General features: G+C 42.0%; 1 long non-coding RNA gene across 1 annotated transcript; it reads right to left on the bottom strand.

The window, feature by feature from the left end:
- Window positions 1-34,977: 34,977 nt before the first annotated feature.
- LOC133511937 (uncharacterized) lies at window positions 34,978-57,442 on the bottom strand. Its single transcript, XR_009798080.1, has 3 exons — window positions 57,379-57,442; window positions 36,589-36,683; window positions 34,978-35,080 (listed from the first exon to the last, which is right to left on the bottom strand). It is a non-coding gene; the product is annotated as an uncharacterized LOC133511937 (long non-coding RNA).
- Between the last annotated feature and the right edge of the window lie 14,647 nt (window positions 57,443-72,089).

Below are 72,089 nucleotides of genomic sequence, written 5' to 3'. Positions count from 1 at the left end.
CAGATTTATAGTAACTTAAAATACCTGAAGGCTGGTGAAGATTTAAAAGACACTTGACTCATTTAGGGGTGACTTGGTCGACATGACTTCAAAATGGCAAAATAATATGATAGCATGTTGGGCTGCAACATTGACAGCTGTAATGATATTTTTGTTCATATGCTACTTTTGGACACCTGTAAAGCTGACAAAAATACATAACAACAGAACCAATAATTATACTCAGTCAACTATGCCTACCACATATAAGATAAAGAGGTGCAACCTAATTTAAAATAACATTGGTAAACAACTATGCGGGAGTCACCGAGGCATTAGAGAAAGACTCTATGTGTGCCTCCCAGTGAATCAGTTCAGCACTTTTTCAATTCCTTGGCAGAGTCTAATTGCTGGGGATTCCATCTATGGGCTTATGCTAAAGGAAACCCCCACTTTCTTCTCACCATTTGGCAATTTAATGCTACCTTAAACCCAAATGCCATACAAAAGAGTACATATACTTCTTCTTCTTCTTCTTCTTTTCCTTTCGGCTTGTCCCGTTAGGGGTCGCCACAGCGTGTCATCTTTTGCCATCTTAGCCTATCTCCTGCATCTTCCTCTCAAACCCCAACTGCCCCCATATCTTCCCTCACCACATCCATCAACCTTCTCTTTGGTCTTCCTCTCGCTCTTTTGCCTGGCAGCTCCATCCTCAGCACCCTTCTACCAATATACTCACTCTCTCGCCTCTGAACATGTCCAAACCATCGAAGTCTGCTCTCTCGAATCTTGTCTCCAAAACATCCAGCTTTGGCTGTCCCTCTAATGAGCTCATTTCTAATCCTATCCAACCTGGTCACTCCGAGCGAGAACCTCAACATCTTCATTTCTGCCACCTCCAGTTCAGATTCCTGTTGTTTCTTCAGTGCCACTGTCTCTAATCCGTACATCATGGCCGGCCTCACCACTGTTTTGTAAACTTTGCCCTTCATCCTAGCAGACACTCTTCTGTCACATAACACACCAAACACCTTTCGCCAGCTGTTCCAACCTGCTTGGACCCATTTCTTCACTTCCTGACCACACTCTCCATTGCTCTGTATTGTTGACCCCAAGTATTTGAAGTCATCCACCCTCGCTATCTCTTCTCCCTGTAGCCTCACTCTTCCCCCTCCACTTTTCTCATTCACGCACATATATTCTGTTTTACTTCGGCTAATCTTCATTCCTCTCCTTTCCAGTGCATGTCTCCATCTTTCCAATTGTTCCTCTGCGTGCTCCCTGCTTTCACTGCATATGACAATATCATCTGCGAACATCATGGTCCAAGGGGATTCCAGTCTAACCTCATCTGTCAGCCTATCCATTACCACTGCAAATAGGAAGGGGCTCAGAGCTGATCCCTGATGCAGTCCCACCTCCACCTTAAATTCCTCTGTCACACCTAAGGCACACCTCACCATTGTTCTGCTGCCATCATACATGTCCTGTACTATTTTAACATACTTCTCTGCCACACCAGACTTACGCATGCAGTACCACAGTTCCTCTCTTGGTACTCTGTCATAGGCTTTCTCTAGGTCCACAAAGACGCAATGTAGCTCCTTCTGACCTTCTCTGTACTTTTCCACGAGCATCCTCAAGGCAAATAATGCATCTGTTGTACTCTTTCTAGGCATGAAACCATACTGTTGCTCGCAGATACTTACTTCCGTCCTGAGTCTAGCCTCCACTACTCTTTCCCATAACTTCATTGTGTGGCTCATCAACTTTATTCCTCTATAGTTCCCACAGCTCTGAACATCCCCTTTGTTCTTAAAAATGGGAACTAGAACACTTTTCCTCCATTCTTCAGGCATCTTTTCGCCCGCTAGTATTCTGTTGAATAAGTTGGTCAAAAACTCCACAGCCATCTCTCCAAATTGCTTCCATACCTCTACCGGTATGTCATCAGGACCAATTGCCTTTCCAGTTTTCATCCTTTGTAGTGCCTTTCTGACTTCCCCCTTAGTAATCATTTCCACTTCCTGGTCCTTCACTCTTGCCTCTTCAACTCTTCCTTCTCTCTCATTTTCTTCATTCATCAACTTCTCAAAGTATTCTTTCCATCTATTTAGTACACTACCGGCACCAGTCAACACATTTCCATCTCTATCCTTAATCACCCTGACCTGCTGCACATCCTTCCCATCTCTATCCCTCTGTCTGGCCAACCTGTAGAGATCCTTTTCTCCTTCTTTCGTGTCCAACCTGGTGTACATGTCTTCATATGCCTCTTGTTTAGCCTTTGCCACCTCTACCTTTGCCCTACGTCGCATCTCGATGTACTCCTTTCGCCTCTCCTCAGTCCTCTCAGTATCCCACTTCTTCTTCGCTAATCTCTTTCCTTGTATGACTCCCTGTATTTTGGGGTTCCACCACCAAGTCTCCTTCTCCCCTTTCCTACCAGATGACACACCAAGTACTCTCCTGCCTGTCTCTCTGATCACCTTGGCTGTCGTCGTCCAGTCTTCCGGGAGCTTCGGTTGTCCATCGAGAGCCTGTCTCACCTCTTTCCGGAAGGCCGCACAACATTCTTCCTTTCTCAGCTTCCACCACATGGTTCTCTGCTCTACCTTTGTCTTCTTAATCTTCCTACCCACCACCAGAGTCATCCTACACACTACCATCCTATGCTGTCGAGCTACACTCTCCCCTACCACTACTTTACAGTCAGTAACCTCCTTCAGATTACATCGTCTGCACAAAATATAATCTACCTGCGTGGTTCTACCTCCGCTCTTGTAGGTCACTATGTGTTCCTCCCTCTTCTGGAAATAAGTGTTCACTACAGCCATCTCCATCCTTTTTGCAAAGTCCACCACCATCTGCCCTTCAAAGTTCCTTTCCTGGATGCCGTACTTACCCATCACTTCTTCATCACCCCTGTTTCCTTTACCAATATGTCCATTACAATCTGCACCAATCACAACTCTCTCGCTGTCTGGGATGCTCAGAACTACTTCATCTAGTTCCTTCCAGAATTTCTCTTTCAACTCTAGGTCACATCCTACCTGTGGTGCATAGCCGCTAACCACATTATACATAACACCCTCAATTTCAAATTTTAGTCTCATCACTCGATCTGATACTCTTTTCACCTCCAAGACATTCTTAGCCAGCTCTTCCTTTAAAATAACCCCTACTCCATTTCTCTTCCCATCTACTCCGTGGTAGAATAATTTAAACCCTGCTCCCAAACTTCTAGCCTTACTACCTTTCCACCTGCTCTCTTGGATGCACAGAATATCAACCTTTCTCCTAATCATCATGTCAACCAACTCCTGTGCTTTTCCTGTCATAGTCCCAACATTCAAAGTCCCTACACTCAGTTGTAGGCTCTGTGCATTCCTCTTTTTCTTCTGACGCTGGATCCGGTTTCCTCCTCTTCTTTGTCTTCGACCCACAGTAGCTGAATTTCCACCGACGCCCTGCAGGTTAGCAGTGCCGGGGGCGGGCGTTGTTAACCCGGGCCACGACCGATCCGGTATGGGATTCTTTAGATGAACGCTCATATTTGTTTGGCACAGTTTTTACGCCGGATGCCCTTCCTGACGCAACCCTCTGCATTTATCCGGGCTTGGGACCGGCCTACAGATTGCACTGGTTTGTGCCCCCATAGGGCTGCATTAAAAGAGTACATATACTATGGAGGGAGTATTTTAACCGACAAAGCCTGAGGAACATTTTTTCATTATTATGATTATCTTTTTTTTACAAATAGGAAACAAAACTGGTTGTTATTAATGTAGAATGCAGCGAACAAGGTAAACTATAGTTACATCACATGCATGGGCTCTAGGCCACTAATGCATGTAATTCCAACAGAAATCCCAACACAATGTACCCTAGAGGTAATGACTAAAACAACTCCTAACACCACTTGTCAGAAATGGAAAAGTGTTTATCCAACAACTAAGGCAGTAAATGATAAACTGATATTTTCTACTAATGTTCCATTGGCTAATTTCTCCTGTGTTAGCTTTACAGGGACATATTTTAAGGTGGGAAGTCTCAACAAAACATGGTGTCATGATATCCATCTGCAAACTGTCCCACTGCTCCCATGCAGCGATGTGTTGTGGTGGTGTGTTGGTCAAAGGTTGTATGACACACTGATAGATGCAGCAGGAACGTGTGCACTGGTATCACTGCTCTTATCTGTGACTGTGTTTCCATCCAAAGCATATACAATTGGCCGCATCCATCTTTAGACCTCCCCTTGGGTTCTCCTGAAGGAGAAGGTCCTCTTGGAAAGATGGAGATCTGACATACATTGATGCAAATGGCATACCAACGGCATACCAGATGAGTATAAGTTGGTTAACGAGATTGTTGCAGGATGGGAATCCATCTTGTTATGGATAACTCTGAATAAAAACGTTGACAGAATCAACTACATACATTACAATGTACAGAAACTAGGTAATTATACGGAAGCAGGCTTTATTGCCATAAAAGAGCAACTAGCTGCAACCTCACTCATGGCGTTCCAGAACCGCATAGCGGTCGACATGCTCGTGGCCGAGAAGGGTGGCGTCTGCACAATGTTCGGTGACCAGTGTTGTACGTTTTTTCCAAATAACACAGCACCTGATGGGTCACTCACAAGGGCCATTCAAGACCTCCGCACCCTGAACCACAAGATGAAGGAGCACTCTGGTGTAAACACATCAGCCAGGTCTGAGTGATGGGAAAAAAAAAAAAAGTTTGGCAAATCTAAACATTTGATGTTCTCTGTCCTAGTTTCTATCGCTGTTTGCAGCTATTCTTACATTGTGTGGATGTTGTTGTGTTCCCTGCATAAGGGCATTACTTAACCGACTTATAACCACTGCTATTGCCCTGACAAATTCAAAATTGGCAGAAATATATCCACTATTGGCACAACAGGTTAATGACAGTGATGTTGTTGACCATGATGATGATGTTATGACTTCTCTTACAGACCTGTTATCTGATTCAGAAGATTACAAGTAATTAGTACTATATTTTCCTCCGAGTGTAACTATGTTTGTTTTCATAACTATGACTCTGTAGAATAAAGCCGAAAGGATGATCTATTAGATGATGTGAGGATTTGAGCACATGTAGGATAAACAGGAGGATAATGTAAAAATAATTGTAAATATAATTAAATGACTGTGTCTGCCTACAATGAAGAAATGCCTTGCTCTGCAACAATTCAGTTACTGTTTCTGCCTACAATGAAGAAATGCTTTGCTCTGCTCCAATTCAGTTAGTGTTTCTGCCTGCAATGAAGAATGCTTTGTTCTGCTCTAGAAAATGTGTAGGATAAACATTGGCGAAATGTAGGAATAATTGTGATAATAATTATCATAGATCTGCTTCCAATAATGAAATGTTTTGCTCTGCTCTAGATAACGTGGCAGCCTCATAGCAGGAGATAGCAAGAACAAAAACATCTAATCATCAAAACTGTTAGAACTGTTTCCTGTTAAAGAAATGATGACCACACATGTATTCAGCAATCACACACACACGCACACGGACATGAACAAACATTTACACCTTGTTTTCAACTGTTTTGCTTGTCGTCACAAACGAACACACACACAAACAAGTACACTTTGCAAATCTGTTTTGTTTGCCCATGTCCTTTTTGTAACATCCATGTAAATACGGGGGGTCTCAAAACTAATAAATAGAGGTGCTGAGGAGAGGATAATCAGAGAGTGCAGTGGTGAATTGTACGAGACAGTTCTTCTCCTCTCTCCTCGCGAGACTTGAACTGGTGTCTTTGCTTCCTTTTTTGTCCTGCTTAATGAATGTGTGATTGGTGAACCTGACAAGTCAGTAGAATCATCAAACAACGTTATTTAACAAACTATTAACTATTAGTCACAAATAGATATTGGCAGAGGTGGGTAGAGTGGCCAAATATTATACTCAGCTAAGAGTACTGTTACTTTAGAATAATATGACTGAAGTAAAACTAAAAAGTAGTCATCCAAATATTTACTTGAGTATGAGTAAGAAAGTACTCACTGAAAAAAACCTAGTCAAGTAAAGAGTAGTTTGTGAGTAACCTCTGATTATTATTAATTTTTTAAATTAGGGCATGAACATCAATTAAAATAAAATAAAAATTATATATGAGAGTCAACACACCCCTGTCACCCATTTGTATTTTTAACTGGCCAAAAATCAACACATACATTGGGCCGTAGAGAAACATTATGCTTAAATGGCTTCACGAAGCTGTTTGCTCAACAGACTACTAATTCTCTATGCTTGGGTGACACCATCGGGATAGTGTTAATTTTGCCATTTCCACTGCCAAAATCAACAATAAATATATCTGCAACTTACCACAAGGTGTTTTCTCAATTTAGAAGTGGGGTGAAATATTGAAGTTTGGGCGGTCACTATTTAAGAGCTGCATGATAAACCTGTTGTTTATGGAGTCTGTAAAATAATCACAATGAGTCATTTTGATTGGCTCGTGAAAGCCATGCGTGCAGACATGTGACTGCCTTATGTTATCCGATAGATGAATTGGAGTCAAATGGCATGAGTGATCTTGTTTGAGATGCAACAAGCACCGTATTTGGAAATCAAGGACAAAGTCGAATAATAGACACACAAGAATGAATAAAGGCAGCAAACGGGATGTCACTCGTTGTAACAAAGTAAAGATATTGATCCTTCTTCACATAAATACTCAAGTAAAAGTAAATAGTATGGTGCATTTAAAGTACTCTGATGAGAAGTTTATGGAAAATGTTACTTGATTAAATATAATGGAATAAAAGTAACATGTTACAACCCACCTCTGGATATTGGTAGAGTTTAGTATTAAGTGATCTTACATACATATCCAGCGATTGAAATAACGTGTCACCATTTTTCTCACTGCATACATTTCTTAAGGTGCTCCGAAAATTTCACCTGAGGTTGGGACCTAACCCTAACCCAGACGATCCATACGCGTAAAGAAATTAGAATAAATAAGGTCAGAAATGAAGTTGTGTATAATAATGTTAAATGAGACAGTAAAAAAGTATTGAACAGGCGAACTGATATTAATTTAATACTTTGTACGAAGCAAAGCAAATTCACATTTCAAACACGAGGTAACTCAATGCGGATTACATTATTAAAAGCATTTGAAAACAAAGCGATAAAACATTTAAAACGGGATAAAAACAAAAATGACAACAATATATATATATATATATATATATATATATATATATATATATATATAGGGTTAGGCTAATTTATCGCCCAACCATCACTCTCTCAGGAAGCTCTCGAACAGCAGGCTGAGGTCGTGAGACGTGAACGTCCTTGCAGAGATGACAGCTACTGCACATATATTTTCCATCGTTCTTTCTACAACCACATAGCCTCCTGGGAGCCGGCAAGACTTGCTTGCATTCTACTTCGGTAGACAGCATCACTGACACCAGCACCCAGGTTTCCTACTCTCCAATCTTTCTGTTATTGTCATCTGATTGGTGTAAAGTGTCTCTGTCTTGAAAAGCGCTATATCAGATTGTGTTATTATTAATATCAATTTATCCATTTCTGCACTGCTTATCCTCATTAGGATTGCGAACGTGGTGGAGGCTATCCCAGCTGTCTTTGGATAAGAGGTGGGGTACACCCAAACTGGTCACCAGCTAATCACTGGGCACATATGGAGAAACAACCATGAGGTTTCATATGCACACATATGTACAATTAACCCTGCTGCAAGTTTTTTGGGTGTGGGAGGAAACTGAAATACCCGGAAAAAAAACACACAGGCGGCTCAGAAATGTGAGACAGGTGTGCTGACCAGTCATCCACTTTATTATGATTATTATTATGAAACATGAACAAAAAGATTTAATAACAATTCACGCTTTAAAAATACTACAGTCATAAAGGTGATGTTTATATGTGCAGATATGTATTTTTGAAAAGTGTGCTTTTTTTCATGTGCTTGACTGACTCATTATTCATCATTAGCATGGAAAAATGGATGCTAGTGAAAACTATCCTGTGAGGACGAATGGTTAAAATAACCCGTGAGAATGTTCACTGCATAACAGGTCACTGACATACAGTATATTTTGCATCCAAGAGAGCAGGTAGAAAAGTATTCAGGCTAGAAGTAAGAGCAGGGTTATTTTACCATGGATTAGATGGGAAGAGAAATTATTGTTATTTAAAGGAAAAATGGTTAAAAAGTATCAGACTGACTGATCAGGCTGAAATTCGAAACTGAGGGTGTTATGTAAAATATGATTAGTGGCTATGCCCCACAGGTAGGATGTGACCGAGAGTTGAAAGAGAAATTCTGAAAGGTAGATGAAGTAGTTCTGAGCATCCACGACAGAGATAGAGTTCTGATTGGTGCAGATTGTAATGGACATGTTGGTGAAGCTAACAGGGGCGACTAAGAAGTGATGGGTAAGTACGGCATCCAGGAAAGGATCTTTGAGCGACAGATGGTGGTGGACTTTGCAAAAAGGATGGGAATGGCAGTAGCAAACACTTTTTTCCAGGCAGGAACATAGGGTGCCGTACAAGAGCGGAGGTAGAAGCATGCAGGTGGATTATATTTGGTGCAGACGATGTAATTTGAAGGAGATTAGTGATTGTTGGGTAGTGATAGGGGAGAGTGTTGCTTGACAGCATAGGATGGTTGTGTGTAGGATGACCCTGGTGGTGGGTAGGAAGATTAAGAAGACATAGGTAGAGCAGAGAACCATGCGTTGGAAGCTGAGAAAGGAAGAAAGTTGTGCGGCCTTTCGGAAAGATATGAGGCAGGCTCTCGATGGACAGGAAGAGCTCCCAGAAGACTGGACTATGACAGACAATGTGATAGATAGATAGGAAAGTACTTTGCGTGTCTTCTGGTAGGAAAGGGGAGAAGGAGACTTGGTGGAACCCCAAATACAGGAGGTCATACAAGGAAAGAGATTAGCAAAATGGGACACTGAGAGGACTAAGGAGAGGCAAAAGTAATACATTGAGATGCGACATCGGGCAGAGGTATCGGAGGCGAAGGCTAAACAAGAGGCATACGACGACATGTACACAACATGAAAGAAGGAGAAAAGGATCTTACAGGTTGGCCAACCAGAGGGATAGTGATTGGAAGGATGTGTTGCATTTAAGGGTGATTAATGATAGCGATGGAAATGTGTTGACTGGTGCCAGTAGTGTGCTAAATAGATGGAAAGCATACTTTAAGAAGTTTATGTAATGAAGAAAATGAGAGAGAGAGTAGAAGAGCCAAGTGTAAAGGACCAAGAAGTGGCAATGATTAGTAAGGGGGAAGTTAGAAAGGTACGACAGAAGATGAAAAATGGAAAGGCATTTGTTCCCGATGACATACCTTGGGAGATATATGTCAGAATAGTACAGGACATGTATGAGAGCAGCAGAACAGTGATGAGGTGTGCCGTAGGTGTGACAAAAGAATTTAAGGTGGAGGTGGAACTGCATCAGGCATCAACGCTGAGCTTTTTCCCGTTTGTTGTGGTAATGCATATATTTAAAAAACCTCCTTGGAATGAAAGGCATTTTATTTTTAAACTACCTCAGACACAATTACTGCTTCAACAAAACAAATCAACTGTTGTACTAATTTACTTAGACTTGATCATCAGAATCAAAACTTTTTTTCCAACATAAAACATTTAGACTCAAACCTAGATTGTAGTGGCATAAAACATTACACAATTACTGCTTCAACAAAACAAATAAACGGTTGTACTAATTTACTTTGACTTGATCATCTATATAAAAACTTTTTTTTTCCCACATCAAACTTTTGGGCTCAAACCTCGACTGTACTGCCATAAAACATTACAATCTGTTCTGATTATGTCTGACTTCCTGCTGTACAAGTCCTGATTTTGTCAATGTTCCATAGAATTGTCCAGAAGGTAAACTCCTTCTCCTCGTTGCAGGTGCAGCAAGTGTTAAGCACTTTTGTTTTGACATTTCTTCTCTTTCTCTATCTCTTTCTGTTTTTATTTTGCTTGTGTCATTTTGCCTGCTTCTTTCGGTTTTAACCGCTAATCATGAATGGGCAGGTCAGTACGAAGATGACTTCCCATTAGCATTTCAGTTAGTGACATGTCATTTTACAATGGTGTGCTCCTACAGTCAATCAACAATCAATAAACTCTTCTATAACTCATTTTTTTCCCTTCATGGAATGTTTGAGCTTGGCTCAAAAATCCACTCTTTAACTATAAAAACTTGCTCTATGAAAATTGTGGACCATTTTCGGAAAACAGTTCATTTGGGACGATCTTGCGAATACAGTCTTCAGAAAAGCTGACAGCTTTTCTCCATATGGACTGTTGCCACTTCAGGATAACTGGAGTACCAGTCCATAATTACAATGTGATTTTTTACATTCCAGTTGAACAAGTCAACTCCAACTTTGTAATATGTGTATTTTGTATAAAGTGTAGCATACTGTCTCTGATGCTGTTTTGGCCTTTATGAGAGACATATTTCACAAGATGCTGTTGTGTGGCTGATTTCTGAATTGCTTTGTGACCAATCAATTACCGTTACTCCCTTCCATTTGCATTTTTCTTCTTCCAAATGTCCTTCGTGTATATTTTGCAGCATTTCCTTCATCGTTGCTGGTGGAATGACAAATTTGTTCCACTGCCGTTAGGTCAGTTCTACGTATCCAGTCATCTTGTGTTGCAGTCGAACATGCTTGGTATTGATCAGGCTGTCCTCTTAGTATTTTTGCTTTGAGTGTTCTCAGGTTGTGTGTCTTTTCCGATCATTTCTGCTCTCTCCTTGGAGACAGGAAGTAACGACACTATCATGTCCATATTACCCTGCATTTTAGCATCTTTTGTATTGTCTGCACTTTTATTTTTATCTACAGCATGTGAGTGTATCTGTGGCAAAGATATACTGTAATTTCTCAAAAATAATGCGCAATTTTTTCCCAAAATATTTTCAAAAAGTTAATTATATTTAGGTATGAATAAAAAATAACAAATACAATCACATTGTATAGTCGTAAACAAGTACATAGAGTGGTAAAAATTTATACATCTATATTTCGATCTGATATTGGATGTCTTATGTTGCACATTTATATATATTATGGTAATGGGCGCCCCCAACTTGAGCTCTCTGAGCTCCTTGGGGAGCCTGCATTTTACGATCGTTAGCGTAGCATGCTTGTTGCTCCTGCACCAAAGATCAGAAACGAATGCCCGTGAGTTTGTTTTACCTTAAACTAAGACAAAAAATGCCAGCTACAACGGCTAGTTCTGTTGCTTCTTTTAAATGAATTGTGTAATCACTCGGGCCGATGATGCCGCAAACACGGAAGTAGCGCGGCAGTCCAAAATAACAATAGCTTGCTTTAATGGCTTCAGGTGGGTATCAAAACAACATGAGCTCAAACTACATAATACAAGGGTCATGGGCACATAAACATTTTTTAAAAAACGGGAGCGCCCAAACAATTGAAATTGTCGCTTTTTTAAAAATGTGTCAATTACGCTTGTTTCTATGTAGTTTGAGCTCAAGTTGTTTTGAGAGTTACCTGATGCCATAGTGAAAGATGCTAAAGATTGGAGCTGAATGGAGGGGGAGAGACGGCACTGCACAACCCAAAGTCTTGGAATTAAAAAAAAAATGTTTCCTCAAAAATGCCATGGATGCCAAAGAGAGAAGACATGTGGTGGGAGCAAGATGGGATGTTCATGATGCAATGGAAGAGGCACCAGAACTGTACCAAGTCATCTATGATGAGTTCCACAGCAATGCACGAAAGGTAGCTATGATGGATATTTTTCAGACTGGAGATGAGTCAGATGCTTCTTTTGACATTTTGGCAAAGATTTGTAATGTAGAGGATAAACTCCACTACACACAAACATTTTATGCACAAATATTTAATGCAAATAAAATGTTTAAGTTAAACTGTTAAATAGTTTAGTTATTTAAGACTGCAATATGTGGTATCAACAGTACTAATTAAATATTATGCCATCATTGAGCATTTATTTTAGTCGGTTGAGGGATTCTCTTCTGACAATTACAGGGACCAGGACAAGCGTGTCCTGTGGCCTGACCCGAGTTATATATTCCCGCTACATCGGCACATGCACAATGATTATTATTGATGGTTGTTGTACAGACAGTTTTTGAAAAACAATACTAGTACAAACCTAACAAAATATAAATGAAGATAATTCCAAATATTTTTAGCATATGGGTAGCAGCAAGTTGGTGGTGCACATTGTACATTGGTAGAAGGGTTTTCCTAATTTGTTGGTCAACTTTGGACGTGCGCATTATACTTAAAGGTCAAGTGTCGTCAAACGGATGATTTTTGGTATATTATTAATGAAAAACCCACAGTCAATATGGTCCCATGTGTTTTTTCACCACAAAACTTGATTTTGAAGTATACAGCTTTTTGTAACTCCCGCCATGAAAATCCTCTCAGTGATTTTTTTTTCGAGAAGAAGCAGGAAGTGACATAAAGGACAGTGGCACCCCCTCCTGGACTCGTTTGTTTCCATTATTTTTACCTCCGGGAAGGTAGCTCATTGTTCCTTCGTGCTCATTGCATTGCTGGACATTGCTTGAACACTCGGGAGAATGGAATTACCCTTCATAAGTTTGAAAGAGACCCTGTTCGTTGTGAAAAATTGATTGCACGGGTGCAGAGGACGAGAGCTTCATGGGTTCCAAATGACAGGTAGGTGTGTATACAGCTACTAAAAAAAAATAATCGTTTGGGGCGGACCACGTAATCGGTCTCTCTCATAACGTAGCAAAAGATCCATGTATGAAATGTGTTGATGTGCGCATACAGCTACTAAAAATAATAATAGTTTGGGGCGGACCACGTAGTCCGTCTCTCTCATAACGTAACAAAAGATCCGTGTATGAAATGTGTCGATGTGCACGTCACCCAGCAAACAATGTCTCACTCAGCCTCGTCTCGATAGTGTTCATCGCGTACCGTGGCGACTTTGAACATACCCCTAAAAGCCGCATAGCTTGGCTCAACCTCCTCCTTATATGCCACCACAGGCACCGAAACTCAGCCACACCGGCTGAGGCGCCGCATTCGGCGGTCACAGCTTCTGCGAAGGCTGCGCGTTGGGCTGTGCAACGGGGGCGGCTCTGAAGAACCCAGCCGAGAATGCGTTACTCAGTCGCGTGCGCGCATAAAGCACTCCGGCTCGACTGTGAACACCCCCATAAAGCAGGACCACTCGGCTCTGTCGTAAGCCACACTGGCTGGCTGCGATGAGCCGCGATGGCTCATCTTCACCGTGGAAGTGGTTCGGACGGGATACGTTTTGGCCGTGATCAGATATCATCTGAATATGGCTCAAAACAATAGCGTAATATTGCCCTGAGGGCTCGAAACAATAGTGTATTATTGCCCCGGTAACTTCACTCGGTTGTGTGGTGTTGTCCTTTTCGAAAAGAGCTTCGGTGTCAGAAGGGGTGTCGGAAAAATCTGAATATCTCTGTTGTTCGGCTTCCATAGTAGCAGGCACTGCGCGTTTTCAACGGCGGAAGTGACGATGACGTCAAGGACAGAGGACGCGACTAATATGGCGACCACTTAGATGTCGAGGGACACTCAATTGCACAACTTTGTGCATGGATGATGCGTTCTCCGCTCACTTTTTTTTTTTTTTTCGTATAGACATTGAAGTGAATACTGTTATATGTATTTTTCATTACAATATCTATTATGGAATGTTTATAGGGATGACAGTCCCATTTTAAGGATGCATTATACTCGAGAAATTACGGTACTTACCTGGTGTGTAGATCATTCGCATGTCATATTTTTGCAATCATCTCATTGTGCATTGTATTCTCCTTGGACAGTGTTTTGGGTTCGGGTTACCCAGTGAGTGGTTTTGATATAATTTACACTGGAGGCAAATGATCCGTTTGCACCTAAAATGCTTGACCATACACATACTGGTGGAATCTTCCACATTCATAGGTGCTGGCTAATACCTCCTTTTCGATTTGAGCATATCTTGTCTCAGCTAATATTAATCATCTGGACGCAGGGTTGTGAGGTTTCCATGCTTTGTCATAGAGCTGAAACAGTACCGACTCTAATCTCGACTATGATGCGTCCGATGATATTGAAGTGCTCATAGAACTCCAGCATGGGGTCCTTGATGCGTATGTGGTCCAGATTTTCTCCCTGCTCATTTGACCATGTCCAATCTGTTTTTTTTTCTTCTGAGAGACATCTGTGTCACACTGACTTTGACAGCAAAGTATGAGCTTTGCAAGATAGGTAACTATCCCTCAAAACATTCTAACATCATCTTTAATTTTGGGTTGCTCCATATTGGCAAAAGCTGACATTTTCTTTGGGTCCCTGCCTCAGAGATCATGTCTCCCACAAATTTCAATGACTTTCCCTCAAACAAACACTTGTTTTTCTTCAACTTTACATTTTCTTGCTGTATCTGGCTGAGCATCTGTCTCAGCCGTGCATCATCTTCTTCTCTAACGGCTCCCCACAATATGATACCATCCATCATGGATTGTACTCCCGAGATCTTTTCATATATCATGTCTATTTATATATGTTTATGTATAGCCAAGAAACCTGTCAGATCTAGAGAAGATCTGTGTGGAGGAGTGAGCCAAAATACCTCCTGCAGTGTCTGCAAACCTGGTGAAGAATTACAGGAAACGTTTAACGTCTGTAATTGCAAACAAAGACTACTGTACCAAATATCACCATTGGTTTTCCGAGGTGTTCAAATACTTATTTTCAGCTGTATCACACAAATAAATCGTTGAGAAAATCATACATTGTGATTTCTGTATTTTTCTTATTTGATTGTCTCCCTCACAGTAGACATGCACCTACAATGAAAATTTCAGACTCCTCAATGATTTCTAAGTGGGAGAGCTTGCAAAATAGCAGGGTGTTCAAATACTTATTTTCCTCACTGTATTTCAACTGCACAAGACACATGAGAATCTCCTGTCGCTGCTGCCACCTTTCCAAGCCACACAAATATACTCTTTCACTACCATTCCTATGTGACCTCTGGACAAAGCAAACTCATTTATATCGCACATACACAAGGTAACTCAATGTGCTTTAGATGTTTAAAAGGATGTGATTTAAAAGAAATAAAAACAAAAATAAAATGGGGGGGAAAAAAACAAAAATTACAACTAAAGTTATATTAAAAAATTTAATAAATAAAAATAATTAAAGGACAGTTAAAAACAGTGTACAGTGAAATAAATATAATTAAAATTGGAAATATTCTAAAAAGCATGAGGAAAAAAAGTTTTCAATCTGGATTTAAATATATTCACACTTGGGGCGGACATCTGTTGTCAACTTTTCCGTTTGTGTGCAACATAATAGCTAAATGCTGCTTCACCATGTTTGGCTTGGACTCTGCGCTCAACGATTTGACCTGAGTCAGTCGATGTCAGAGCTCTACTGGGTTTGTATTTCACAAGCATTTCCTTCATGTATTCAGGACCTAAACCACTTACTGATTTATAGACCAGTAGCAGATCTTTAAAATCTATTCTTCTTTTTCTTTCGGCTTGTCCCGATTAGGGGTTGCCACAGCATGTCATCTTTTTCCATCTAAGCCTATCTCGTGCAACTTCCTCTCTAACACCCACAGTCTTCATGTCCTCCCTCACAATATCCATCAACCTTTTCTTTGGTCTACCTCTAACTCTTTGCCAGGTAGCTCCATCCTCAGCACCCTTCTACCAATATACTCACACTCTCTCAGTCTTCATGTCCTCCCTCACAATATCCATCAACCTTTTCTTTGGTCTACCTCTAACTCTTTTGCCAGGCAGCTCCATCCTCAGCACCCTTCTACCAATATACTTACACTCTCACCTCTGGACATGTCCAAACCATCAAAGTCTGCTCTCCCCAACCGTGTCTCCTAAACATCCTACTTTGGCTGTCCCTCTAATGAGCCCATTTCTAATCCTATCCAACTGACTCACTCCAAGCAAGAATCTCAACATCTTCATTTTTGCTACCTCCAGTTCTACTTCCTGTTGTTTCTTCAGTGCCACCCTCTGTAATCTATACATCATGGCCAGCCTCACCACTGTTTTAGAAACTTTGCCCTTCATCCTAGCGGAGACTCTTCCATCACATAAGCACCATACACCTTCCGCCAACTCTTCCACCCCGCTTGGACCCGTTCGCTCACTTCCTGACCACACTCACCATTGTTCTATATTGTTGATCCCAAGTATTTGAAGTTGTCTACCCACGCTATATTGTCTCCCTGTAGCTTCACTCGTCCACCACCGCCCCTCTCCTTCATGCATATATACTCTGTTTTACTTCGGCTAATCTTTATTCCTCTCCTTTCCAGTGCCTGCCTCCATCTTTCTAATTGTTCCTCCGCCTGCTCCATGCTTTCACTGCAGATCACAATATCATCAGCGAACATTAAATTCCAAGGGGAATCCAGTCTAACCTTGTATGTCAGCCTAACCATTATAACCACAAACAGGAAGGGGTTAGCCCGGATCCCTGATGCAGTCCCACCTCCACCTTAAATTCTTCTGACAGACCTACGGCACATCTCACCACTGTTCTGCAGCCCTCATACATGTCCTGTACTTTTCCAACATATTTCTCTGCCACACCGGACTTGCGCATGCAGTACCATATTTCCTCTCTTGGTACTCTGTCATAGACTTTCTCTCGGTCTACAAACACAAAATGTATCTCATTCTGACTTTCTCTGTACTTTTCCACGAGAATCCTCAAGCGAAATAATGCAACTGTGGTACTCTTTCTAGGCATGAAACTATACTGTTGCTCGCAGATACTTGTGTCCTGAGTCTAGCCTCCACTACTCTTTCCCATAACTTCATTGTGTGGCTCCTTTTCTTTATTCCACTGTCGTTACCACAGGTCTGAACATCGCCTTTGTTCTTAAAAATGGGAACTAGCACACTTTTCCTCCATTCTTTTGGCATCCTCTCTCCTACCTCCACTCGTACGTCATTGGGACCAACTGTCTTTCTATTTTTCATTCTGTTCATTGCGTTTCTAACTTCCCATTACTAATCATTGCCACTTCCCGGTCATTCACGCTTGCCTCTTCTACTCTACCTTCTATCCCATTTTTTTCATCATTAACTTCTGGAAGTACTCTTTCCACCTACTTAGCACACTGCCGGCACTAGTCAACGTATTTCCATCGCTATCCTTAATCGCCTTTACTTACTGCACATCCTTCCCATCTCTTTCCCTCTGTCTGGCCAACCTGTAGAGATCCTTTTCTCCTTCTTTCGTATCCAACCTGGTGTACATGTCGTCATATGCCTCTTGTTTAGCCTTCGCCACCTCTACGTTTTCCCTATGTCGCATCTCAATGTACTCCTTTCGCCTCTCCTCAGTCCTCACCGTGTCCCACTTCTTCGCTAATCTCTTTCCTTGAATAACTTCCTGTATTTTGGAGTTGTACCACCAAATCTCCTTGTCCCCTTTCCTACCAGAAGAGAGCTCAAGTAGTCTACTGCCTGTGTCTCTGAAAACCTTAGTAGTAATCCAGTCTTCTGGGAGCTCTTTCTGTCCATCTAGAGTCTGTCTCACCTCTTTTCAAAAGGCCACACAGCATTCTACCTTTCTCAACTTCCACCACTTGATTCTCTGCTCTACCTTTGCCTTCCGAAACTTCCTACCCGGTACCAGAGTCATCCTCCACACCACCATCCTATGCTGTCAAGCTACACTCTCCCCACCACTACCTTACAGTCAGTAACCTCCTTCAAATTACATCATCTGCACAAAATATAATCCACCTGCGTGCTTCTACCTCCGCTCTTGTAGGTCAGTCTATGTTCCTGTCTCTTCTGGAAATAAGTGTTCTCCACTGCCAATTCCATCCTTTTTGCAAAGTCCACCACCATCTGACCCTTAAAGTTCCTTCGCTGGATGCTGTACTTACCCATCATTTCTTCATCGCCCCTCTTTACTTTGCCAACATGTCTGCACCAATCTCAACTCTCGCTCTGTCTGGGATGCTCAGGACTACTTCGCCTAGTTCCTTCCAGAATTTCTCTTTCAACTCGAGGTCACATCCTACCTGTGGGGCATAGCGACTAATCACATTATACATTATACACTCAATTTCAAATTTCATCCTACTCCATTTCTCTTTCCATCTACTCCATGCTAAAATAATTTAAACCCTGCTCCTAAACTTTTAGACTTACTTCCTTTCCACTTGCTTTCTTGGATGCACCATAAATCAACTTTTCTCATAATCATCATGTCAGCTTTTACATCTATTCTAAAGCTGCATTATTAAAGAATTAGTTATATGGTCTTACCTCTTTGTTCTGGTCAGAACCCGAGCTGCAGCATTCTAAATGAGCTGGAGCTGTTTAATGCTCTTTTTGGGTAGTCCAGTCAGAAGACCCAAAAAATAGGGGTTTGAGGCCCCGACAATTTTGAAGATGTTTGACTTTTAGGATAAAGAGAAGCGATTCTGGTGAAGTATTTGTTGGTAAGTTTATGTTTTACATATATCCCAAATGTTAGTTCTCCTTTCAACTTTAACATGTTTTATCCTGTTTCGGCTTCTAATTCTACTGAATAGGCTGTTCCTCATGTGATATACTACCGACTCCATGTGTGTACAGCTGGACATAGATATGTCTCTTTCTCTCTCTGTCTCTCTCATTTTAATTTAACTAAATGACTTTTAGTCAGATCTTTAGCAATGGTGACAACTCGTAAAACTTGTACCTTTTCCTTTCTTTGCAAAGACTTTCTTTTTGTTATAAAAATCCACAAAGACAAGATTGATCCTTGATGATGGTTTCAGAAAAATATTTTGCCAAACAATTGGTGTCAGAAGTGGGTTTCCAGGATTGATCACCGGACCAGTGATTAACCATCCAGGATGAGCACACTAGTCCTGTCCTTACCCAAGAATTAGGACGGGGGACTGCCCAGCTGCCTTCCTGGATGGGCAATCACCTTGTGATTCCGAACCACAACAAAGAACTCCGGTAAAGAATTTTATCTTTTTTTTTTTTTTTTTTTTTTGGTGGGAACGATCTTGTCTTTGTATTAAGGGGTAGTGATAGTTCTTGAGATAGATGTGGTTTACATGATCTTAAGGATTTGTTTCCAAACAGATAAAACATTTTAAATGAGAAAAAACAATAAAAATTACAAAAAACATATGTATGTTAAAGGAGAGCTACAGTCATTCACTGAAAAATGAAAAGCCTTAATCTGATAGGTCATATCATATGTACTGTCCCTTGAAAATTTGAGCTTAATCAGATATCATTTACGGTGTTTTGAATTTCAATGAATGAATTTCATGGGTGCCGCCCTTTTTGTGAGTCACATGGCCTACTTGCGCGGATGTGATGTATTCTATGCGTAAGCAAAGAAATCATGGCCGATTTGTAGTGTGTCATCACATGCAGTACCACCACCACCGGACACGTGAAAATACCCTACTGTATCGCAAAATTTTGCCATAATTCAGAAAGAAATAATCTGAAGAAGGCTCGGTGGAATATTCTGCCTAGTAAGGAAAAGAAACATTGAAGGACCCAGTGGCTAGCGAAGTGTGGTCGCCCTGAGCCGTACGACAAACAGGCCAGGGTATGCACTGAACATTTTGTGCACAGTTACGTGTGAATGTAGCTCAAACCAGCAAAATGCGACAAGGCAGTTGTAATGCGACAAATTAATAACACACACAACCATACGACACAAACACAATAAAATAACAAACACAAAATAGAAGTTCAAAGACAGAGTAGTCGAGCCAAACAACGAATAATCACCAACGTTGAGTGAAAGTTCCCAAACAGGCAATGTTCTTTCCACCGAATATTCCAAGTTAGCAAATGTTCCAGAAATGTCCAAATGTCCAAAGACGAAAGGCAGCAGGTGTCCTTGTAGTTTGTCCGAACCAGTGTACTTTGCAGCAGTGCGGTGTGAAGAAGCCCCATTAACGGTCTTTCTCGTACTTATATAAGCACACCTCGGAACATTACAGAATTCCACATCACAAAGTATCCGCATCATAATAACCAGACAAAACCCACTCCAAAATCGATAGGATGGATGAATGATGTGTCCTGCATCTGCCTCCGAGTAGTCACATTCTGCGTCAGTCCCATCCGAAGATCCATCCAAATATTCATCATTATTTACAGCCACAGGTTCAAATCTGTATGGACATATTCCTCCGTCTTCCCAATCAATCGATAGTGCTATTTATTCATCAGCATACAGTGCAAAGAATATCATTAAAATTGAAAATACTCAAAAAAGCCAGAGAAAAAAAAAGTTTTCAACCTGGATTTAAAAATATTCACACTCGGGGCTGACCTCTGTTGACAACTTATCCATAATAGCTAAATTCTGCTTCACCATGTTTGCCTTGGACTCTGCGCTCCTCAATTTGACCTGAGTCAGTTGATGTCAGAGCTCTACTGGGTTTGTATTCCATAGGCATTCATGAATTCAGGACCTAAACCATTTTTTGAGTTCCAGATCTCTCTTACAACTTTAAAAGAAATATGGATGTCTATTTTGAGTGGCGCATGAGGTAAAGGTTTAGTTTTGGATTTGTGGTATGCTTTGTGCAGAAGGATATAAGATATGATTTGCTAAGGTGGTGATTTATCTTTTTTCTACTGCTTATATATTGTGTCAAATAAATATATATATATATATATATATAATAGAGATAATTACACCACCTTTTTACTCTATCCAATGCCCTGAAAAATCTTTAAAGCTTTAAATAAATGCCACACTTAACAGTCACTTGGTCTACATAAGCACATTTACAATTACTTCCCGGAGTCAAGCTTAGTATGGTGGCCATGATGAGCGAAGTGTCTTAATTATAAATCACATCTGTATATGCCCTCACAGGACAAGTAGCATTAAATAAGACAGTGATTTCCAACCTTGAAAGGGCCAAGAACATATTTTACAAATGAAAAATCCCACGGCACACCAACAAAAGTAAATGTCACCAAAAATGGATAGAGTAATTACTGTAATTACTTCCTGCCATCTAATAGAATAGGATTTTTTGTTCTGTCTGTCATTGTGCCTCACTGGCATAAATAGATGAATACAGATACATTATTTCTTGGAAATAAATGTTGTTGTTTTTTTAGCAATTACATAAAATTGGTTAACTTCGCACGGCACACCTGAAGAGCGCTCACGGCACACTAATGTACCCCGGCACACTGTTTGGGAATCACTGAAATAAGAGATACTGTAATGTGGAAAATGGGCTGAAAAGAAGCTCAGAAAAAGAAAAGGAAAATCCTAATAGTACATGGTAACAGGATTATTTTAGTTGAACTCCTGATTTATGCCTTGAAGCTGACTCAACTGCATGCCAAAAAAAAAAAAAAAAGAAATAAAGGACATTTATGCTCCATGGTCCTTTTGGTGTGGAAATGACTAAACTGTATTTTGTGCAAGATTTTAAAATAATTTCTGTCACCTGAGGTAGGCATCAGAGGATGAAGTGCCCCTTCTTTCGTATTCATTTGCATCCCTTTCACAACTGTGTGACATTATCTCCACTATGGGGTTCACCATTGTATTCATTTTGGTCATCATCTATTGCTGGAGATGTGTGAAAAAGGTAATTAGGCAGCAGGTACCTTCATCTTCTTTGTACTCCATACAAGTATAATTAATGCCTCGTGCCGTACAGGCAGAACTATTCTTTGACTTTGTGCTCGCGATTCAGGCATTTCATAAACAAACAATTTCTTGTGATTTGTTTGAAATGTGAGTAGCGAAGATGATTTGGGAAAACATCAAAGTAAAAAAAAATATATATATATGTAGGAAATGTGGTGGGGTAAAATTGAAAGTTGCCAGAAGTACAAATAACTTTTTAAATAGAAAAGATATGTGAAAATTCTACGAAAGTACATTAACAAAATATTTGTACTCATATTAGTTGTAGCTGACAGCGGACAACAAAAAATAATTTGCTCTATGTGGAACGGCACATGACGTGACCAAACCTAGAAAATAGGTTAGCTGACTTCCTGTGTATGCCACACAAATGAGCATGACTATGCTTTGATCACATGATTACTTGAAAGTTAACTTGCTAAAATGTATTTTTCTTTATGGCTGGTGTATTTGGATAAAAGTTAAACACATGTACGTCAATTGTTTATACATATATGATTTTATACATAAACAAATGAAGCCTAAACACTGAATATTGTCATCTATCATGGCTCTGTGTTGAAGTTTTGTGTTAAAGACATCCTTCCATTTTCTTTGCCGCTTATCCTCACAAGGGTCATGTGAGTGGTGGAGCCTATCCCAGCTGTCAATGGGCAGGAGGCACGGCACACCCTGAACTGGTTGCCAGTCAATCGCAGGTCACATAGAGACAAACAGCCGCACTCACAATCACACCTAGGGCCAATTTAGAGTGTCCAATTAATGTTGCATGTTTTTGGGATGTGGGAGGAAATGCACGTAGGCACGGGGAGAACATGCAAACTCCACACAGGGAGGGCTGGGATTAAACTCAGAACTATGAGGCCTTTCCAGCTGTGCCACTGTGCCACCATGTTTAAGACATTGTAGACTTAAAGTTCATACAGTTGCTTTAATCCCGTCTCTTTCACCATTCACCCGAACCAGGAGGAAGTGCTTGGACTAATTTTCCTGGGACTGAGGAAGGACTTTGCGAATATAGGCCAACCAGTCATAACTAAGAGGCATACTGTATAAAATGAGAGCGGTGCAGTCTTTTCAGGCCACAAAATAACAGGTTTTAAACTCTAAAAGCAAATGTCTGTCCTTCAAGCATAAAGCTACTGTTTCCTTGGTCTCTCTTCTATTACTTGCATGTTTCCCATCCATCACTCATAAAATGTATCTCTCAGACCCCAAAACTAAGGGGACTTTGGAGCAATTTAAAGTTTAATGTTCTCTAAAGCCCAAGAATGCTAATTTCCATAGCCTGCTACCAATTGTCGTAATTGTCTCCATTTTACCATCGCTCCATAATTAGGGTAGAAAACTGTTATCCCCATGGCCCTATTTATCTCCAGTGAAACAGCTGTGTACAATTATGCACAGGAAACTCACTGGGAAGGGAAAGGAAATGAGAAAAAATGCCTCCTTCAAGAAAGAGGAAGCGCAAGACTGCGGGAGGTACACTCTGGCCACAGTGTCCTTCTGTGGTATCCACCAAACCCCCCACTTGGTCCTCAACACCACTGTAGCCTGTGAAGATTAGCCAAACAAGACTTAAAAGCAAATGTGGGATTTGGGAACCAACGACTGAAGGAGGGGGATGAACATGAAAAGAGACCATGTCCATTTCTCATTAACCTTTCTCCTGCTGTGCACTGGACTGAAGTCTTTTATCATTTCAAGTCATTAAAAATCCTGAAAGTACCAATGTTGTTGAAAGATGCTTCAGACTTGAACATTGCATTTGTTTGTGATGATCAAGCAGTTTATATGCTTCATCAAATTCTAGGTTAACGACAAGGTAGCAAAGGCAAATTTTTGGTATAACAATCTTAAAGACTCTCAAATTTAAACTTTCCAGGCATTTTAGGTTTGCAAATCTTTTTTTCATTAGTTGCTCAGTTTTAAATTTATAAAGTATTGCCGCTATTTACGTTAAAGGGAGATGTGTAACCTTTTAAGGTTCAAGACATTTCAAGATTAAACATTAGTTTGTCATTGTTGTCACATCCATCACATCCATTTCCTGAGCCACTTATCCTCATGAGGTTTGTGGGAGTGCTGGAGCCTAACTCAGCTAACTTCGGGTAAGACGCAGGGTACACCCTGAAATGGTTGGCCGCCAATCACATCGAGAAAAACAACAGTCGTACTCAATATCACACCTAGGGACATTTTAGAGTGTCTAATTACCAATGTTTTTGGGAACTGGGAGGAAAATGGAGTGCCCAGAGAGAACCCACGCACGGGGAGAACATGCAAACTCCACACAGGCGGGGCTGGAATTCAAACCCCGGTCCTCAGAACTGTGAGGGCAACGCTCCACAGCTGTTCCACCGTTTCACCTTGTGTCACATTTAATTATCTATTTCTGAGTATCTGTATATAGCTTGTGTTCTTTCTGGTTATTGTAAAGTGGATGACTGACATAAATCCCAAGGGAAATAGGTCAAGGTCCTATTTATTTAAGGTGTTCTTTTATTCTTGTCTCTTTATTCTTGTTCCCTGTGCTTTCAATTATTCAGTAGCCTTTTTTTCTCCTTACTTCAAATTAAAGTTGCCAACATTCTGACCTGAGGCTAAAATATTCTGTCTTCAATGTCTTCAAAATGTACAAATAGAGGCTCGACACCAAAAATATATGGATTATACGTGACACAACTTGATTTTGGAAAGCAGCAAACCCCCGTGTGTCTGGTGGCCAATCAGGCCACCCATAGGGAGGAGCTTGGCTGAGTAGTTCAGGAGGTCAGTTAGGATGCCAAGTACCAGGGTCCTTACGGTGCCGGCGAATCACGCGGACATCCCCGAGGGGATGAACCAAACAGGAGTAGGTGACAGCTTCAGACAAAACCCTGCTTAGGCATGGTCAAGAGCCAGCAGCTGCTGATGCTGGTTGAGGACTGCCAAGGCATATTCGGGAGACAGTGGTGGCTGGTGCTAATGCTAGTTGAGCAGTGTTGAGGCATGGTTGGGAGATTGCAGCTGCTGCTGACGCTGGTCGAGTACCGCCGAGGCATGGTCGAGAGGTTGCTCAGGGTCGAGGGCCGGCAAAGCTTGGGTGAGAGCTGGCTGTGGTTCAGGCGCCGCTGAGACATGGTGAGAAGCGAGACTGCGGAGATGTGGGCGAGAGGCAGCTGTGGTTCAAGTGCCACCGAGATATGGGCGAGAGACTGCTGGTGTTCAGGCTCTACCGAGACATGGGCAAGATGTGGATGTGGTTCAGGCACCACCAAAACATGGGCGAGTGGCGGCTGTGCTTCAGGCACCGCCGAGATATGGGCAAGAGGCGGCTGATGTTCAGGCACCGTCAAGACATGGGCAAGGTGTGGCTGGGGTTCGGACACTGCCGAGACATGGGTTAAAGGCAGCTGGGGTTCGGATGCCGCCGAGACAGGAGCAAGAGGCGGCTGTGGGTCATCAGGTGCCTCCTCCGCCTGCTACCTGCTGGGCTTAGCAGGCATGGATTGGAGGGTGGAAGAGTGCACAGGGACTTGTGAAGGTGAACTGGAAAACATAGGAGATATAGAATGAGTTGAGTGACTGGCAGATTTTGCTTGGTGTGGCTCGGGCGGAGTGTAGCGGGAGGCATAAAGCTGCACTCTACTTGGGCGCCACCTCTGGTCACCACGTGGGGCCCCAGGAAAGATGGCCAAACGGGTGCCCCAGAAGTGTCTTCCTCCAAACACGGTTAGTAGAATTATGACCAAAAAGTTCCATTTTGGTCTCGTCTGACCTCAAAACTTTCTCCCATGACTCCTCTGTATCATCCAAATGGTCATTGGCAAACTTAAGATGAGCCTTGGCATGTGCTGGCTTAAGCAGGGGAACCGTCCGTACCATGCATGATTTCAAATGATGATGTCTTAGTGTATTACCAACAGTCACCTTGGAAACGGTGATCCTAGCTCTTTTCAGGTCATTGACCAAGTCCTGTCGTGTAATCTTGGGCTGATTCCTCACCTTTCTAAGGATCATTGAGAACCCATGAGGTGATATCTTGCATGCGGCTCCACTGCGATTGAGATTGACCATTATGTTTAGCTTCTTCCATTTTCTAATGATATTTCCAACGGTGGACCCTTTTCCTCCAAGCTGCTTGGCAATTTCTCTGTAGCCCTTTCCAGCTGTGTGGAGTTGTACAATTTTGTCTCTAGTGTCTTTGGACAGCTCTTTGATCTTGGCCATGTTACAAGTTCGAGTCTTACTGATTGTATGGGGTGGACAGGCGTCTTTCTGAAGCTAACAACCTCACACAGGTGCACCTGATTCAGGATAATACATGGAGTGGAGGTGGACTTTTAAATGCGGATTCTTTGAGGGTCAGAATTGTAGCTGATAGACAAGTGTTCAAATACTTATTTGCAGCTGTATCACACTTTAGGAATGTGAACATAATTATCATACATCTGCTTCCAATAAAGAAATGTTTTTCTCTGCTCTAGATAATGTGGCATCCGCCGAGCAGGAGATCGCACAAGAACAAAAACATCTAATCATCAGAACTGTTAGAACAAGGAGCACCTGTTGTCTGTTAAAGAAATGATGACCACACAAGTACTCAGCAATCTTCCACACACATGCACAAACGAACACACACACAAACAAATACACTTTGTTTCCAACTATGTTTTGTGTGCCCATGTCCTTTTTGTAACATCCATGTCAATAAGGGGCAATTTGAAGGTAAAAAATATTGGTGCTGAGGAGAGGATAATCAGAGAGTGCAGCAGCGAATTGTATGAGTCAGTTCCTCTTCTCTCTCCTCGCGAGCTGTCAAAATTGAACTGGTGTCTTTGCTTCTTTTTTGTCCAGTTTAATAAATCTCTAATTGGTAAAGCTGACAACTACTTGGTGCTTGGAGCCGGATCTCAAGATACCTGAGGTTTCCAGGGGCTGAGTCAACATCCAGGCAAAGACCAAGGCCACGGTACTTGAGACCCTTTCCAGGACTGGGCCTTGACTTTGTGTCTGGAGGCTGAGGTTTGACGAGAAGCCGAAGGAAGTAAAGACATCTCTGGTGAGTAGGAAACTCACAAACTCATGAGGAATGAGTGAATGCATGTCTGGGTGAGTGCAGCAGAACCAAACCTCAAGAATACTAGTCTCTATCATGTAGACAAATTAGTCTATAAAACTGAGAAAAGGGTAACGTGTGTCCTGTGCGTACTTGAGCTCCGTGAAACGTGTGCATGTATAAAAGTGTGAGTGGAGGCTCGCTACCACATTTGAAAAGGAAATTGAGTGACAACTGTTTGAGGACGCAGAGGTAAGAATTCTCCGTCACTTGTGGTAGAAGCTTGAGAATTACCTCAAACAGAAAGTAATTGACCCCTCCGTGGATATTGCGCAATCCGGGTCACTGACCAATCAGAGGCCAGAGATCTGCATAGACCAAAGCCCGTTTTTGCTCCCGCCATTTTCTCTGACAACACTGAATGGTCCAGTATAGGTTTAGTTAGCGTTTTATCACGTATTTGGGTAATTCAACAAAAAATATGGTTAAGAGGTGTAGTCACGGACTTTGTAATAGTGACGACAGGTATCCTGAAAGGCTAGTTGGTGGAGTTTGATTCGTACCCTTTCCAAAACCGAAGACCCAGTACGAAAAATGCCTTCGATGGATCAAACTTTGTGGAAGACCGCATCATCAACTAAATCCATCTAACATCAACTAAATCCATCTAATATCAACCGGAACACATATGTTTGCACGAAGGTATGCCCTATATTTGATTTTCAATACATGTCTCGTATAAATGAATTCGAAGTTCTTCGCTAGCATAACACTGCTGCGTGTGAACGATTGACACACTTATTCTTTGTTGAGCGATATTTAGCGATGATCGGACTGCACAAAGGTATTGATTTCTTGCTGGCTCGCGGCCAGAAGCTTAACCAGACGGTGTTTGCACAAAGATATGCCCTAAATTGGATTTTTAATATACGTCTCGTATAAATGAATGAGACGTTCTCCGCTAGCATAACACTGCTACGTGTGAACGATTGACACACTTATTCTTTGTTGAGGGATATTTAGCGATGATCGGACTGCACAAACGTATTGATTTCTTGCTGGCTCGCGGCCGAAGCTTAACCAGATTGTGTTTGCACGAAGATATGCCCTAAATTGGATTTTTAATACACGTCTCATATAAATGAATGAGATGTCGGCTTCTAATTCTACTGGACAGGCTGTTCCTCATGTGATATTGTTCCTACCAGCTCCATGTGTATACAGCTGGAGATAGATATGTCTCTCTTTGTCTCCCTCACTTTAATATAATGAAAATGACTTTCAGTCTCATCTTTAGTCATGGTGACAATTTGTAAAACTTGTACCTTTTCCTCTCTTTTCAAAGACTTTCCTTTCTTTCTGTTATAAAAATCCGCAAAGACAAGATTTCCTCCTTGCTGATGGTGTCAGAAAAATAATTTGCCAAAATAATTGTTGTCAGAAGTGGGATTCCACGATTGATCGCCGGACCAGTGATTGATCATCTGGGACCAGTGTACTTGTCCTGCCCTTTTCCAAGAATTAGGAAGGAGGACTACCCTGATAAATTCCTGTATCGGCAATCACCCTGTGATTCCAAACGAACCACAACAAAGAACTACGGTAAAGAATTTTATCATTTATGTTTTGATTTTTGGTGGGAACAATCTTGTCTTTGTATTAAGGGGTAGTGGAAGTTCCTCTCCGCACATTCTAATGGGAGGGTTCGAGTCCGTTCAATAAAGTACAGCTCATTGAGGGGTTCGAGGCCACAACATCTGACAGTGTGGTGTTTGTATCACAGGTTTAAATTCTGTAAGGGGTTTGTTGCCAAAAGACCTGATAGCGAGGGATAGAGTTCCCAGGCTGAAATTCATTTAGGTCAGTGCCTCAAGATCTGACGGTGAGGGGTTCGTGTCCCCAAAGCGAAGCAAATTTATTTGTAATGCACATTTCATACACAAGCTAACTCAATGTCCTTTACATGATCTTAAGGATTTGATTTCAAACAGATAAAACATTTTAAATGAAAACAATCAATAAAAATGACAAACAATATATCTGTTAAAAAAGAAAAAGTACTATTAAAACAGTAAACAGTGGAAAAAAAATTAAATTGGAAATACAGTGGTGCCTTGGTTCTCAAACACAATCCATTCCAGAACACTGGCTGAAAACCAAAACGTTTGAAAACCAAAGCATGTTTTCCCATTACAGTGAATGGAAAATGAAATAATGTGTTCCAAGCCTAAAAAAATAGTTTTTTAATCTTTTTTAGCTTTTTCCTGATTACAAACTGCATAGTAGAAATACATGTAATGTTAAATACTTTATATAATGAAACAATTTAAGAAATGTATTTATTTTTTATTAAAATGTATGCTTTAGCCTAGTAGAGTATGCTAGGCTGGGAGTGCATTGCTGTATCTGCAGTGACTGGGCCCCTAGCCTTGTAAACTTTTTTTTATTAAAAAAAAAGTGCAGAATAACTAAACAAGCAATAATGAGGGAGAAAAAAACAAATTGTTTTTTATTTGCACGGAAAGTTGCAACTAGAGGTAGGGTTAATGGAACAGAAGAAAAAAACAATGCAAAAAAAAAACAGTTTCAAATGTCTTCGGTGGGGGTCACTCGCTCCTTTATAACAAAGAAAGAATCTAGTGTTGACTGTTTCTGCTGTCTTTTGAGCACCTTCCTGAAGTGGCTCATAACAACGCCATTGAAATTTTGCAGTGCTCTGCAACATTCTGCTTTGTTAGGTTGATGGAGTTCTACAAAATTATGGATGTCATTCCATTTAATGCAAATAGCTTTAATATCGGCACTTGAGACATCTTTCCTGCCTTCAGCCCCATCAGACGACATCCCCTCCTTTCCTCACCAACACTATCCCCAGCTAACTGCTGCTCATTCATGAAAAAAAGAAGCAACTTTTCGACTTCCTCCAAGATCTGTGTCGTCTGCTTGGGAAACACGGTTGCTCCTTGAGCAAAACCACTTACTTTGAGGGCATCCTTGTGTTTCAGAATGGTGCTGATCGTCGTTTTTGATGACTCAGAAACACGCACACCAGATTCATCCTTGGCTATCAAATCCTTCTTGAAGTCAACAGTTTTACACACCACTTTCCTTTATTCAGCACCAGCAGTTCCACTTGCCTCCTTTGGATCCATGATCGTGGGTTAATCTTGCTCAATTTGAAGAAAAAAAGTCACTACAGTATCGATGTCAATATAGTCACAGAGTTTGATCTTCTCTACATATCTAGCTTCATCGAGTGAAGTAGGCAGAAAACATCCGCCGCTTGCCACTTACACATGGATCTGTGGATGTTGCCATGGCAATGTCGTATGCAATGCTTAGCTAGTCTGTAGAAATGGCAGCAATTCAATTTTTGTCAAGTGATTGCCACCCAAGGATAGTGAGTGCTGGAGAGCGCTCCCTCTGTCGACTCCATCATTTTGCTGGGGGACTTCAATTCCCATGTAGGCAATGACAGTGAGACCTGGAAGAGCATGACAGGGAAGAACAGTCCTCCCGATCGGAATCCGAGTGGTGTTCTGTTACTGGACTTCTGTGCTATCACGGATTGTCCATAATGAACTCCATGTGCAATCAGAAGGGGGTCCACATGTGAATCTGGAACCAGGACACCCTAGGTCGCAGTTCAATAATCGTGTCATTGGACTTGTGGCCGCATGTTTTTGACATTTGGATGAAAAGAAGGGCGGAGCAGTCAACTGATCTGCTTGGAATGACTGTCAGATTTCTCTGTCAGAAGGAATTTCAACTCCCATCTCTACAACAACTTTGCACATGTTACGGGGAGGGGTGGAATATTGAGTCCAAGTGGACAATGTTCCGTGCCTCTGTTGCTGAAGTAGTCAGTCGAAGGTGTGGGCGTAAGGTGGTTAGTGCCTGGCGTGGCGGCAATCCCTGAACACGTTGGTGGACGCCAACAGTGAGGGTCCTATCGGGCATTTATGTCCTGTGGGACTCCCAAGGCAGCTGATAGGTTCCGGCTGGGCAAGCAGAAAGCAGCGTCGGTGGTCGCTGAGGCAAAAACCCAGGCGTTTGAGGAGTTCAGTGAGGCCCTGGAGAATGACTTCAAGATGGTTTCAATGAAATTATGGCGTCCCAGGAGGGTGGAAGCAGTGCAGCGTCAACAGTGTGTATAGTGAGGATGCGCCACTGCTGACCTCAACTTGGGACATTGTGAGTTGGTGGGGAGAATACTTCGAAGACCTCCTCAATTCCACTAAAATGACTTCCCATGAGGAAGCAGAGTCTGGGTTCTCTGAGACAGGCTCTTCTATCTCAGGGGTTGAGGTCACCAAGTTGCTTAAAAAGGTCTTTGGTGGCAGAGGCCCAAGAGTGGATGAGATTCGCCTGGAGTTCCGAAAGGCTCTGGATGTTGTGGGGCTTTCTTGGTTGACACACCTCAGCAGCAACACGTGGACATCGGGGACAGTGCCTCGGGATTGGCAGACTGGGGTGGTGGTCAACCTTTATAAGAAGGGGGACCGGAGGGTGTGTTGCAACTCTAGAGGGATCAAATTCCTCAGCCTCTCTGGTATGGTATATTCAGATTACACAATACCAGCAATAAATCAGACTCATTTCCAGTGAGATGTGGACTCTGCCAAGGCCGCCCTCTGTCATTGATTTGGTTCATAACTTTTTTTGGACAGAATTTCAAGGCGCAGCCGAGGCGTAGAGAGGGGTCCCGGTTTGGTGACATAGGCATTGCATCTCTTCTCTTTGGAGATAATGTATTTCTGTTGGCTTCATCAGACTGTGATCTCCAACTATCACTGGAGCAGTTCACAGCCGAGTGTGAAGTGGCTGGGCTGAGAATCTAATTTAATTTGGAATCTATTTTAGTTTATTCCTTTGCCTTGCCTTCAGTGATCCAGATTTTTTAACTTATGCAAAAAAAAAAAAAAAAAAAGAAAAAAAGAGTTTCTGTGCAGTTCCAGGGAATCCTCCATATTCTCACTACCATGCTTTTTTTTGGTCACCTTTTCATTCCTACGGTGTTTGCATGTCTGAAGACTATATTTTATATAAAAAAAAATGTCGTTCTCATTTTGTCATTTAATTATTTATAAATATGACAAATAATTAGAATTATAATAATATAATTATATCCATGTACATTGTATATAAAATTGTTTTTTCTCTGTATCTCCTTCCAAACAGCATCCCAAAGGATGTGGCAATGAATATGGTGGATTCAAAATCCACGGGAGAAATGCATAGGGATGGGGAGAGGGAGCCCAAACAGGCAGAAGGCAAGAGTGCTGGAACACCTAGCATGTTCCCCCTCTTCCGACACTGCCCTCCCCGTATGTATGATTATGATACCTCGTGCTAGCCCCCCAGGGTACCCTGAATGGGGCCCAATGTGCTAAATATATACATTGTGAGTAGTAAAAATGTGCTAAGTGTGTGAGGCAAGACGCTAGACTCCTACGGGCCTGGCCCAGCCCCAGCCTGACCGGCTCAAAAACCCCAGAGAAACAGGCGCCACCCCCTCCCCACGCCCATAGCGAATACCCTCATTGGTGAGTGTTAGTTTGCTTTGTGTACAGCCTCTGGATGCTGGAGTTACTGTGGACCCCTATATCATGCACTGTAAGGAGTTTTGTTGTCTTGAAGGCAATAACTTGCACAGCACTGGTAAGCATCTACCAATTATGTCACCATATACAATATATATGTCAACCCGTTCTAATGAGTGAGATGAAAAAAGAGTTTCTAATTTATGAGATGACTGCAAAATAAAGGATAATTCAGACTTTTGTTCATTTCAGGGTTAACTTCCTCCAGGTTTTCACATAACTTGCTTGCAGGAATACTTCTCAGAGGTTTCCAACGTAAAATGAAACATGACACACACAATTCGGCTGTTCCCACCGTATGGTAAAGTAGTTCTCTGTGAAAGGGATATCCCTGTGACCCAGGTTTGATAGCTCAAATCCATTGATGAAAGTTTTCTCCTTTTCACTGATCTCTGTTCATCAGATTTATTTTGTGATGTGCAGAATTGGGAGTAAGTGACACATACTAAACTAAAACATAAATTAATCACTTATGTTTTTGATTCCATTTTTTAGGGAACTGAAGTTGCTGAACTCAGAAATCTAAACCTTTACATATGAATACAAAAGGCCCCTTTCTGTCAAGTAGTGTTCACTTGAGTCAAAGTCTATGTAAGTGAGCACTACTTATTTGCGCAATGATCACTTAACAGTTGTGGTAATTCAAATTATTGATACATCATTATGATTATGGCACAGTATATTTGCCAGAGACTGCCCAAAATAAAACGCCACATTAAAATGAGAAGTTGTGATTATACAGCATGATCCTGAATCCTCCCAATGGTAGTCTACCCACTCAACAAGGCCTCTGCCACGGCCTCTGCCACAGAGGTCAAGACACACACACTTGACTCATCGTGTCAATTTGTGATGACACGCCTCGCTTGGCCATCACTGGCTGCAATGATCACAGTACATTGCTTGGCCAATCAGTGCTCCGTGTTACTTAATGCGCTCAGTAGTCAACGTGTAACTGTCGTGGTAGTATGTCGTGTGATTTCTTTCTAAATATTTTAATCCACACTAACAATGTGAGCAAACAAAGAAGGTGATTAGACAAATATGTACAACATGGATTCACATGTATCACGGGACATGATGGGAGTCATCTGCATGATTTGCAATGTCAAGTTAAGCAACTCTCATCTCGCACCAGCTAAACTAAAGGAACACTTCTTGAAGCTGCATGGAGATGGGGAAAACAAGAACACAACACTTGCTGAGTTCAGGATGAAGAGAACCAGACTCAATGAAAAGGCCACTCTGCCTGCTCTTGGATTTGTACCCATTAACACACCAATCCTCACAGCGTCGTACGGAGTTGCTTACCTGATTGAGAAGCAGGGCAAGCCACATACTATTGGTGAAACACTCATTATACCAGCTTCACTAAAGATGGCAAATCTGATACTTGGAATAGTAAATTATACCAAATTCCTCTTTCAAATGACACCATTAGCGACAGAATAGAGGACATGAGGAAAGACATATTGGCTCAAGTATTCACAGATCTGATTTCAAGCCCAGCAAAATTCAGCCTTCAACTCGACGAGACCACAAACATTTCTAATCTAAGACAGCTTGGTGTTTTTGTACAATATGTGAAAGACGGCATGATAAAAGAAGATTTTTTTTTTTGAAAGCCTCTTACAACAACTTGGGCAGCTAATATGAAAAAGCTTGTAGATTACTTCTTCAGAGACAATCTTTCATGGTTTCATGGAAATGGTTTCTGTAGTTTGTACAGATGGAACTGTGGTCACTGGGAAGAAAGTCTGGTTTTAGAGTGCTAGTCAAAGGTGATGCACCACACATCATTGTTACACATTGTGTTCTGTATAGGCATGTGTTGGCAACAAAAACCTCGCCTGCAAAAATGACCGATATATTTTAAACTGTAGTGGGATGTGTGAAATATGTGAAAAATAGTGCTCTGAGTTATTGGATCTTCAATGAGCTCTGTAAAGAAATGGGCTCTGAATTCGATGTACTTCTGTACCATTACCACTAATGTTCAGTGGTTATCTCCTAAATTGTATTTTTGCCTTGGGTGTGGAATTAGCCTTATTTTTGGAAGAGTACCAACATTGTAATGCAGATTACTATAGAAATTTTAGCATACATACAAATATATCATGGCTAATATATTTGGAGCTTTCAGTCATCTCAATCGACAGATTCAGGGTGGTGGAGTCAACATAATTGAAGCAGAAAAAACCTGAAGACTTTTCAAAAACAGCTACCATTTTGAGTACAATGAACAGAGAACAATAACTTAGCAAACATTCTTCTGGACAAATATGTAAGGAAGATTAAAGGAATCGGAGCTATTTCTATACCCGTGGAACTGAAGCAAGCAATTGCCACACATTTAGATGAGCTTGCAAACTCTCTTAACAGATACTTCCCTACAAGAGAGTCATATCCAGCATGAGTTAGATAGCCATTCACATTTGCTGTTGAAACAGAAGAAGTCAATGATGAATACCACAACAAAATCATTTACATTTAGCAGAGCCAGGTTTAACAATAACTCTACAGAACAAAAATGCTCTCAACATTTTGGTGTCGACAAATGGAAAAGTATCAATCCATCCATCCATCAATCCATCCATTTTTTGAGCCACCTTTCCTCATGGGGGTCGCGGGAGTCCAGTAGCCAATCCCAGCTGTCATTGGGCAGGAGCCAGGGTACACCCTAAACTGGTTGCCAGCCAATCGCAGGACACATGGAGACAGACAACAGTCGGACTCACAAACACACCTACTGGTAAAGTAGAGTTTCCAATTAATGCATGCTTTTGGGATGTGGGAGGAAACCGGAGTGCTGGGAGAAAATCCACACAGGCATGGGGAGAACCTGCAAACCTCCCACAGGTGGGGTCAGGATTTGAACCCTGGTCCTCAGAACAGTGAGGCCAACGTGCTACAGCTGCACCATTATGCCGCTGGAGAAGTATTCAGTCATTGCTAATAAAGCCCTAGAATTTTTGATACCATTTGCTAAACACATCTTTGTGAGCAATCCTTGCTGGACATAAAGACAAAGAAAAAGAACAAACTGCTGTGAAAAGTGGCACTTGAACTGGTCTCTCAAAGGCAACAGTAGAAGTCACACTGATTTGGAGGTATGTGATTTGTTGTGAGTTCATGAACTGTGTTGTTATTTGAACAATGTGATGTCCATATACAATTCTTTTTGTGCACCAGTAAAAAAAAAAAACATATACCTGTCTTGAATTTGAAAAAAATTGTATTTTATTTTTCTCAAAAGTAGAGTTCTGTGAATGTGCATCTGAAACTGGTGGGGTTCGGTACCTCCAACACGGTTAAAAAACACTGATATATAGTATTATAGAAACTGCACACATCACTATTTATCCGCAGTATACTGCACCCTGACATGGATATAGTCTGATGTGCGTTCACCCTGATGTACAACTACCCCGACGTGCAGTCCCCCCAACGTCACGAGGATGCGAGGTCACCATCATACCTGCTCGCAGGTTTAGTTGGTAATGAGTCTTTCATATTGCTCTGGAGGAATGTTGGAATGAATGGAATCTTCCTTGCAGAACTGTTTTAACTACGCTATATAGCAGGGTTTTCTAACATGAACTGCCCATTTAAGCATCTCAATTGGATTTAATTCCAGAGTTTAACTTGGCCACTCTAAAACCTTATTTTTTATTATTTTTATTATTATATTTTATTTTATTTTATTTATTATTTTTTTTTCAGCAAATCACTGATGGACTTGCTAGTGTGGTTCGGACCATTGTCCTGCATCATAATCCAAGAGTGCTTGAGTTTAAGGGCATGAACTGATGGCCGGATGTTCTCCTTCAGGATTTTCTTGTACACAACAGAATTCATTGTTCCATCAATCAAAGTAAGATGTCCTTGTCCTAAGACAGCAAATCAAACCCAGACCATCATACTGCCACCACCATGCTTCACTGTTGTGATAATTTTCTTTGTATCAAATGCTGTGCCATTTTTCAGCCAGATCTAAGAGGCCACACACATTCCAAAAAGATAAATTTTAGACTCCTCAGCCCATAGAATATTTCTCCAAAAGTTTTTACGATCATTAAGATGTTGTTTGGCAAATGTGAGATGGACCTTTGTATGTTTTTTTGCCTGGGAACTCTCCCATAGATGACATTTTTGGCCAGTGTCTTTCCTATGGTAGAGTCATGAACACTGACCTGAACTGAGGCCAGTGACGGCTGCAGGTCTTTAGATGATGTTCTAGGTTCTTTTATGACCTCCTGGAAGCTCCCCTTCCCCAATAGCTCACCACCTGTAGGAAGAAGGGAGAAGAAAAAAGGAGGATGGATGGGAGTCAGGAAGCACCCAGCCCTGTATTTCAGCCTAATTATAATTCCCAAAGCCACACACAAATACTCGGAATCAAAACTCAATATATTTTTTGTATTTTTGGCAGGAGACAATATCCATGTTTCATATTGTGCTGTAAGAATACAATGAAGAGGCAAATGCTGAGTTGAGCTGAATTACGAGACTCCATGTGTAATTGAGTGGTTGACTGGTAAACACGTCTTGCCTTCCAGTTTTGAGGACCTGGGTTCAAATCCAGCCTCACATTTACAGTCATTAACCTCCTTCAGATTACATCCTCCGCACAAAATCCACCTGCGTCTTTCTACCGCCGCTCTTGTAGGTCACTCTATGTTACTGCCTTTTCTGGAAGTAAGTGTTCACGACTGCCATTTCCGTCCTTTTTGTAAAGTCCATGACCATCTGTCCCTCAAAGTTCCTTTCCTGGATGGCGTACTTACCATCACTTCTTCATTTCCTCCTGTTTCCTTCACCAACATGTCCACTACAATCTGCACCAATCACAACTCTCTCTCTGTCTAGGATGCTGAGATGCTACTACATCTAGTTCCTTCCAGAATTTTTCTTCCATTTCGCATAATATTGTGATTCTGCAAATGAAATGTTGGGCTTTTTTTTCTTTTCTTTCTTTTTTTTAAGGCAGTCGACAGTGTACATTACATTTATTAATACTTGGGAAGGACTTGATTAATACTTTGAATGACCCCTTCAATACCCCTATGGTGCATTCTGCCTCAGTGCTCTTAAATCTGCAGGGATGGTTTCCAGCTCACCAATGAGGATGAATGTATCGACGTATAGACATAATGTCTTATATTTTCTTATTTTGAGAGTAGCTGTTCTAGTCAATTAGTGTTGTCATATACACTCCATGTTATTAATATTATTTGGGGGTTGTTTTTGGCAATGCTGATAATGGTATGCCTTTAGCCAGAAAGAATTACAGAACAGTAAGGCAGCAGATAACATGAATTTAATACTGTTACATTTCATACTTAAAATATATGATTAAAGTAATTCAAAACAATTTGAATCAGTTGATGTGAAATTGTTTAGGTACCCGACTGAAAGCATTTAGTGAAACAAATAACTGTAAGAGAAAGTTTACATTGAAACAATGTAAAGCAAAATTTCACCAAAAAGGCTTAAATGACTGTGAATTGTTAAAAATTAACAACACATAAATTTAATTAGAAATACAAATCTGGCCAAATAATAATGTGAGCATTGTCTTTTTTGACATTCCTTGTCTGTACAATGCAGTTATTGCATTCATCCATCCATTTTCCAAGCTCCTTAACTTCACAAGGGTCGCAGGAGTGCTGGAGCCTATCCCAGCTAACTTCAGGCACAAGGCGGACTCACGCTGATCTGGTCGCTGGTCAGTTCCAGGACTCAGATAAACACTGTCAATGAGTGGGGACTGAACCCTCGCTGCCTGCCCCAAAGGAATTAGAGCGTACCACTATACAATCAGTGACTTTGCATAGTTATTAAAAAACAACAATTTTCACTGACATAGGGGAATGGGAGATTTAATTTACCCTGCTGCAAAGGTGGTGATTGTAATTGCTTGATTTGAACTTTTTTTAGTAAACATTTACTCCATTCAAAGTATTGTTTCCCCTGATTAGTTGCCTTGCATTATTTCATACAAAAAATTAGGTTGGCCAGACCATATTATGATGTAAATTTACAAGGAACCCTCAGGGTTGGAAAATGAAAACCATTAAAACGTGGAAGGTGTCAACTAGGAATAATTTTCAATCATATCCATCTCCACAGTGAGAGATTTATTTACAGAAAACATTCAACTGAGATACAGTATGAACAAATCTGCCAACATTTGTGCATCAGAGTAATGAAGTAATGACGTTTAATTGCAAATAAAGCAAATACTGTCAGACAGCCTCCAACACACATCTGTAAATTGTTAAATGACGCCACTAGGGTGCCTACCCAAGCCCAATGCTCACCACAAAGCCCTTCATTCATGCTGAGTCAAATGTAAAAACTGATCTAATATGATTGAACCACCACAGCCTAAATTTTATTGTGGGTATCCACAGGATTTAGAGCAGGGGTGTCCAAACTTTTTGCAAAGAGGGCCAGATTTGGTAAGGTGAAAATGTGTGGGGGCCGACTATTTAGCCTGACATTCTTTGAACCATTAACATTAAATACAAATTAACTTTTTGGGATTTTTTTTAATTTAATTACAAATGGCATACTTTTACTTTTACATTTTTTTTTACATTTAGGTTTTTACCGAAATCACAAACCACAAAAAATTAAGAAAACTATAAAGGATATCTAAGTTCATGTGAAACATTACATATTATTCACTATTATATGCTCACTGTAGGAAAAGTGCTGAAAACAAAACAATGATCACTGCATATTCAAACTGTGATTTTGACCATCACAAAAAAATTAATTAACTGAGATTTAAGAATTTATTCAACTCAGAGGACTTAACAAAGGTCTTGCCTGCACTAATGTGAAGGGTGATACTGGGATCTTGACTGCAGTATGTAGTGCATGTCTGGCTCAAGAGCAGTGGTTTTGATGCGCAAGACGTCACGCAGGTGAGAGTCACTCAGTCTCGTCCTCATGCGGCTCTTGTTAATGTTCATAACGGAGAATGTCTTCTCGCACATGTATGTGGAGCCAAACAAGCTCAGCATTTTCTTAGCAAATGTCCGAATTGCTTGGAACCTGCCTTCATCCAGCTGGCGGTAGAAGTTGACAAGAGGGAGCTGTTGGTGCCGACTGCGATGCTCGGCGTCACACTGCAGCTCAATGAGCTCCAGTTGCAGGTGGTCTGGAGCGTCATCAGGGTCCACGGAGAAGGGAGAGGAAAAAAGCGTGATCTCCTTTTCAATAGCTGCAAAGTCCCGAAAGCGCTGCTGAAACTCCTCAACCAGAGATGAGATGTCTGCTGCATACTTTGTCATTTGCGCACTGATATTGATCTGTGGGAAACTGGTCACAATTTCCTGCAGCGACGGGAAATGTGCGGTATTGGGCTGCGCCTGTGACAGGTGTCTTTGGAAAAGTAGCAGCTTGGTCCGAAAGGCTTTGATGTGTGAATACAGTTGGCTTACCACTGCATTTTGCCCTTGAAGGCTTGTGTTCAGCGCATTCAGATGTCGCGTTATGTCAACTAAAAATCCCAAATCAGCCAGCCAAACAGGATCATTTAATTGTGGCATGGGTTGTCCCTTTTCAGTCAAGAATTGTCCAATTTCCTCCCTGAGAGAGAAGAAGCGCTGCAGCGCAGACCCCCGACTGAGCCACCTTACGTCGGTGTGATACAAAACATCTCCGTATTCAGCCTGGATGTCGAGAAGAAACTGTTGAAACTGGCGGTGGCACAGCGCTTTGCAGCGAATATAATTAATAGTCTTTATCACCGGTTTCATAACATTATCATATTTCATATATTTGGCACAGAGAACTTCTTGATGAATAATACAGTGGAGTTTAATAGCGCTGCCTCCTTCTTCGCTGACTTTGTTACAGACAAGGCTTGATAATCCACTCCGCTCGCCGTCCGTAATAATCCCGGTGACTTTATTCCACTGTAGTTTCATGTCATCTACGGTGGAACAAACAGAAACAAATAAATCCGTTCCTCTTGTTTGGCCCTTCAGACTCTGGAGGTCCAGAAGCTCTTCACTCACGTTCATGTCATTGTCCACTCCTCTTAAAAAGATCAGTAACTGAGCGGTGTCGGACGCATCCGTGCTTTCATCGCACGCTAACGAGAAAAAGTCAAACTCAGTTCCTTTTGCCTCTAACTGTCTCTTAATATCTAATGAAACGTCTTCAATTCTCCGTACCACAGTATTACGAGCCAGGCAAATATTGGCAAACTCTTGCTTCTTCGCGGGACAAATTTTCTCAACCATTTTCATTACACAGTCTTTAATAAATTCACCCTCAGTGAAAGGTTTGCAGTGCTTTGCAATCAGCGTTGCCACTTCGTAGCATGCCTTTGTGGGATTTTCATTTGACTCACGGACTCTTGTGAAAAAGCTTTGCTGTGCCGTTAAAACAGCTTCCAGTTGCTTCACTTTTTCACCGCGTTTGTTCCCAGTTAGCTTGTCGTAGCTAGCATGTTTCGTCTGGTAGTGCCTCTTGATGTTGAATTCCTTGAAAACAGCCACAGTCTCTTGGCAAATTAGGCAGACACAGTTGTTTCGTATTTCAGTGAAAAAATACTCAAATTTCCACTTGTCCTGGAAGCGGCGGCCCTCGCGGTCAACTTTCCTTTTTTTGTTTACAGACGCCATGTTAGAAATGGGCTGGGCTGAAACGATCACGCAAGGTCAAGGGTCACGGCAGCCAGAGTGCGGCCACAGGGCTACTGCCATCTTCTGGTGAAATGAAAAATATGAAAAATAGCTTTTTGTATACATCTATTTTATACTGTGGTCAACAGTGCTGGCGGGCCGCATATTATTGATTTCATGATAGAGGCCGCGGGCCGGTAAAAATTTGTCCACGGGCCGCAATTGGCCCGGGGGCCGGACTTTGGACATGTCTGATTTAGAGTAATGGTGACATGGTGATTTCGCAAGTGTATTTCTCTCTCTCTCTGTCTGTCTGTCTCTCTCTCTAGCTCTTTCTCTCTCTGTGTCTCAGACTAATAAAGGAAATATTATCTTAAATATAGAAAAAAAGTCACATACCACCAAAGCATCTTAAATATACTGTAATTGAATAAAAAAATTTGAGATTTATTTCCATAATTACTATCAGACAAAATGTTTAAAAAATGTTCAATGATAATTAAAAAAAAAGGTTCTTAAAGAGACGTGTTTTAAATTTTAAGATATCCATCTATCCGTTATCTTTAAGCTTGTTCTCAATGGGGTCGTGAGCGAAATTGTGAAAACCTCGCTGACTTCAAGCAAGAGACAAACTCACATTCACAGGGAGGGGCAATTTAGAGGTTTCAATTAACCTCAAGTCCACCACGCGATGTCGAAACAAATTAGGATAAACCAGAATTCTTAACCTTATTGGAGGTGCCCCTTAGATTTTCTTCTGCTTCAATGATGTTGACTCCACCCCGCATCTGCTGATTGAGTTTTTACCCAGAGAATGTTCCATGTTTTCACGACAATAAGTTGCACATAAAAGTTTAACATTTTCTCTGAAATAAGTGACGCACCTTATAATGTGCTCCTTGTGGGCACACTAATTTCCAAAATATTTAAATGTCGTGTGACTGCTCCAATGAACTACAACATCACACAAATGCATCACATTGTTAGCATGCATGCTAGTATGTGTTTCACGTGCATAAAATATACAGTATCATATGATGATGCTCCTGAAGAAGTGAGGAACAATTACAATTTTACATTTGTAACTAGAAGAACGAGATATTCCCCCACACACTAACAGTGTAGGCAAGTCATTAGTCAACGTGAACTTTAAATGCAATTTACATTCTCAGTAGTGCCGCGAATCATGCTGGGAGAAATCAAAGCATTCTGGGAGTGTTTAAAAGTGCATGTTTTGTGTCGAATATTTCTTCAGTCATTGTTTTATTTGTTTTATTATTTGCTAGTTAGGCTATTCTGTTTGATTTGGTGTCATAATTTTAGTTTCTATGTGACACCATTAGTTTGAAAAACATCTTGACGAATGACTTGCCTACACTGTCAGTGTGTGGGAAATTAAGATTTTTCCATTTACAAGTGTAACTGCATTTATTCTTCACTACCTTGTGATTCACACCCTGTGTTACCATGTATGAATGCAAACATATATGATAATTTGCATCCATGCAATCTAGTTTAGTTGTATATTAATCAAGTCATCAGACAAGAAAATGTAAACAGAATTTAGAATGCGGTGCACACATAAGGTGCACTGTCCATTTTGGAGAAAAACTTGAGCCTTATAAATATCTAACGGTCGTGAAAATACGGTACATGTCATACATAGGTGGTTTAATGCTGCGTCCATTATTCGCGAAAGTGAAGAAACAGGTCCAAGCTGAGTGGAACAGCTGGCGGATGGTGTCTGGTGTGTTATGTGACGGAAGAGTCTCTGCTAGGATGAAGGGCAAACTTTATAAAACAGTGGTGAGCCTGGCCATGATGTACGGAGTAGAGATGGAAGCACTGAACAGACAACGAGAAACAGAACTAGAGATAGCAGAAATGAAGATGTTGAGGTTCTCGCTAGGAGTGAGCAAGTTGGATAGGATGAGAAATGAGCTCATTTGAGGGACAGCCAAAGTTGGATGTTTTTGATACAAGGTTTGAGAGCGCAGACTTTGATGGTTTGGACACGTCCAGAGGCGAGAGAGTGACTATATTGATAGAAGGGTGCAGAGGATGGAACTGCCAGGCAAAAGACCGAGAGGAAGTGAGGAAGACCAAAGAAAAGGTTGATGGATGTTGTGAGGGAGGATATGAAGACTGTGGGTGTTGGAGAAGAAGATGCGCGAGGCTTATATGGAAAAAGATGACACTGTGTGGCGACCCCGAACGGGATAAGCCCAAAGGAAAAGAAAAAGAAAAAGTTTCCTGATTATCGGGGGGGTTAAGGAACATAAGCCATGCGAATACTGAGGGAACCCTGCACTTTAAAATTAGCTCACTTCGAGGGGCTTTCGCTTCCTCTTGTTTACCCCTCAATTGCCAAACTGATGCGTTCATAGCCCCTGGGAATTAACAGCACTAAGGACAAAAGAAAATGTCTTGCTCTCAAAACCTCCGCCCCAAAAACAGCAACACAAAAAATTAAACACCTAAAACAGTTTGCTATAAAATTAAAGGACAATAAGAACATCCATGCATCCATTAATTTTCTTTGCCGCTTATCCTCACAAGGGTTGCGGGAGTGCTTATCCCAGCTGTCAACGGGCAGGAGGCGGGGTACACCCTGAAGTGTTTGCCTGCAAATTGCAGGGCATATAGAGACAAACAGCCACACTCACAACAACAAGGGGCAATTTAGAGTGTCCAATTAATGTTGCATGTTTTTGGGATGTGGGAGGAAACCAGAGTGCCCGGAGAAAACCCATGCTGGCACGGGGAGAACATGCAAACTCCACAGAGGGAGGGCTGGGATTGAACCCAGGTCCTCAGAATTATGAGGTCAATATTTTCCAGATGCTCTACTGTGACCCCAATGTGAACATGTAAATACATTCATCCATCCATTTTCTTTGCCATTTATCCCCACGAGGGTCACGGGAGTGCTGAAGCTGATCCCAACTGTCATCTAGCAGGAAGGAGGGTGCAACCTAATTATTTGCAGGCTAATTTCATGGCACATGGACACGGACAACAATTATACTCACAATCACACCTAGGGGCAATTTACAGCCATTTAACGCGTGTTTTTGGGATGTGGGAGGAAAATGGAAAGCCTGGAGAAAACTTGCGTAGGCATGGGGAGAACATACAGTGAAGAAAACGAGTGTATGAACACCCTGTATATTGCAAGTTCTCCCAATTACAAATCGTGGAGGGGTCTTTCATTTGATTTCATTTCAATCTCCGGCTAGTGCCATCCTCCTATCCCAGGCGTTTCCATGGAGACGTACGACACCAGATAAGGAGCGGAAAGTTACCATCCCAGCCCAGGACCAGACTGCGGGGGGGGGTCAGCCACTTTTACCATGGACCCATACATACATATAAAAACCTGGTGTTACTAGGCAGCTCTTGTCTTCTCCTGTGGGGTATCCTCCCAGAAGACACACGTCTCCTGTGCCGCAGATACCTAGATAAGGCCCGGACGTCTGTATTGCACATTCCTTTGTAATAAATCCATTTGCTGTTAACTTTTTCTAATCATTGGTCATATCTTCTTCGACTCGTGAACACGCGTAGGGTCCAAACTCGCAAATCCCAACAGTGTGATACAGCTGCAAATAAGTATTTGAACACCTGAGAAACCAATGTTAATATTTGGTACAGTCGCCTTTGTTTGCAATTATAGAGGTCAAACATGTCTTGTAGTTATTCACCACGTTTGCACACACTGCAGGAGGGATTTTGGCTCACTCCTCCACACAGATCTTCTCTAGATCAGACAGGTTTCTGGGCTGTCACTGTGAAACCTGGAGTTTCAGCTCCCTTCAAAGATTTTCTATTGGGTTTAGGTCTGGAGACTGGCTAGGCCACGCCAGAACCATGATATGCTTCTTACGGAGCCACTCCTTGGTTTTCCTGGCTGTGTGCTTCGGGTATTTGTCATATTGAAAGACCCAGCCACGACCCATCTTCAATGGTTTGATTGAGGGAAAGAGGTTGTTCCCCAAAATCTCACAATACATGACTGCGGTCATCCTTTCCTTAATACAGTGCAGTCGCCCTGTCCCATGTGCAGAAAAACAACCCCATAGCATGATGATACCAGCCCCATGCTTCATGGTAGGGATGGTGTTCTCAGGATGGAACTCATCATTCATCTTCCTCCAAACACTGTTAGTGGAATTATGACCAAAAAGTTCCATTTTGGTCTCATCTGACCATAAAACCTTCTCCCATGACTCCTCTGTATCATCCAAATGGTCATTGGCAAACTTAACAAGGGCCTTGACATGCCCTGGTTTAAGCAGGGGAAACTTTCGTGGCATGCATGATTTCAAGTCATGATGTCTTAGTGTATTACCAACAGTTACATTGGACATGGTGGTCCCAGCTCTTTTCAGGTCATTGACCAAGTCCTGCCATGTAGTCCTGGGCTGATTCTTCACCTTTCTAAAGATCATTGAGACCCCACGAGGTGATATCTTATATGGGGCTCCACTCCAATTGAGATTGACCGTCATGTTTCGCTTTTTCCATTTTCTAATGATTACTCCAACATTGGACCTTTTTTCACCAAGCTACTTGGCAAAATCTCCGTAGCCCTTTCCAGTCATGTGGAGTTGTACAATTTTGTCTCTGGTGTCTTTGGACAGCTCTTTTGTCTTGGCCATGTTACAAATTTGAGTCTTACTGATTGTATGGGGGGGGGGGGGGGACAGGTGTCTTTATGCATCTAACGACTTCACACAGGTGCATCTGATTCAGGATAAAACATGTAGTGGTGGTGGACTTTTAAAGGCAGGCTAACAGGTCTTTGAGGGTTAGAATTGTAGCTGATAGACAGGCGTTCACAGACTTATTTCTGGATTTTTCTTTTTAGATTATCTCTCTCCCAGTGGACATGCACCTACGATGAAAATTTCAGACCCCTCCATGATTTCTTAGTGGGAGAACTTGCAATAAAGCAGGGTATTCAAAAACTTATTTTCTTCACTGTACCTATGTCTAAACCCAGTCAACATAAACAGAACCAGACAGTGTGATTTGACAGGGGATTAGGCGGGCTTCTGATATGCGCGATATTGGGGGCTACCTGTTGTTAATCAAGTGGGTCTTGTGGAACTTTGGAGCATCGCAGAGGGCGCATCATTTGGGCCGGTAAGATTTTTTTCTGGCAGCATTGTACGACAGGTTGTCTTACATTTCTGAGAACCTGAGTTCAAATCTGGCCTTGCCAATATGGCGTTTCCATTTTCTTGTTCTTTTTTTCCGGTTTATTCCCACATCCCAATAACATGCATGGTAGGTTAATTTAGGTTAATTGAATACTGTTCTCTAAATTGACCCAGGCCCTCCCAATCAACTAGATAGTAGACCAGACCCCCGTCCACCTGGCAGGCTGGACCAGCGAGGACACCCAAGCCAGCTTGAGCAGGCCTACATGAAATGTCGGGTGGACCCGCATCGACTTTGGAAGACCTGATCTCATGGAGACCGGATTGATAACCTTTGTAGTCGTGAATCGATCGACAAACCTGGGAGTGAGCTTCTGCAACTCCACTCGGGGTGGAAGGCCCTTTACTGACAGTCATACTCTCTGCACCCCCCCAAACCCTCCACCCCCATAAACTGGAGCTGGTGCCCTCTTACGGTCTGTTGCTGCCTTACAGGAGTGCATATTTATTCAGTCGGTAGACAGACAGGCAGTCCAAACAGGCAGCAGCATCAGAATTACTAGAAGGAGAGGCAAGATCATCAACTCGGCAGGTCTGGTACACAGAGAATCAAGGACAAGGACACAGAGTTGCGGGAACATGACATGAAAGTACAATGATCTGGCGAGCGACCAGACTACACACATGGCAATATATCTAGACCGTAATCAGTGCAACAAGAAGTAGGTGGAAGCATCTTGTTGGAATTTTATATTTCTAAATCATCATAAACTTAAGTTAGTAATCTAACTCCAATTTGTGAATTTTAAAGTACAAGCTACTGATTCATTATTGGTTCTGTGTCTCCTTCAGGTATCCTTCGCGTTCTCTCATTGGTCTCCTTTGGTCCGCCGGATGTTGGCCCGACTCCTCCCCTGCAGACTCGCGTGCTGGCTCCTCCTGGTGGTGGTTTCCTGACAGTAGTTTTTCCACCAACTGCCTCTGAGTCCTGTCGTCTCTGCATCCTCCTTGCAGTTAGCATCGTCTGTTCTAAAACATTCCATTCTTGCACCACATACCCTGTTTCGTTCCACCAGTCACACGCTCAGCACTTTACAGTGTCACACTTTCATACACAGGATGTAGCAACATCTAATGAACTACTTTAAGATCAAACTCTTATATTCCTTTAATCTGCTCACCAGAGCAGGTGGGCACCAGGTCAAGGAAGGACAAACCCATGACACACTCTTCATTGTCCTGATGAGTTTGCTCTGTTTGATTGAGGCCTCAAGCAAACATCCAGTGCTCAGCTCTAACTTCTTCTGCTGGTTTTTCTTCAAAATCTTCACCTAAATGTATTTCTTAAAACGTGTAAGACACACATTCTGCACAGGATGGCAGAACGTCCAAAGTCTTTGCTGACTTATGACCAAAAAGTTCCATTTTGGTCTCATCTGACCACAAAACTTTCTCCCATGACTCCTCTGTATCATCCAAATGGTCATTGGCAAACTTAAGATGAGCCTTGGCATGTGCTGGCTTAAGCAGGGGAACCTTTCATGGCATGCATGATTTCAAGTCATGATGTCTTAGTGTATTACCAACAGTCACATTGGACACAGTGGTCCCAGCTCTTTTCAGGTCATTGACCAAGTCCTGCCATGTAGTCCTGGGCTGATTCTTCACCTTCACCTGCAGTTTGCAAGTCTTGATCAGAAACTGAAATTTGGAACTGATTATGCTATTTACATGTAAAATGAGTTTCTACTAGTGAAAGTTTCCTGTTACGAAACGGCTTCCGGAATGGATTATTTTCTTAAGTAGAGGTACCACTGTAAATACAAATAACTAAAAATATGTGTGTAAAATGCAAAGAAAGCATTGCTCAAGGAATTGGAATCGGCATGTCTTTAACAATGTGGCTAAAGGAAAGATAAGAGTTCAGGTTGGTAATGGCTCTCAGAAAATAAAAAACAGCGTTCCTTAGTCTATTGGTCCTTGCTTTTGCGCATCTGTACCACAATCCAGATGACAAGAGCTCAAAAAGTTGATAACAGGAGTGTGTAGTGTCCTTCATAATGCTCTGAGCTTTGCTGAGGCACTGAAAGGAATAAATGTCTGCCATGGAGGAGAGAGGGGAGGCAACAATCTTCTGTGCTATTTTGATTGTCCCCTGAAGCCTTGCTCTGTCTGCCTCAATGCAGCTCCCATACCATAAGGAGACATATTACATCAGCAGGCTCTCTATAGATGAGCGGTAGAAAGTCAGCCGCAACCTTTTATCCAGATTATTCTTGTCTGCCGCCCTGGTCCTTGGATTCCCGTCTTACCTCATGAACTGCTCAGCCAAGCATCTTGTTTTGGACGGTTCTTAAATAGTTCCAGTTCTATCTGGAGTAAGGGAGCTACTTTGCAACCAGTGGAAGTGCTCAATCTCAACAAATGGCAATGATCTTTAAGGTCCCTCAAGAGTCAGTTCTTGGACCCCTCTTGTTTTGCTTGTAAGTGTAGCAGCACTTTGATCAAAATGTTAAAAACTTTAATTTTCAATATCGTAGCTATGCAGATGACACACAGTCTAAAGCAGATAAATAAGTGGATGAGCAAAAGTTTTTTTTTTTTTTTTTAGGTAAACCACAACCAAACTGAGACAATTGTTTTGGACAATAAAGAAAAGAGGATGACTGTTTGAAAATACCTGGACTCACTATCTTTACAAACCAAAGACCGAGTCCAAAACCTTGATGTTATGATAGATTCCAACCAGACTTTCAACAGTCACATCAAATCAATTATTAAAACTGCTTTTTAACATCTGAAAAAGATATCAAGAGTGAAGGCTTGCATCTGTCAAGCAGACCAGGAAAAGCTCATCCAATGCTTTTATCTCAAGTGGACATGACTATTGAAATGGTCTTCTGACTACAATCCCCAAAAAGAGCATTCACCAGCTGTAGCTCATTCTAAATGTTGCAGCTTGGGTTTTGACCAGAACAAAGAGGTCAGAGCATAGTGTGAATGTTTTAAAATCCAGGTTAAAAACTTTGCATTTTTCTTATGCTTTTCACTGTACTTCCACTTTTCAATTATATTTGTCACACTGTACACTGCTTTTGTAGCACCTGTCAAGAATTTGTTTTGTTGCACCCGTTTGAATGCACTTATTTCTTTTAAGTGTTATTATGCATTCTAACTGTTCTGTGTGTGGGAGATGGTGATAGGTTTGCATGTTTCACTTGCCAGCAGGTGGCGGTGGGTTGGAAGCTGATACAGTTGAATGAAGGAGAAGAAGAAAAGTCACAGCAATGTGCCGAGTATTGCTGTGTGAGTGCACCCGCAAGCCATTGTTTTCCAGAGTCTTCCTGCTGTGAAGGCAATAAACTAATGTTTTCTCGACACCACATGACTGGTGTAATGCTTTAAAATTACTTTTATTTTGAAATGTTTTTGTCTTTGAATTTGAATATTTTTTAAATTGACACGTTGACCTTGTGTATGAAATGTGCTGTACAAATAAATATTCTTTCCATTGCTTTGCTTCACAAAATATTTTTTCTGTTTTTTTTTTAATTATTTTTGTGTCATTTTCAAACGCTTCTCACATTTCATATTACTGATTATTTCAGATCTTTTGTTGCATCTGCCTCAACCATTACCCTCTCATCCTAATCCTGAGATGGCTGTATCCCATTTGAATCCCTTTCTATTGTGTGTGCCAAGCATCTGTCGATCTTGCTTGGGATCATTGTCTTGTTTCATTCTCTTCCTCATCCTCCGCCCTCACTGTCAGTTTCTCCTTTTTTATCTCCTTAAACCCAACATACTGCTTAGTGTACTATACTTTGTGTGTCTTTGTGTACCTGCCCTGAGCCTGCTCAAACCAGAGGCTGGACTGGCTGAACTTTAATTGATGTATTGGATAAAGCAGATAAAGCAAGGGATAAGGAACAAACTGAGGGTTGCCTCTGAGCTGACAAGGTTAATTCTGTTTTTCCTTGCTCCTTGTCACCTGGCAGCAATTAAACTCATGGCATCTCTCCCAAGGGGTCGCCTCCTCAAAAGAAAGAGGGTGAGTGAGCAAAATAATCCATAAAAGAGGGGGATTTAATGAAGAGGAGGGGAGTGGGGTATTGCGAATGACTTCATAGGACACTTCAACAAGAGCATGTTCTCCTTCTGTACTTGCTTACCCTCTACTCACTCCAGTTTCATTTTGTTTTTTAATCTTTTCAAGGTCTTGCAATTCCATGTCATAGATCACATACTTTGCAAATGCTCTGGTCTGCACACCAAATGCTGTTGATTGTCCAGAAGGAACACCATAAGCTCAGAGCCTCCTTTGTAGATGCTGCTCTGCGACTTTAGAACTACAGTAGTTAACATTCCACATGTCAGACATGCATCTTCATGTTTTGAAATCTTACAAATTCCAATTCCAATGAAGTTGGAACATTGTGTAAAACAAAAACATCCGATAATTTAAAATATTTTCCAATCTATATCCAAAAAAATATACAACAAAGACAGCAAATTTCATATTCAATCTGAGAAATGCGTATTTTTCCCCCTGCCAAACAAACATACTCTTAGTTCGAATTTGATGGTTGCAACACGTTCTACAAAGCTGGGCCCGGGGCAGATTTACCACTGTACAGTTTTAGCTTTTCTTTTGCCAACACTCAATGAGGGTACTGAGGACACTAATTGGTGAATCGTTGTCGATTGGTTTCTTCACCATTCAAGCTTGATGTACAGCTGCAGTTGCTCAGCAGTCGAAAGTATCCATTGTTATATTTTCTACTTCATCGTGCAACACACATTTACTATGGGAGACATGTCTGGGCTGTTTGCAGACCATTTTAGTACCCACACTCTTTATTACAAAACCAAACTGTTGTAACAGATGCAGAATGTGGTTTGGCACTGCCTTGCTGAAATAAGCAGCAGTAAGCATCCCTCAAAAAGACATTGCTTTAATGGCAGCAAATAATATGTTTCTCCAAGAGATGTACCATTTATTCCGCACAATAAGGCGCACCTAAAATCCTTTAATTTTCTTAAAAGCCAACGGTTCGTCTTATAATCTGGCATTCCTTATATATGGAACAATATTGAGCCTTTAGTGCAGCTTCATCCAATGGATGCATAAGGTAACCACAGCCTCTACTTTAGCATTGATTCTATGCAGCTTATAATGCTGTGTCCCTTATAATGCTGTGTGACTTATATATGAAAAAAGTTTTAAAATTCATTGAAGGTGCGCCTGAGATGCGGTGCGCCTAATAGTGCAGAAAATACGGTATATAGTTTTCAGTATTAATAGTGCCTTATCCAGTTATCCATGCCATGGGCCAACACACAACCCCAGATCATCACAGATGTTGGCTTTGAACTTTGTGCTGATATTAATCTGGATTTTTTCTTCCATGGCCTAGAGGACATGACGTCCAAAAAACTAACTTCTAAAAATTAAATTCCAGAACAATTTGTCCAAATCTGTTCTAATTTTCAAAACTTTGTCAAGGACATTATTACCGTCATAATCATAATTGTGTAAAAATTATGGCTTCAATAATTGTCATTTTAATGTTTTTATTGCAGGGTTAGAATGGAATGGAATTGGAATGGAAGACGCAGATGGAAGACGCAGATGCAGCATGAATCAAAGTACCAGTGCCTGAGATTTTGACTTTCCATCATAAAAATATTAGTGTCTATGTATTAATTGGTTTCTCTCAATTCTGTTTTCTAGCCTGGCAACAAAAAGTACTATTAAAGTACCATACATGAATCAGCTTTCAAATGTCAAAGTTAAAGATCTGCACTCTATTTTGCAAACAATCAAATAACATTGCTGACAGATTTAATTGATTGTATGAACAAAGCGTCCCGGTGGCGTAACTGGTTAGAACGTTGGCCTCACAGTTCTGAGTACTAGTTTTCAAATCCCGGTCACGCCTATGTGGAGTTTGCATGTTCTCCCTGTGCCTGCATGGATTTTCTCCGGGCACTCTGGTTTCCTCCCACATAACAAAAACATTCATTAATTGGAGTCTCTCAATTGCCTCTAGGTGTGATTGTGAGTGCAGCTGTTTGTCTCTATGTGCCCTGCGATTGGCTGGCAAGCAGTTCAGGGTGTACCCTGCCTCCTGCCTGTTGCTAGCTGGGATAGGCTCGAGCACTCCTGCCACCTTTCCCCAATTAATGCATGTTTTTGGGATGTGGGAGTAAACTGTACTGCCTGGAGAAAAGCCACAGAGTCACATGGGTAACGTATATAGGGTGTCCCAAAAATGTACAGACACTTTAAATAATTGTAAACTTGATGTTTATCGTCTTCTTCTTTTCCTATTTGCTTATCCCGTTAGGGGTCGCAACACTGTGTCATCTTTTTCCATCTCAGCCTATCTCGTGCATCTTCTTCTTTAACACCCACTGTCCATCAACCTTTTCTTTGGTCTTCCTCTCGCTTTTTTGCCTGGCAGCTAAATCCTCAGCACCCTTCTACCAATATACTCACTCTCTCGTCTTTGAACATGTCCAAACCATCTACGTCTGCTCTCTCAAACCTTGTCTCCAAAACATCCAACTTTGGCCGTCCCTCTAATTAGCTTGTTTCTAATCCTATCCAACCTGTTCACTCCCAGTGAGAACCTCAGCATCTTCATTTCTGCTTCCTCAGGTTCTGCTTCCTGTTGTTTCTTCACTATCAGAGTCTCTTGTCAGTACATCATGGCCGGCCTCATCACTGTTTTGTAAACTTTGCCGTTCGTCCTAGCAGAGACTCTTCTGTCACATAACACACCATACACCTTCCGCCAGTTGCTCCCTCCTACTTGGACCCGTTTCTTTAATTCCTTACCACACTCACCATTGCTCTGGATTGTTGACCCCAAGTATTTGAAGTCATACACACTCACTATCTCTTCTCCCTGGAGCCCCAATCTTCCATCTCCACACCTCTCATTCATGCACATATATTTGCCCTTTATCCTAGTGGAGACTCTTCTGTCGCATAGAACAGCAGACACCATCCACCATCTGTTCAACCCCACTTGGACCCGTTTCTTTACTTCTTTAGCACACTCTCCATTGCTCTCTATTGTTGACCACAAGTATTTGAAGTCATCCACCCTCGCTCTCCTCCCTGTAGCCTCACTCCTCCTCATCCCCCTCTCACATTCATACACATATATTCTGTTTTACTTCGGCTAATCTTCATTCCCCTCCTTTCCAGTGGTTGCCTCCATCGTTCTAATTGTTCCTTCGCCTTCTCCCTGCTTTCGCAGCAGATCACAATATCATCTGCGAAAATCATAGTCCAAGGGGATTCCAATCTAACCTCATCTGTCAGCCTATCAATTACTACCGCAAACAGGAAGGGGTTAGCCCGGACCCCTGATGCAGTCCCACCTCCAATTTAAATTCTTCTGACACACCAACAGCAGACCTCACTGCTGTTCTGCTGCCCTCATACATGTCCTGTACTATTCTAACATATTTCTCCACCACACCAGACTTGCGCATGCAGTACCACAGTTCCTCTCTTGGTACTCTGTCATAGGCTTTCTTTAGGTCTACAAAGACACAATGTAGCTCCTTCTGGCCTTCTCTGTACTTTTCCACGAGCATCCTTAAGGGAAATAATGCATCTGTGGTACTCTTTTTTTTCGGCATGAAACCATACTGTTGCTTGTAGATACTTACTTTTGTCCTGAGTCTAGCCTCCACTACCCTTTCCCATAACTTCATTGTGTGGCCCATCATCTTTATTCCTCTATAGTTTCCACACCTCTGAACATCTCCTTTGTTCTTAAAAATGGGGACTAACACACTTTTCCACCATTCTTCTGGCATCTTCTCTCCTGCTAGTATTCTATTGAATAAGTTGGTCAAAAACTCCACAACCACCTCTCCAAATTGCTTCAATAGCTCCACTGGTATGTCATCAGGACCAGCTGCCTTTCCATTTTTCATTCTGTTCAGTGCCTTTCTAACTTCCCCCTTACTAATCATTGGCACTTCCTGGTCATTCATGTTTGCCTCTTTGACTCGACCTTTTCTCCCATTCTCTTTATTCATTAACTTCTCAAAGTACTCCATCTACTTAGCACACTACTGGCACCTGTCAACATATTACCATCCCTATCCTTAATCACCTTTACTTGCTGTAAATCCTTCCATCAATATTCCTCTCTCTTGCCAACCTGGAGAGATCCTTTTTGCCCTCTTTCGTATCCAACCTGGTGTACATGTCATTATATGCCTCTTGTTTAGCCTTCGCCACCTCTAATTTTGCACTTTGTCACATCTCAATGTATTCCTTCCGACTCTCCTCAGTCCTCTCCATGTCCCACTACTTCTCCCCTTTCCTACCAGAAGGCACCCCAAGTACTTTCTTGCCCGCCTCTCGGAGTACCTTGGCAGTAGTATCCCAGTCTTCTGGGAGCTCTTCCTGTCCTTATAGATGGTATTCTTCCTTCCTCAACTTCCACCACCTGATTCTCTGCTCCACCTTTGTCTTCTTAATCTTCCTACCCGCTACCAGAGTCATCCTACACACCACCATCCTATGCTGTCAAGCTACACTCTCCCCCACCACTACCTTACAGTCAATAACCTCCTTCAAATTACATTATCCGCACGAAATATAATCCACCTGCATGCTTCTACCTACGCTCTTGTAGGTCACTCTATGTTCCTGTCTCTTCTGGAAATAAGTGTTCACCACTGCCAGTTCTATCCTTTTTGCGAAGTCCACCACCAACTGACCCTTAAAGTTCCTTCGCTGAATGCCGTACTTACCCATCACTTCTTCATCACCCCTGTTTCCTTCACCAAAATGTCCAATGAAATCTACACCAATCACAACTCTCTCTCTCTCTCTCTGGGATGCTCAGGACCATTTTGTCAAGTTCCTTCCAAAATTTCTCTTTCAACTCAAGCTCAAATCACATTATACACAATACCGTCAATTTCAAATTTCATCCTCATCACTCGATCTGATACTTTTTCACCTCCAAGACATTCTTAGCCAGCTCTTCCTTTAAAATAACCCCTATTCCATTTCTCTTCCCATCTACTCCGTGGTATAATAATTTAAACCCTGCTCCTAAGCTTCTAGCCTTACTCCCTTTCCACTTGCTCTCTTGGATGCACAATACATCAAGCTAATCATCTTGTCAACTAACTCCTGAGCTTTTCCTGTCATAGTCCCAACATTCAAAGTCCCAACACACAGTTGTAGGGACTGTGCATGCCTCTTCTTCTTCTGCTGACGAAGTCGCTTTCCTCCTTTTTGTTTGCTTCGACCTACATTACCTGAATTTCTACCTACACCTTGCAAATTAACAGTGCCGGGGGCAGGCGTAGTCAGCCCGGGCCTTGATCTATCAGTTATGGAAGTCATTTGATGAACGCTTAAATATGTTTGGCAAATTTTTACGCCGGATGCCCTTCCTGCCACAACCCTCTGCATTTATCTGGGCTTGGGACCAGCCTACAGGACGCACAGGAATTGTATACTCCTTCGGGCTGCAGATAGACAAAAACAAATAAACAAAGACAGCACATAAGATACACAATTCACATACGACCTAGTCTATGTTAAAGTTAAAGTCTGATAAAAGGAATCAAATATACAAAGTCAACACAAAAGATGCACAATTTACATACTACTTAATCTACGTTAAAGTTTAGGTCAGATAAAAGCAATCAAATAAACACAGTCTGCATATAAGGTACACAAACCACATACTACCTTTGTGAAAATATAATGGATATAAAGATTCAAAGGATATGTGGATGTAAGGCATTAGGTAAAATTGTGAGCACGCTAGGCTAAACTTGGGCTGAGTAGCTTCAACGCGAACAATACGGCTCGTATTTGGGTATTTACGTAAGACTTGTTCAATTTCCTATAAGTTCTCATGTCCCTCGTTGTACCCGTTGTTTAGGTCGTACACGTTATGAAGTTAAACAGGTTAGATGCTTCTTCAACAGCACTGTTTGGTCGCAAACGCTACTCGTTGTTCGGCAGCTAACCTAACACGGTCTGGGCCTATAGGCACGTTTAAATTGGTATAAGAAAGTAAGTAACTACTCACGGTCCTCGTTGTAAATTAAATGTAGGTTTTGCAGGTTGTGTAGGTACTCACTCTTGAATGTTTACCTCCTCAGCAAATATTTGATTACAAACATTGGTTGAATTTCATGAGCTAGGCTAGGCTATGTCGCCCAGATTCAACACGAACGCAAACTGCTCCAATTTGGGTACTAAAATTATACACATGTTGATTTTAGTCCACTGAAGTCGTAACCAGGTTCCACCCATTTGATGAATTGAGAGACATTCAAACATTCATTAAAGGTCAAGTGTCATCCCTATAAACATTATAAAATAGATATTGTAATGAAAAATAAATATAACATTATTCACTTCAATGTCTATACGAAAAAATAAATATGAGCGGAGAGCGCGTCATCCATGCGCAAAGTTGCAGAAGTGTCTCCAACATCCAAGCGGTCGCCACATTGGCTGCATCCCGTCTGTGACATCACCCGGACGTTCACCAATGAAAACACCCAGTGGACCGTACTATGGGAGACAAACACGCCCCTTCTGACACGGAAACTCTTTTCGAAGAAGAGAACGTCACACAACCGAGTGAAGTCACCGGGGCAATATTACCCTATTGTTTGGAGCCATATTCAGTTGATATGCGATCACGGCCAAACCGCCTCCCCGTCCGATCCACTTCCGCGGCAGAGATGAGCCATCGCGGCTCATCACAGCCAGCCGGTGTGGCTCATTTTCAGGTGTGGCTCATTTTCAGCGCTGAGGTGGCTTCACATGGAGCCGAGCCGGGCTGCTTTAGGGCGTTGTTCAAAGCTGCCGCAGTACGCAATGAACAACACCGTTGAGCTGTTGCGTTGTCGTCGCACGCGGCTGAGTGCTGCATTGTCAGCAGCGTTGTTCAGAGCCGCTGCCATCCGCAAGCCCGACGCGCAGCCTTCGCTGGCGAAGCAACGCAGAAGCCTTCGCCGGCGAGCCCGACATCGTCCGTCGTGCATATCAACACATTTAGCACACCTGTCATACGTACGCGGATCTTTTGTCACGTTATGAGAGACCAATTGCATGGTCTGCCCCAAACTATTATTTTTTTTTCGTAGCTGTATGCACACCTACCTGTCATTTGGAAGCCACGAAGCTCTCGTCCTCTGCACCCGTGCAATACATTTTTCACGATGAACCAGGTCTCTTGCAAACCTATGAAGGGTAAATCCATCCTCCCGAGTGTTCACGTAATGTCCAGCAATGCAACGACATGGCATTTTGGCTAACACGAAGGAACAACGACCTACCTTCCCGGAGGTAATACTAACAGAAACAAACGAGTCCACTTGAGGGCGGTCCCGCCATGTACGTCACTTCCTTCTTCTTCTTGAAAACAAATCCCTCAAGAGGATTTCATTGCGGGAGTTACAAAAAGCTGTTTACGTCAAAATCATGATTTGTGGTGAAAAAAACGCATGGGTCCATGTCAGCTGCTGTTTTTTCATTGATAACATACTAAAAAATTATGCATTTCATGACAGTGGCCAATTAAGGTGTCAGGTTAACCAATTAGACATTCATTAAACTGGACAAAAAAGGAAGCAAAGACACCAGTTCAAGTCTCACGAGGAGAGAGGAGAGGAACTATCTCGTACAATTCACTGCACTCTCTGATTATCCTCTCCTCAGCACCTCTATTTATTTAGTTTCAAGACGCCCCTTTTTTACATCGAGGAAATTGTGGTATATTAGATTCCGTAAGGGAACGATACTGCCTCTTAACACAAAACCGGACTTATAGATTCAAAAACTCACTAGAAAAGTGAATCCACCTTCTCTTTGTGCTAATTACAACACTTAATGTATTGGTATTGAGTTCTCTGTTTCTCTTTGTACTTATGCGATTTTATTCTCTTTACTTTCTGGCCATAACATCACATTTCACAACCTCTTATTCAATTTCAAACAACAGGAAGTGAAACCTTACCACACACTGACCGACAGACAGAAATTAGATTGAGAAGATAAATGTCTTCTTACCTTGTGAATTGTGGCGCACCAAAATTTTTGCCTGTCGGTCCCATGGATGGTTCCGAATCACATCGGGGTCACCAATTGTTGGAAGGAGGGCCTTTTGGGGTCCTTCCACGTGTTCATCCAATCAAGAGGCAAGAAATGTGACAAACACTTCGAAGTTTAATGAACAGAGGACTCTCAGGCAAAAGCCTAACATAACCTTTTCGATAGATAGATAGATAGATAGATAGATAGATAGATAGATAGATAGATAGATAGATAGATAGATAGATAGATAGATAGATAGATAGATAGATAGATAGATAGATAGATAGATAGATAGATAGATAGATAGATAGATAGATAGATAGATAGATAGATAGATAGATAGATAGATAGATACAAAATGCCAAGCCAGTGCACTCTGTAGGCCGGTCCAAAGCCCGGATAAATGCAGAGGTTTGCGTCAGGTAGTGCATCTGAGAAATTCTGGAATGAACAAGATGAAGGGATTCTGAACATCACAGATAGAGAGAGAATTGTGATTGGTGCAGATTGTAATGGACATGTTGGTGAAGGAAACAGGGGTGACGAAGAAGTGACGGGTAACTACGGCATCCAGGAAAGGAACTATGAGGGACAGATGGTGGTGGACTTTGCAAAAAAGATGGAAATGGCAGTAGTGAACACTTTTTTCAAAAGAGACAGGAACGTAGGGTGAAGTACAAGAGCGGCGTTCGAAGCACACTGGGGTATTACATTTTGTGCAGATGATGTCATCTGAAGGAGGTTACTGACTGTAAGTTAATGGTCAGGGAGAGTGTAGCTCGACGGCACATGATTGTAGGATGACTCTAGTGGTGGGTAGGAAAATCAAGAAGACAAAGATAGAGCAAAGAACCATGTGGTGAAAGCTGAGAAAGGAAGAATGTTGTGCGGCCTTTCGGAAAGAGGTGAGACAGGCTCTCGATGGACAGCAGAAGCTCCCGGAAGACTGGACTACGACAGCCAAGGTAATCAGAGAGACAGGGAAGAGAGTACTTGGTATGTCTTCTGGTAGAAAAGGGGACAAAGAGAATTGGTGGTGGAACCCTAAAATACAGGAAGTCATTCAACGAAAGAGATTAACGAAGAAGTGGGACACTGGGAGGACTGAGGAGAGGCGAACGGAATACATGCAACGTAGGGAAAGGGCAGAGGTGGCATAGGATAAACAAGAAGCATATGACGGCATATACACCAGGTTGGACATGAAAGAAGGAGAAAGGGATCTCTACAGGTTGGCCAGACCGAGGGATAGAGATGGGAAAGATGTGATGCAGGTTATGGTGATTAAGGATAGAGATGGAAATGTGTTGACAGGTGCCAGTAGTGTGCTAAGTAGATGGAGTACTTTGAGAAGTTAATGAATAAAGAGAATGGGAGAGAAGGTCGAGTCAAAGAGGCAAGCATGAATGACCAGGAAGTGGCAATGATTAGTAAGGGGGAAGTTAGAAAGGCACTGAACAGAATGAAAAATGGAAAGACAGCTGGTCCTGATGACATACCAGTGGAGGTATTGAAGCAATTTGAAGAGGTGGCTGTGGAGTTTTTGACCAACTTATTCAATACAACTAGCTTGTGCCAGTAGTGTGCCAAATAGATGGAAAGAATACTTTGAGAAATTAATGAAAGAAGAAAATGAGACAGAAGGAAGAGTAGAAGAGGCAAGTGTGATGGACCAGGATAATGATTAATAAGGGAGAAGTTAGAAAGGCACTAAAGAGGATGAAAAATGGAAAGGCAGTTGGTCCTAATGACATCACGGTGGATGCATGGAAGCAATTTGGGAAATGGCAGTGGAGTTTTGACCACCTTATTCAACAGAATATTGGCGGGCGAGAAAATGCATGAAGAATGGAGGAAAAGTGTACTCGTTCCCATTTTTAAGAACAAAGACGATTTGCAATGCTGTGGGAACTATAAAGGAATAAAGTTGATGAGCCACACAATGAAGTTATGGGAAAGAGTAGTAGAGGCTATACTCAAGACAGAATTAAGTATGTGCATTTAACAGTATGGTTTCATGCCTAGAAAGAGTACCACAGATGTATCATTTGCCTTGACGATGCTAGCGGAAAAGTACAGAGAATGTCAGAAGGAGCTATATTGTGTCTTTGTGAATGTGGAGAAAACCTATCCCAGAGTACCAAGAGAGGAACTGTGGTACTGCATGCGTAAGTCTGGTGTGGTGGACAAATATGTGAGAATAGTACAGGACATGTATGAGGGCAGCAGAACAGCGGTGTGGTGTGCTGTTTGTGTGACAGAGGTCTTTAAGGTAGAGGTGGAATGGATCAGGGATCAGCTCTGAGCCCCTTCCTATTTGCTGTGGCAATGGATAGGTCTGACAGATGAGGTTAGACTGGAATCCCCTTTGACCATGATGCTTGCAGATGAAATTGTGATCTGCAGTAAAAGCAGGGAGGAGGTGGAGGAACATTTAGAAAGATGGAGGCATGGACTGGAAAGGCGAGGAATGAAGATCATCTGAAATAAAACAGAATATATGTGCGTGAATGAGAATGGTATCGGGGAGGCGTGTGATGCTCCAGGGAAAAGAGATGATGAACAAGCTTCGCACCCTATGGCTAATGGAGAGCCCGGACACACTGCGGAGGAAACTAATTTCGGACGTTTTTTCTCTGAGATCTTGGTCTTTCAGTCACAACCCACAGCTCATGACCAAAGGTGACGCTAGGAACGTAGATCGACTTGTAAATTGAGAGCTTTACCTTTCGACTGAGCTCCCTCCTCACCACAACGGCCCGATACAAATTTCACATCACTGCAGACACTGCACCAATCCACCTATCGATATCCTGCTCGATTCTTCCCTCACTTATGAACAAGGCCCCAAAATACCTTAACTCCTCCACTGGGGCAGGATGTCATTCCCGACCTGAAGAGGGCACACCACCCTTTTCCGAATGAGGACTCTCTTGGACAGTGAGACCAATATTAATCAGTTTAAAAAATTAAAGTAATAGGGGGCGGCACGGTGGATCAGCTGGAAAGCATTGGCTTTACAGTTCGGAGGTCCCGGGTTCGATCCCAGCCCTGCCTGTGTGTAATTGGCATGTTCTCCCCATGCTTGCATGGGTTTTCACCGGGCACTCCAGTTTCATTCCACGTTCCAAAAACATGCAACATTAACTGGACACTCTAAATTGCCCCAAGGTGTGATTGTGAGTGCTGCTGATTGTCTCGATGTGCCCTAGGATTGGCTGGCAACCAGTTCAGGGTGTAACCCGCCTCCTGACCATTGACAGCTGGAATAGGCTCAAGCACTCCCGCAACCCTCGTGAGGATAAGCGGCTAAGAAAATTGATGAATGGATGGATGGATAAAGTAATAGGGCGGCAGAGTGGTTAGAGCGTTTTCTCTGGGCACTCCGCTCTCCTCCTATATCTCAAAAACATGCATGGTAGGTTCATTGAAGACTATAAATTGCTCATTGGTGAGAATGTAGATGCAAATGATTTTGTTTACATGTGCCTTGCGATTGGCTGGCAACCAGTTCAGGGTTTACCCCACCGCCTGCCTGAAGAGAGCTTGGATTGGCTTCAGCACTCCCGCGACGCTTGTGTGGATAAATGGCTCAGAAAATGGAGGGATGGATGGATAAAAATAATAATCACTGAGCCTGGACCAATCAGTTATACATCCTTTGAAAATGTATCCATAAAATATGAAGTCGTGTCAGTGCATGGAAAAAAAAATCCAACAAATCAACTTCTTTCAATGTGAAGCTTTTGACTGAAATTTTGGAATGTTCAATGTCTTTACACATTTATCTATGATTAATTTATTTTCACAAAATTCTGGTGTGAACACTGCACAGGATTTTATATTTAGTGCGCAGGCTGTATTTGACAACCTTGGTCAAATGTGCATCTGTAATGTCGCAATCAAATGCGTAATGTTAGTATGTTCAAGCTCTACTACTGAACTAAAACTCAAATCTTACAAGACGATCTAATCATTGACAATTTATTAACGTCTCTAAAGCAAGAGAAACTATTTCAGCACAATAGTCTGTTATTTTTCCCCTCCCTTTTGTGGTGACTTTAAGCAGCAAGCCACTACTGCTGTATGGCTGTGGAATGCCGAGGCAGACTGCAGAATGGTTTGTTGTTTTTGTGGTTTTGCACATGCAACATCTGATCCACACAGCTTTAAAACATGCATTAATTGGAGACTCTAAATTGCCACTAGGTGTGATTCTGAGTACAACTGTTGTCTGTCTCTTTGTGCCCTGCAATTGGATGGCAACTAGTTCAGGGTGTAACCTGCCTCCTGCCCCACAATAGCTGGGATAGGCTCCAGCACTCCTGTGACCCTTGTAAGGATACGCGGCTCAGAAAATGGATGGATGGATGGATAAATAAATAAATAAATAATTAAGCAGGCAAAAAACAAACAAATAAATAAAAATAAATACATACATACATACATACATGCATACAGAAAGAAAGAAAGAAAGAAGAAGAAAGAAAGAAGAAGAAAGAAAGAAAGAAAGAAAGAAAGAAAGAAAGAAAGAAAGAAAGAAAGAAAGAAAGAAAGAAAGGGGCCCTTATGTCAATTTATGTTACTGCAAAAAAATGCGGTGTAGATTAGATTTGTCCAACTGAAACACTCCTCCAAAACAGCGGAGGTAATTATGCATACATAATTGTACACGTGAGACTATGTGAGAAACAATAAGTCCTGATATGGGAACAATGAGTCCCTCCAATTTATCATCATGGAATACAGATACAGTAATCCTTCGCTATATAACAGTTCTTCATGATCCAGCTAAATTGCAGATTTTTTAATTACAGTTGTGACTTTATTTTTTACACTGTTTGGACAATATTTTTGTGTTATCAACGATAGTATTGTTCATGTCTGGCCAGTGGCTACTTATTAATTTTAAATTACGTACATCTGTGCGCCGTCAACTCATCAGGATGACTGGTGAGCAAACTAACAAGCCTGCACTTACCATCGAAAGTCCTGTAATATGGTGAACTCCACCTGCCGGAAGTCAGCTACAGCTTATCTTTACACACACATTATCAATGCTGCTACATTTGTAACAGGAATAAATAGTTTCTCCCAGTGACTTCACGAATAATCATTTGAAAATTATGAGTATGTGTGTTTGTTTGTGAAGTACTTCAGGGAATTAATTCCCACTAAAAGTTTATGAACTCAATAAATGTTCATTACTGTGGTTATACCCAGCGTGGTGCTCATGACACAGCAAGCCATGAGCTCTGTGGATGCAAACAACTCGGACAATTTCGGGGATTTTTTTTTGTTACATTCACGAGCTTACAAGACGTTGGCCTCACAGTTCTGAGGTCCTGAGTTCAAATCCTAGCCCTTCCCCTGTGTGGAGTTTGCATGTTCTCCCCGTGCCTGTGTGGGTTTTGTCCGGACACTCCGGTTTCCTCCCACATCTCCAAAAACACGCATTAATTGGAGATTCTAAATTGCCCCTAGGTGTGATTTTGAGTGAAACTGTTGTCTGTCTCCATATGCCCTGTGATTGACTGGCAACCAGTTCAGGGTGACACCAATGACACCAGGGTTGGCTCCAGCACTCCCGTGAACCTCGTGAGGATAAGCGGCTCAGAAAATGGATGGATGGATGGATGGATGGATAGCTCACAAGCTATCTAGCCAGTTTGCTTTTGAGCTAAACAGGTAAATCTGGCCTGCACAACTGTTTCAACATCCTTTAAAACAGAAATCTGAAGTAGTCCCAAATGGACACACACCAAACCCAAAAAAGACCTGCTCTGATTTAAAACAGACATACAGGGTGCTTCTATTTTAATTTGCACTAAATATTTTAGGCTTTACATTAATGATTAACTATACCAACTGTTGGAAATTACAGGCTGCATGTTTGCTGCACTACATACACTTATTTAGCGCATCCCACATCCAGTACATATCTAGATATCCTAAAAAATATATAATTGCTTTACATGTAATTGCACTGGCACAACAAACACACATCATATAAACATAGGGTGCATTGGGAAATTCACTCCAGGTATGCTCTCTGACATTGTAACCGTCAGTAACTCAGAGTGTTGGTATTATGTGTGCCAGTCGAGTAAACTGACACATTCAATATGGTGGACGTATTTACGCATCATGACCTATAGCCAAGACGTTCAGTATTAAAGTTAAAGAAAGTGAAGGACGGTCTGTCTCATCGAACTGTAAATTTGGAACAAATGGCGCTCTAAATGGAACAAGTAGTTATTTTTGTTTGTACTTCTCAGTGGAAAAATTTATTAGTAACCCTAACCCTAAGTACATATATGTGAAGTGCCATTATGAACCAAAACAAAAAAATTGTAAAAACAATCTCTAAAACAGTTCAATTAATCTGTTAATCCATCCATCCATTATCTTCCCCTTATCCAAAGTCATGTCACGGGGGCAGTAGCATCATCAGGGATGCCCAGACTTCCCTCTTCCCAGTCAATTCAACCCGCTCTTCCTTGGGAATCCCGAAGTGCGTTTGCCTCATCTGCCAGTGGAGTGAAATGTGTAGTGGCATTTTCAAACTGTTCATGGCAAATATGACACTGACATTCCGCCAAAAAGCGAGCTGAGAATGAGAAAAATGAACACACTAAAATCCCAATTGGCCGCACATCAGTCACTTTTCTCACATCAGTCACGAGACAGGCCAGCCAGCATAGTCTTTCTAGCGTGTCCTGGTTCTTCCCCCTAATATCCTCTCACTGGGACATGCCGAGAACACCTCACGAGGGAGGCATCTGGGGGGCATACTAATCAGATGCCCTAGCCACCTCATACGGCTCCCCTCAATGTGACCCTTTCCCAAATGACCAAACAGGTACCCCGATATTTTTATTTAGTAAATGAAAGAACATTACACAGTTGTGCTCATATGTTGGATTACCAGGACAGAATTTTCTATCTGTACAATTCTTGATTATGCTCGAGCCAGTCTGAGTCGATCGAGACGCTAGCCTCCTCAACTCTACCTTCTCTCTCATTCTCTTCATTCATGAATTTCTCAAAGTACTCTTTCTGTCAATTTAACACACTACTGGCACCAGTCAACATATTTCCATCGCTATCCTTAATCACCTTCACTTGCTGCCCATCCTTCCCATCTCTATCCCTCTGTCTGGCCAACCTGTAGAGATCCTTTTCTCTCTCTTCCGTATCCAACTTGGTGTACATGTCATCATATGTCTCTTGTTTAGCCTTTGCCACCTCTACCTTTTCCCTTGTCGCATCTCAATGTATTCCTTCCACCTCTCCTCAGTCTTCTCCATGTCCCACTTCTTCTTCCCCAATTTCTTTCCATGGATGAATCAAGTCTCCTCCCCTTTCCTACCAGAAGGCACCCTAAGTACTTTCCTGCCTGCCTCTCAGAGTTATCTTGGTAGTAGTAATCCGGTCTTCTGGGAGATCTTCCTCTCCATCTAGAGCCAGTCTCCCTTCTTTCCAAAAGGCCACACAACATTCTTCCTTCCTCAACTTCCACCACCTAATTCTCTGCTCTACGTTTGTCTTCTTAATCATCCTCCACAACACGACCCTATGCAGTCGAGCTACACTCTCTCTCACGACAACCTTACAATCAGTAACCTCCTTCAGATTAAATCGTCTGCACAAAATATAATCCATCTGCGTGTTCCTACCTCCGCTCTTGTAGGTCACTCTATGTTCCTGTCTCTTCTGGAAATAAGTGTTCACCACTGCCAAATCCATCCTTTAAGCGAAGTCTACCACTATCTGACCCCCACAGTTCCTTTGCTGAATGCCGTACTTACCCATCACTTCTTCATCGACCCTGTTTCCTTTGCCAACATGTCCATTGAAATCTGCATCAATCACAACTCTCTCTCTCTCTCTCTCTCTCTCTCTGGGATGCTTAGGACTACTTTGTCTAGTTCCTTCCAAAATTTTTCTTTCAACTCAAGGTCACATCCTACTTGCGGGGCATTGCCGCTAATCACATGATACACAATACCCTCAATTTCAAGTTTTAGGCTCATCACTCGATCTGACATTTTTTCACCTCTAAGACATTCTTAGCTAGCTCATCCTTTAAAATAGCCCTTCTTCCATCCCTACCTACTTACTTAACTACTTATACATCCATCCACATATAATTTTAAATGAGATGACACTGATGGTATTAGCATTTCATCTCTATTGGTTGAGTCAAACTAAACGTGGACTTTACGAGTAGACTGCACTACAACTGTCACTTTGGTCTGTCACAGTTAATTGACTTCAACTTGGAAAATCACTAGAGTGGACATTAAAGTGCCACTGACACCAAAAAAAAAAAATCACATTTTAAAGTAGGCATTGCTATCAAAACTACAAATAATATTAATCACTTTGATGATAATACCAGTCGGAAAAAGTGAGTGGGAGCGTTTTATTTAAGCGCAAAGTTGTGTATATCTGACTCGACATAATGCGCATCCCAGTGGTGGCCATATTTCTGTGACGTCATGTCCAGACATCACAATGGATCCCTGGCATTGAAAACGCGCTGTGGCGAATGTAATGGCAGATGAACGAGAGTGATTTTTGGATTTTTCTTACGCCCCTTCTGAGACAGAAGCTGTTTTGAGGAAGAAAACATCTCAGAGGCGAGTGGAGCAACAGAAGCCATTTAACCATATCGCTTCGACCCATATTTAGACGATATGTGGATAACTTCTCCACTAACAACAGACTCCCTGACAGACAGACGAGTGGGCACATGAGGAGGACTCCTTTCTCCTCCCCGCCCGTGGTGCAACCGCACGCGCCCGCCCGCCTCCCCGCCCGACCTACCTCCACATTGGTGGAAACGGCGGCCCGCACCACCGCTAATGGCGGCTTGCAGGCATCGACACATTGAGCACCCCTGACTTACATAGTTTATTAAGTTATTATGACATGCCTCTTCTGAGAGAAAGACTCCATTACATCGTCGGATGCAGATTTCTGGAATGTTCCTATAAGGACGAGGATGGCTGTCAATGGAACTTTTTATTAATACTCCTTTTTTCAAACAAAGTACACGTACGCCACACTGCCATGCCGTTTTTTGGACATGTCTGGAAAATTCGCTGTAAATAACATTCGCCTAATTGGAAAATTTCAGACTGTGATGACTATACATCGTTTGGCTAGTTAGCTCGTGTTACATGCTACTAAACTGTCTTTGTACTTCCATTTGTTATATTGTGTTGTATGTGTGATTAAACCGTCTTAAATGCAATACAAGTGCTTTGTTATATTTTTCTGGTTTGACCAAGGGGATTTATTTACACGTAACATATGCTATAAACTGTGAGACAAAGTAATCCCCCCCAACTATTTTTTTAAATAGCTCTATACACACCTACCTATCATCTCGTCCTTTGGACATGTGCAATCCAATTTTCACGACAAATCGGGTCTTTTGGAAACATGCAAAGAGTGAATCCATCCTCCCAAGTATTCAAGTAAAATCCAGCACCACAACGAGCCAACATTTTGGCAAACAGCAGATAAAAGAGTTAATTTCATGCCTGAACAAGAGGTAAATACACTCGACTCCGCAGCTTAGGTGTCTGCAAAATACGTCACTTCCGGCTTCTTCTTCAACTCAAAACCGTCCGCAGATTTTTCATGGCGGGAGATGAAAAAATCGATATACGGCAACATTCTGATGTGCTGTGATCAAACGGATGATCCCATTCGGGCAAATTTTTTTTGTTTAACTTCTTTCTTCTTCTTTTCCTTTCGGCTTGTCCCGTTAGGGGTCGCCACAGCATGTCATCTTTTTCCATCTAAGCCTATCTTCTGCATCTTCCTCTCTAACCCCAACTGCCCTCATGTCTTCCCTCACCACATCCATAAACCTTCTTTTTGGTCTTCCTCTCGCTCTTTTGCCTGGCAGCTCCATCCTCAGCACCCTTCCACCAATATACTCACTCTCTCGCCTCTGAACATGTCCAAACCATCGAAGTCTGCTCTCTCGAATCTTGTCTCCAAAACATCCAGCTTTGGCTGTCCCTCTAATGAGCTCATTTCTAATTTTATCCAACCTGCTCACTCCGAGCTAGAAACTCAACATCAGGGGTGTCCAAACTTTTTGCAAAGAGGGCCAGATTTGGTAAGGTGAAAATGTGTGGGGGCCGACTATTTAGCCTGACATTCTTTGAACCATTAACATTAAATACAAATTAACTTTTTGGGATTTTTTTTAAATTTAATTACAAATGGCATACTTTTACTTTTACATTTTTTTTTTACATTTAGGTTTTTACCGAAATCACAAACCACAAAAAATTAAGAAAACTATAAAGGATATCTAAGTTCATGTGAAACATTACATATTATTCACTATTATATGCTCACTGTAGGAAAAGTGCTGAAAACAAAACAATGATCACTGCATATTCAAACTGTGATTTTGACCATCACAAAAAAATTAATTAACTGAGATTTAATAATTTATTCAACTCAGAGGACTTAACAAAGGTCTTGCCTGCACTAATGTGAAGGGTGATACTGGGATCTTGACTGCAGTATGTAGTCCATGTCTGGCTCAAGAGCAGTGGTTTTGATGCGCAAGACGTCACGCAGGTGAGAGTCACTCAGTCTCGTCCTCATGCGGCTCTTGTTAATGTTCATAACGGAGAATGTCTTCTCGCACATGTATGTGGAGCCAAACAAGCTCAGCATTTTCTTAGCAAATGTCCGAATTGCTTGGAACCTGCCTTCATCCAGCTGGCGGTAGAAGTTGACAAGAGGGAGCTGTTGGTGCCGACTGCGATGCTCGGCGTCACACTGCAGCTCAATGAGCTCCAGTTGCAGGTGGTCTGGAGCGTCATCAGGGTCCACGGAGAAGGGAGAGGAAAAAAGCGTGATCTCCTTTTCAATAGCTGCAAAGTCCCGAAAGCGCTGCTGAAACTCCTCAACCAGAGATGAGATGTCTGCTGCATACTTTGTCATTTGCGCACTGATATTGATCTGTGGGAAACTGGTCACAATTTCCTGCAGCGACGGGAAATGTGCGGTATTGGGCTGCGCCTGTGACAGGTGTCTTTGGAAAAGTAGCAGCTTGGTCCGAAAGGCTTTGATGTGTGAATACAGTTGGCTTACCACTGCATTTTGCCCTTGAAGGCTTGTGTTCAGCGCATTCAGATGTCGCGTTATGTCAACTAAAAATCCCAAATCAGCCAGCCAAACAGGATCATTTAATTGTGGCATGGGTTGTCCCTTTTCAGTCAAGAATTGTCCAATTTCCTCCCTGAGAGAGAAGAAGCGCTGCAGCGCAGACCCCCGACTGAGCCACCTTACGTCGGTGTGATACAAAACATCTCCGTATTCAGCCTGGATGTCGAGAAGAAACTGTTGAAACTGGCGGTGGCACAGCGCTTTGGAGCGAATATAATTAATAGTCTTTATCACCGGTTTCATAACATTATCATATTTCATATATTTGGCACAGAGAACTTCTTGATGAATAATACAGTGGAGTTTAATAGCGCTGCCTCCTTCTTCGCTGACTTTGTTACAGACAAGGCTTGATAATCCACTCCGCTCGCCGTCCGTAATAATCCCGGTGACTTTATTCCACTGTAGTTTCATGTCATCTACGGTGGAACAAACAGAAACAAATAAATCCGTTCCTCTTGTTTGGCCCTTCAGACTCTGGAGGTCCAGAAGCTCTTCACTCACGTTCATGTCATTGTCCACTCCTCTTAAAAAGATCAGTAACTGAGCGGTGTCGGACGCATCCGTGCTTTCATCGTACGCTAACGAGAAAAAGTCAAACTCAGTTCCTTTTGCCTCTAACTGTCTCTTAATATCTAATGAAACGTCTTCAATTCTCCGTACCACAGTATTACGAGCCAGGCAAATATTGGCAAACTCTTGCTTCTTCGCGGGACAAATTTTCTCAACCATTTTCATTACACAGTCTTTAATAAATTCACCCTCAGTGAAAGGTTTGCAGTGCTTTGCAATCAGCGTTGCCACTTCGTAGCATGCCTTTGTGGATTTTCATTTGACTCACGGACTCTTGTGAAAAAGCTTTGCTGTGCCGTTAAAACAGCTTCCAGTTGCTTCACTTTTTCACCGCGTTTGTTCCCAGTTAGCTTGTCGTAGCTAGCATGTTTCGTCTGGTAGTGCCTCTTGATGTTGAATTCCTTGAAAACAGCCACAGTCTCTTGGCAGATTAGGCAGACACAGTTGGTTCGTATTTCAGTGAAAAAATACTCAAATTTCCACTTGTCCTGGAAGCGGCGGCCCTCGCGGTCAACTTTCCTTTTTTTGTTTACAGACGCCATGTTAGAAATGGGCTGGGCTGAAACGATCACGCAAGGTCAAGGGTCACGGCGGCCAGAGTGCGGCCACAGGGCTACTGCCATCTTCTGGTGAAATGAAAAATATGAAAAATAGCTTTTTGTATACATGTATTTTATACTGTGGTCAACAGTGCTGGCGGGCCGCATATTATTGATTTCATGATAGAGGCCGCGGGCCGGTAAAAATTTGTCCACGGGCCGCAATTGGCCCGGGGGCCGGACTTTGGACATGTCTGCTCAACATCTTCATTTCTGCAACCCCCAGTTCTGCTTCCTGTTGTTTCTTCAGTGCTACCGTCTCTAATCCGTACATCATGGCCGGCCTCATCACTGTTTTGTAAACTTTGCCGTTCGTCCTAACAGAGACTCTTCTGTCACATAACACACCAGACACCTTCCGCCAGCTGTTCCAACTTGCTTGGACCCGTTTCTTCACTTCCTTACCACACTCACCATTGCTCTGGATTGTTGACCCAAAATATTTAAAGTCCTCCACTGTCGCTATCTCTTCTCCCTGTAGCCTCACTCTTCCCCCTCCACCTCTCTCATTCACGCACATATATTCTGTTTTACTCTGGCTAATCTTCATTCCTCTCCTTTCCAGTGCATGTCTACAGCTTTCTAATTGTTCCTCTGCATGCTCCCTGCTTTCACTGCATATCACAATATCATCTGCTAACATCATGGTCCAACGGGATTCCAGTCTAACCTCATCTGTCAGCCTATCCATTACCACTGCAAACAGGAAGGGGCTCAGAGCTGATCCCTGATGCAGTCCCACCTAAACCTTAAATTTCTCTGTCACACCTAAGGCACACCTCACCATTGTTCTGCTGCCATCATACATGTCCTGTACTATTTTAACATACTTCTCTGCCACACCAGACTTACGCATGCACGCTCTTGGTACTCTGTCATGGGCTTTCTCTAGATCCACAAAGACATAATGTAGCTCCTTCTGACCTTCTCTGTACTTTTCCACGAGCATCCTCAAGGCAAATAATGCATCTGTGGTACTCTTTCTAGCCATGAAAACATATTGTTGCTCGCAGATACTTACTTCTGTCCTGAGTCTAGCCTCCACTACTCTTTCCCATAACTTCATTGTGTGGCTCATCAACTTTATTCCTCTAAAATTCCCACAACTCTGAACATCGCCTTTGCTCTTAAAAATGGGAACAAGAACACTTTTCCTCCATTCTTCAGGCATCTTTTCGCCCGCTAATATTCTGTTGAATAAGTTGGTCAAAAACTCCACAGCCATCTCTCCAAATTGCTTCTATACCTCCACTGGTGTGTCATCAGGACCAACTGCCTTTCCATTTTTCATCCTTTGTAGTGCCTTTCTGACTTCCCCTTTACTAATCATTGCCACTTCGCGGTCCTTCACACTTGCCTCTTCACCTCTTCCTTCTTTCTCATTTTCTTCATTCATCA

Source organism: Syngnathoides biaculeatus, chromosome 14, assembly GCF_019802595.1.
Source record: "Syngnathoides biaculeatus isolate LvHL_M chromosome 14, ASM1980259v1, whole genome shotgun sequence".
Classification (NCBI taxonomy): Eukaryota; Metazoa; Chordata; class Actinopteri; order Syngnathiformes; family Syngnathidae; genus Syngnathoides; species Syngnathoides biaculeatus.
Note: the sequence above shows the minus strand (reverse complement) of the source record. Positions and strands in the feature narration are given on the sequence as shown.